Source organism: Homalodisca vitripennis, chromosome 1 (assembly GCF_021130785.1).
Source record: "Homalodisca vitripennis isolate AUS2020 chromosome 1, UT_GWSS_2.1, whole genome shotgun sequence".
Taxonomy (NCBI): Eukaryota; Metazoa; Arthropoda; class Insecta; order Hemiptera; family Cicadellidae; genus Homalodisca; species Homalodisca vitripennis.
Window position 1 is genome coordinate 237,408,783 of NC_060207.1, and position 72,089 is coordinate 237,480,871.

The window sequence follows — 72,089 nt, forward strand, 5'->3', positions numbered from 1 at the left end:
TACGTTTTTTGAGAACCTTCAGTACCCCAAACGTACAAAAGATTATAGGTCTCAATAAAACATTGCTATGAAAAGCAAAAGATGGCGATGAAGGTACACACTGTGAAAAGACAAGCGAGGAGAAAAGTATTGTTTTATTAACATTTAGTACTATTAAAAAAAAATCCAATTGCTCCAAGAGTCTTCAATCGAGAAGAACTTAGTAAACATTTACCCCTCTCTTTAAGGTCCCTTTAAGATCAACCATTAAGATTGACCATAGATTGAACGAAGGGCAATTCGTAAGAAAAGTGAACAAAGCACTATACACTCTTGACATTATGTAGATTGGATTCTCTGCTCGACTAAGCTCTTTGTACAAATGTCGAATTATAGAGAATATTAATTCTTGAAATGTATGCTTGTATCATCAAATAATTTGACAAATTCCTTTCAACATCACGGAAAAGATTCATTTTCCATTTTTATTCGTTTTAAAGAGTGTTTGTAAATAAGCTAATTGAAACATAAAACGCGATGTTTAAAATTCAACTCTTTAGTTGAATCTCTCTCGCTATAATTCGTCTTTTCCTTAAAAATAAAAACAACTTTTTCACGTCACAATTCTAAATTTATTTCAAAACACAAACTTTGTTCATTTGTTTCTACACTTTAAACAATGTAATTGATACACGCGCACTGAAATTTCGGTGTAACTTTTGAGCTGTTCGGACTTCTTACACCGAACCAAGATGGTGTACTCGGCTTCAAGTCTCATAATGTATGGGTGCATTCAAGTCTATGTTATTCTGTAGTTGCTTTTGAATTCTTCTAAAATAAATAGTAATGTGGTAATATACTTTCTATTACATCTACCGAATTGCTTTAAGTACGATTCAGTAATGAAAGGTATTCTGAGGTAATATATACACAGTTACTACAGACTATGATGCATCCCATGTTTGTATGATAATTCTACCCATATTTAGACGACAAAATCACACACACACACACACACACACACACACACACACACACACACACACACACACACACACACACACACACACACACACACACACACACACACACACACACACACACACACAGTAAGTATTTAATTTAGTGTGATTTAAATGTTAAAACTATACACCATTCTTATACTGTACTATTTATTTTTTATTAGCTAGTTAGTATTTTGAGTGACTAAATTAACAATACATACAAACTATATTTTGTCACGATTATAGGACTTCGGACATTTGCAATCAATACATGTTACAAAATGTGTAGCACTACGTTTTAAAGATTGTAATCTATCCTCTTCGTCACGTGAAAATAAAATGAGTACATCTGCATGTTCTTAAAAGATACAACGTGTGGTAATGGACTGCCACTAAAAAAGAAAGAAGAACAAGAAAATACAAAGAAAAAAATGAACATACTCGAAAACTGCTTGGAGTCCAGGCAGGAGAAATTGAACCCAATAACGCCATTGCACATAATGCAACTCACGAGTTCGAGAATTCAAGAGCACAAGTGTGTTGCCGAACGTCATTTTAACTCTTACTTTATGCAACCCTCACATCCCGGCACTCATGGCACGTACCTTCTGTCATAGTTCTGTGCCTTGGGACCAAGCACAGAAACCTATTGCCCACTGGCTATACCTAAACTTTTATCTAATTGTAATTCGTACCATTCAAGCTTAAACATGTTTCTCCATTATTTTATTATTATCATGTAGGACGTGACTTCTTACGTTTAAAAATTATCATAGAGCATCGTAAGAACTTTAACTATGAAGACTGCAGCCTTAGAATACAATATTCCTCCCCCCTGTATTATTCCTAAAATAGTTGAAGTATTACAGAAATCGTTGTAGCTTTTCATGTAATGTTGCAGATTAATTCGATATCATAGGTATTTTTAAACACTGTTTTACTGTAAGACTTCATAATCTTAAAACTCCACTTTTTAAAGTTAAACTCCAACTTTCCTACAATGGATCAGGGGATTGGAATATCTTCCTGTGACTATCACTTTTCCCACGAGTGTATGGTGTGCTATTTAAAACATATTTCTATCTTGGCTTTGTTATTCAACAGGTATATATGTGGGAAACCACGGATACTTACTTGTAGATTATAAATCAAATAATTTGCTATTCAATATCTGGCTTAATGTACAAATCATAGCCCACTGGACTGTTTGGTAAATTAAAAAAAAAAAACAGCCATGCTTGTTCCAGTTGTTCTTGTCTTGTTTTTGTTATTAATAACCTATACAAAGTGTGGTAGAGGTGTTACCGTAATTAATACAGTTTAAATAGTATAAAAAGTATATACATATCAATTATACGGTTAAATAACAATTTGAAGTTTACAAGTCTAGAACGGAAACATGGATTCTCAATACATTCTCAGAGAACATAACATCTCAAAGGTAATTTTATTAGACTAGTAATAAATTAATCAGGAAAGATTCCTAAATTAGTTGTCTGACAAAATTATTTGTAGCAATCATATTAGATTATTTCGAATAATCATGCCATTGTCAATGATATTAGAACAGGTTAAAATTTGATTCGATGGCAATGATGCCAAATTTTGCAAGACTACCTTTTGCCCTCTGCAGTACTTTTTACACATTCACTTCTGACAAAATTATTTGAACTGTACCATATGTTGAAAATTAAAATATTGAATGTAACCCCCGAAACTCGGACACTGCCCGTTGTGCTGCAGTTCTGCTAGCAGAGGAATCATGGGAACTGCCCGGATGGCATATTAAATCTCATTTCACTGACGAGAAACAGTATGAGATTAAACTATATGAGATAAGTTTGGAGTTTCTACTGGCTCTGCATTGTGCTGGTACATCTCGGGATTTGTTTGAACTATTTGAAACAATATTACAGCCATTCTTTCCAAGTAGGCTACATTTACTAGGTTTTTGACGAGCAATAAAAGTTCCAGTTGAATGAATTCTCTACTAATGTAAACAAACGTTTATTGTTGTTTTTGTTATAATAAAAGTTTTTTAGTTTTTAATCTATTGTAAATACGGGGGTAAAGTGCAAATAAATAATGTAATCAGTTTTGGTCAGCAAGCGGGTGCAGTATATTAAGCGCCCAACACCTGAATCATTGATACAATTGAATCAAGTATCGATTAGAATGATTTAAATGCTGTCAGACAAGTTTACTGTATATAGTAATTGTAAGTGCTACGCTGTTCAAACTTAGTATAAATAAAGTTGTATTATTTTCTATAATATAAAATGTGTATATTTCTTTTAGCCTACATATAATAACATAGCTTTACTGTAATACAAGCTTAAAAGTCTACAACGTAATTCAACTAACAATGTGTATGCGTATGGTATTTGTCAGTAACCTATTACAAAATAACATGTTGAGATATTACGTTCCTGTTACCGTGGTAACGTGTTACCAGCCAATCCAATCTCAGTAACTTTTGGAATATTGCAGAGTTCTGCTATGTGGACCTCTTACCGCCATGTTCAACAAATCAAGTACTGGTACCTTCCCTGACGTGTTGAAGGTTGGCTATGTGGTTCCAATCCACAAATCAGGACACCATGAGAACGTTGCCAACTATCGGCCCATTGTTATCCAACCAGCGCTAGCAAAACTATTTGAGAAACTTATATTAGCAAGGATCAATCCACTATTCAAAAACGTATTGTGCCCTGAACAGCATGGATTCACTTCGGGAAGATCGACGGTTAGTAACCTTGTGATTATCCAAGAGGAAATCGTTAGAGCTTTTGCGGATAGAAGTCAGGTGGATGTTGGTCTATGTCGATTTCTCCAAGGCCTTTGACAGGGTGAGCCATAAGCATCTGATTGCCAAATTGGAAGCCTATGGAGTAATTGGCCCCTTGTTGAGATGGTTCGCCAGCTACCTGTGTGGTCGGAGGCTGATGGTCAAGTATCTCGGTTCACTTTCTCGTGAGTTTATTGCAACATCAGGAGTGCCTCAGGGGTCACACCTAGGACCTTTGCTTTTTGTATTGTTCATTAACGACATTGGCAAAAAGATGAAGACAAAACACCTTCTGTTTGCCGACGATGTCAAGATCTTCCATCACATCAGAGCCCAGAGTGATTGTGCGGATCTCCAGAGAGATCTGACGGTGTCGAGGAATGGTGTCAGCAAAATAGCATGAAGATTAACATCGACAAATGTTCAGTCGTTACTTATTACAAAATAAAGAACCCGATTAACCATGACTATTCCTTGGGGGGGAAAGTATTGGTTCGTCGTGCTGATGTCAAGGATCTTAAGGTTTAAGATCAACACACCATGTTAATAGCATTTGTTTGAGGGCTTCAAGATCGCTGGGGCTGTTGAGTCGAACCTCCAGATTTATGACTGACTTGCGGACTTTGAAGGTGTTGTATTGTGCCAACGTCAGACCCATCCTTGAGTACTGTAGCGTGGTGTGGACACCCAACCAAGTGGGCCTTGTGAAGCAGATGGAGAACGTCCAAAACAGATTCCTGCGGCTTGTTGGGTGTCGATTGGGATTCCCCTTTAGGCTTGTCCCCCTTAACGAAATAAAAGGGCTGATGGGTCTTCACTCCCTTCAGTGCAGGAGGAACTCTCAGGATGCACTGTTTCCTATACGGGGTCATTACAGGACTGGTAGATTGTCCAGCCATCCTTGGCCACAAAGGATTACGCTGCTTCCCTGGAACTAGGTCTAGGGATTTATTCGAGAGAAGAAGTCTGAGCAGTAATTACGAATGCCACAGCACGATGAACAGAGTCCAAATCCTAGGAAATAAAATCGCTCCGCACTTGGACTTTTTTACGGTGACCAGAGGTTCATTCAGAAAGGACCTCAATAATGTTCTATGTAATGAAAACATGCCTCTTTGACCTAACAGAAGTTAAAACACACACACACACACACAGTCACCCGTGAATCTGTGACCTGTTACCTTACTATTGTTATATTATTTTAGGATTGTTTATTGGGGTTAATGTTAATATTTAAGTCGTTGTTTTATCTAATGTTTACGCTAATATGTAATTATTGTTATGTTATATTATATATATTATAGTTATTGTTTATTATGTTATTTATTTATATATTGTTATATTATTATTCTTATTGTTTCACTATATTCATTTGCTGTTAAATAAATTGTATAGTAACTGATTGGTTGAAACAAAACTTATATGTTATTGAATATATTATTGGTCTATTATGACCAGTTGATTATATGCTTGAGCATTTTGTCAGAACCGGAGTTGTCTATTGAAGCAGCGATCATTTTTGCGCATAGAGTGTCAGATCAATGTATGTATATTAATATCAATGTATTTATTTTTTTATTGTAAATTGTAGCCTGGTAAGTTTGTATATTTATTATTTGTATGTTTAAGTTATTTAGATTAAGATATTGAAATTGTATAATGGATTTGCCGTTAGAAGTGAAAAATAAAAAAATAAAAAGTACTGGCATCATGCTGGTATGAAGTTGCAAGTAAACTGAGACTAAATCTACATCGGGTCTATTTACACATAATATACAAAAATTTAATTAACTCGTTACACGATATAATATTTAGACTAGTAGAAAATGTCCGCAAAAATCCTGTTTCTTTCACAATCCTAACATAGAAGTATGGGATGTTATGAGTCAGAAGCCCATTTAGCATAAAATAACCTATAATACAATTTGTAATAATAAACTATATCCTTACACAGATAATTTTATGATTATATTGCCTTAAAAGCAGTAATCAGTTTTTAATACTTAGAAAAGAAACAATATTAGGAATCTGATATGCACAAATTTATGAGAGCTTTTAGTTTTTTTACTGCAGAATTTTACTATGTAAACCATCAAAACATGTTTTATCACTTTTAGGTAATTCTAAGCAATATATGGGTCAACCTCGATTTTTCTCATATTACAATATAATGTTACAATAGTCAATTAGAAAAGGAAATGAGTAGAATTTCTTGCCGGAAAGCAGTTATAGGGAGCAGGCAACCGCCAGACGGTCATATATTGCTTAGAGTTACCTATTAGTGATCAGGGGCACTGACGTGATCTGGGCTTCAAATTTGGAACTACTTGAGTTTATTTTTATTTCTAAAAGAGCAAGCAGCGCGAAGCGCTGCGCAGCGGGCAGGCATCGTGTGTGATCCTTTTTTTTATTAAAAATTTCTGATAAATTGTTATTACATATTACAATATAATGTAGGTAATGTATGTAAAACAATTTTAAACACATAATTACATGCTGGAAAGCAAAGTAAACCAATATAATCCGCCCAATACAAAATCTCCGTAAAAATCTGGTAAAGGAATCTGTGTCATTCCTTTAGCCTGAATCAATTCAGTATAGACGAAGATCACGCACGATGCTTGCCCGCTGCGCAGCGCTTCGCGCTGCTTGCTTTTTTAGAAAAAAAATTAACTCGAGTAGTTCCAAATTTGAAGCCCAGATCACGTCAGTGCCCCTGATAACTAATAGGTAATTCTCGCGGTTGCCTGCTCCCTATAACTGCTTTCCAGCAAGAAATTCTAGTCATTTCCTTTTCTAATTGACTATTGGAACATTATATTGTAATATGAGAAAAATCGAGGTTGACCCATATATTGCTTAGAATTACCCACTTTTATGCATACCTATGGTAATAAACTCAAAACTCGAATAATAAATTGTAAAAAGGATATAGGAACAAAAATGTTTGTATGTTTTTGTTCCATAAAAGATACTATTTCAACATTTTTGCTGTAGCAATTCTGTGTACAACAAAAGATACACATCTTGAATAATGTATGTCGTAAATGTTCCAGGAATTACCAAGATGTCCAGATCCCAAGGACTTTTACAGAAAGGTAAGACGTTATTGTGTAAGAAGTATAATTCAACAGTTTTAGTGTGTATTGATATTTTTAAAGAAGAGATTATCAATAATTTAACTGTATAAGTGGTTTTTTTTATTATTTGACATAGTTGTGTCACATAACTTTATATTGGTTCATATAACATTTTTATATTAATGAGAGGAAAAACAGTTAAATGAACAAAGTACAGTAGATAATAAAATAAACATTTATATTACGGACAGAGTCCTATGAATATTTTTTGTCCTTTAATTACCTGGTAGTTAATAAAATTCCTATAATTGTGTGTAAATGGATGTTTCAGCCAACAGATTTGCAAATAAATGTTGTTCGGTACAATGCAGAAGAAATAGAGTTTGACTTAATTGGTGTTCATACGTCTTTGGCCAACGCATTCAGGAGGATCCTGTTATCTGAAGTAAGTATTAATCGTAAAAGTAATTTAGTCTCTTTAACAAAGAGAAAACAGTAAGAGAACAGAGAAAACCAAAAAAAGAAATACTAAAATACATTATATTGTTTTCTGTGTTAATATTTATAATGTTCTTATAGCTCTATTTTTCAATATTTTATTCAAGACGATTTAAACCGAACTATAGATATTTTTCATTAATATCTTCTTATTTCTTGTTTTGAAGATGTAATCTTTTACCATAGTGATTTTTGTACTTATTGTTTAAAAAAATGTAAATATTTATTTATTTGTGAAGTTGCCTAACAATGGAAACCTTGATTCCGAAAGGCCTTGCAAAATTAAATTAGTTATTGGAATATGTGTTGTAATTCACTTCAAATCATTAGGCACAACACAAAATCATTTACATTAAAAAAATTAATGAAAAATTTGTAAAATATAGATATTGCTATATAAACTTTCTCCAAAAATAACTGGATATTTAATTTCCCACAGTTGAAAGAATAAAAACCATAAACAAATAATAACCATAAACAGACATAGATACACGAAAGAAAAGAATTTACTGGTAATATACTACCTATTGTAGAATTAAAATGATATTGATTAGCATAATAATTTTGGTTTTGTAGCAATCACATAAAAGAATAGAGTGTAAAAAATGTTGTCAAGCTGTTTTGTTTCTTACATTTTGAGCTTTATCAAGGTTTTGAGCTTAAAATGTTTAAGTATTCTGTTACTTTATCACACAACTCAATCCTAGCATCAGAAGAAACACATTAATTTCTAAGTCAGTATAAACTACTGGGTTACAATAAAAGTTTCACATGATTGTCTTCTACATAATATTTTACTACTATATTATTTACTACTGGCAGTTATTGCCTTTCCAATTTCCAAAAACTAAATAAATTTCGCCTTGCTAAGTTTCTTATTTCAGTATATTTTCCCAAGTGAATATCATGAAATTTGAAATGAGCTCAAATTATAATAATAGCTTAATATCACCGCGGCCAAGACGGCTAATCAGCCTGGGTCGAACAGATGTCTGTTGTTCCCGTCTCGACTTGTCGTTGTCATTTATTCACTGGCGCACAGTATGGTATGGCAGCTTAGTTTAGAACTTAGAAGTTGTAAATCATTCGTTTCACACCAACAATAGAATCACCATGATCGACGCAGAAACAGTTTCAGCAGCTTGTTCTCCAACAGTAACAGAGGGCAGTGAAAACGATTCTGATTATGAAGAATTGGACAATTTTATGACCTTGTTGGTTTATTTTTAGCGATAGTTGGACACTTCAGTGGAAATGAAGGTATTGAAACATCACTATGATCCAACTTTTCTCCCAGTAGCAAAGTTAAACAAAAGAGACTGACATAGTTCTTTTACGAATCAGTAAACAAGATAATAAATTGGCTCTGCTTTACTTCTATATTTGTAGCAAATAAATTTCTACACATAATTTAGCTATGGTAGGAAGGGTTGATTCAATTGAATTTTGAGTTTAGCTCCAGTTCACCTTCCTTTTATTGCAGCGTCTGGTATCTGACACTGTCTCAGACTTGACTCCTAGAATCTGGAGTCATGTTCGTCTGAAGAGATCGAATTGTGTACCTGATGGGATAATGAGATCACTTCACCTATTTATGGATGTTTCTGACAATGTAAATGTGTTTTGTTTTGAGCTTCTTCATCGTTGACTTTGAATCTCTTCAGACGAACATGACTCTGTATTCCAGGAGTCAAGTCTGAGACAGCGTCAGATACCAGACGCTGCAATAAAAGGAAGTTGAAGTGGAGCTAAACACAAAATTCAAATAAATTTCCTTACAATCTGTAATCCACTGTGTTTGTACTGTTTATCTGGATCATTGTTTACCAACAAACCGATCTTTGCATAATTTACTGTTGTGTTAAAATAATTTGGAAAGCTTCAAATGTAAATGCCCTTTTATGTGCTTTTGACATTGAAATTTTAATATGATTTTAATTAATTTATTTAATTAATTAATTTTAATATTTTAATATCATAGACTGCAGTTGACCCATTACATGTTTTAACGTATCACTTATTTTTGTTAATAATTTATCACTCTGGAGAAATATTAAAAAACATCAATAATATTCCATAATGTCAATCTTTTACGCTGTCCAGGTTCCCAGCATGGCTATTGAGAAGGTGCTGGTCTACAACAACACAAGTCTGCTACAAGATGAAGTCTTGGCTCACAGGTTGGGGCTGATCCCTCTCAGAGCTGACTCCCGCCTCTTTGAGTATAAGCCTGAAGGTGAATAGAAAATTCAATACTCTTATAGTGAACCAGGGGTAAAGTTACATTTCAAGACTCACGTTTTTGTTTATTTAAAAAAAATCTTAATAACATTTAATTTAACCCTTTGCACGCCACTAATAAATCCATAACATTTCCTATAATGCCAAGAAAAAGAAATTTTGTTTCTTTAAGTTCAAAGCTAATTTTTTTATAGCTATATTTTGTAAAAAGCAAAAGAAAATAAGTATAAAACAGGGCATTTTAGTACAACTAGCGTATTTGTTGATACAAATTTTAAATAACTATTTACAAAACAGTATATTTAAAAAAATTTCAATTTTATTGTATAATGTGGTTAAACTGATAAAAAGTTTTATAACATTTTACTATAAAACAAGATAAATATTTCAAAATAATCACAACACTACCACATGATGAACAATAATAATAAATTCTAAATACTTCCTTGTCAGCATACACCGGGCATTTCGAAGGCCTTTTGTGAGCTAAAAAAAAAAAAAAAACTCCAAGAGACATAATATCTCTAATATAATATCTAATTATATCTCTAATATCATCTATAATATCGGATATAACTGTATTTGATGTTTTGATCAAAGTATACCATTATAATACATCCGTCTACAGCGTCGGAAGGGTTAAAATACTGACAATCAATACATCCTCTTTATTAGTAGCAAAATTGAAACACATTTGTTATTATTTCTCAAAAATAGTTTACTTTAGTAGTAGAACTACTCACCTTTCATAGTTTACAAAAACACTTAATCCTACTTTATTTGTGCACAATCTTTGAATCCGCAAAACATACCAATTTGTTATTTTCTACGATTTTGTTAACGTTTGTTTTAATTTTTTAAGAGTTGCACTATTCTTTTGGCTAGCTAACTTTAAAGACCGATTCCCCCAACCAAAGAGGTGAATATAGTTTTTAACAAATCTTAGACGGCCATGGTGGTTTTTTGTTTATGTTCTGAACCATTTATCGTCAGCCATATAATTGCTATGTTTGTTATTAATGTTATTGTTTTAAATTGATTCACATTTCTATCTGCTACTCTTAGTTTCAATAAGTTTACGTTTGAACAAATTCTTCTCATAGTATGTTATGTTTGCTTCATCTGACGAGTTACAGATCAGCAATGCTGAGCATATACAGCGTTTAGTATTTATTGTATTCTTCGTACCAAAATAACACCTCATTTATAAACTTACCTATTATAAAATATTTTGAGACTATGGAATTTTGTGTAAGATATGTGGTAAACTTTGCATTTGATCTAATTTTAACATTAAAATATTTAACTTGATTTCAGCCGATGCCGAACCTACTGATCAGGATACTCTGAAATTCGAACTGAAAATAAAATGCTCAAGAAATGCAGCTGCTGGAAAAGAATCCAATAGGGCTGATGATCTTTATCTTAATCACAATGGTAATTAGGAGTAAATAAGTACATTTGCAACATAACTACATATAGCAGTAATGTTCTGGAATTTAAATACAGTTTAATGTATATTTTTTATATCAGTAATTTACTGATAAAACTTTGACATTGTTCCCCATGGGCAGATAAGCACCAGCAGATGGGCAGATTCCAGAAAAATTTAATTTAACACAAAAATTGTGGTTTGGATTGTGAATTCAAATCCAATTCTTGTACTAGCAAGAAATAAGAATATAGTACGGTTAGAAAAATCACTGGCTTGTAAGAAAGAATATGGGTGATACCCAAAAATTCAATTTTGATTCCAATGATAGATAGATAGATAGATATTTATTGACCATTAAGCAATTACAAAAATTACAATAGGTCTTGTCAAAAAATTATAAAACTAATACAACCAGCAGTAGTATATATAGTTAATAAAAAATTCAAAAATGAGAGCAGACAACAAAACAAAACAAAAATAACTTGCATTAGCCCCTGGTAGATCCTCATTGTTCAAGTAATATTCTAGGTAACCTTCTGAAATACAGTTACACATAACAAATAACAAAATTACAAATAACAAACCAATTAACAATAACCAATAAGATAACAGATATAAAATTTTGAGTCATCACAGAGCAACAATTCAAATTAAGATTAAGATTAAGATTAAGAACATTAACAAGAATAGAGGCTATAGATTAATAACAAGTAGTGTAACAAAGAACAGATAGCACATTAACATATATTAAAATTATAAAATAGGCCTATTATATTATAAAACAATTTCACATTCAAGAAATTCATCAACAGAATACATAGGATTCAGTTTAAGCCATTTATACAGTCTGTCGGAGAACATCTTATCACATATTAATTCTACCAGGCACATTGGTAACTTATTATACAGTGTTACAGCAAGTGTATGGTGATATTTTTGTGTCCTTGTCAATCTACATCTTGTTACATCAATTTTATTTCTAAACCTAGTATTATGGCCATGGATATCCGACCTGGACTTAAAACTATCAATATCCTTTCTCACAATCTTAATTATTTCATAAATATACAAATTAACAACAGTAAGAATTCCTGTTTCTACAAACAAGGGCTTACAGTGTTCCTGCATCAAGGAGTTGGTCAAGATCCTGAGAGCTTTCTTTTGTAAAATTAAAACATTGCCAATTCCTACACCATTACCCCAAACAATCAAGCCATACCTCAGAGTACTCTCAAAAAAAGCATGATAGGCCATTCTTAAATAGACCTTAGGAACACTTTTCTTTAAACTACATAGTAAAAATATGACTCTAGACAGCTTCTTACACACAAACTCAATATGGCATTTCCATGATAATTTACAATCAATGTGTATACCCAATAAATTTACATTCTCAAAGTATTCATCAGATTGATATGTACTATTCAATGATACAATCATCTTTTTAGTTTTTTCAGCGTTTAAAAAAAGACCATTGACAGTAAACCAGTTAACAGCTTTGTCAAAACTCTCCTGAGAGGTATGTTCAAGAGAATTAATGTTATTGTGACAAGAAACCAAGGAGGTATCATCTGCATAAATAGTGGAAAAACAATCAACATTACAAGAAACATCATTAATTAAAATTAAGAAGAGCACCGGCCCCAAAATTGAGCCTTGTGGGACACCTTGGTTAACATCTAATATCAGAGATCTTTTACCATTTACCTCAACCAGTTGTGTTCTATTACTAAGATAAGACTCAAAAAATTTAAGTTCACAATCTTTGAGACCATAATAATGCAATTTCTCAATAAGAATATCATGTGCCACACAATCAAATGCCTTGCTCAGATCACACAGTGTGACCCGAGCGATGCGCTTCTCCTCCACAGCTAAGTACAATTCAGTCACAAGTCTATCCACTGCCATTATTGTGGAACAACCCTCTCTGTATCCGAATTGATTATCATTAAATAATTTAAATCCTTCAAAATAACTACACAACTGTATCTTTATGATTTTTTCTAAAGCCTTTGCCATAACAGGAATACAAGAGATGGGCCGATAACTGGCTGGTAACTTAGGGTTGCCTTTTTTAAAAATGGGAACAACTCTTGAGAACTTTAAACAATTAGGGAATACCCCTTCAAGAATACACAGATTAAAACAATAAGTTAGAGGGACTACAATAGAATAAATAACATAAATAAATAACTTACTGGTTAGACCATACACATCTTTACTTTCTGATATTTTTAGTGACTTCACTACACTTAACACTTGCTCACAAGAGACCTGAGACAAACTAAAACTAGTATTAGGTTTTGCAGATTTTTCAATACACTTTACAGCCCCATCGACACTACCCCTCACTTTAGCACTAATTTCTTCCACTGAAGATAGAAAGTAGTTGTTGAAGCAGTCCGGAGAGACGTCACCCAGGTTGCGCTTCGAAGGCTTCCCAGCTGCCTCATTGATGATGGTCCAGGCCATGCTGCATTTGTTGGACGCTTCTTCAATTCTAGTAGAGTTGAAGGACAATTTACTTGCTTGTAGAGCTCTCTTGTATGCCTTTCTCTTGTCACGCAAGATACTAAGGATTTCACAGTTTTTTGTGCTTTTGGAGATGTCTAACAGAAACAGAATTTCATCTTTCATTTTTCTATGGTCATCATTATACCACTTATTGTTTTTAAGACTCATCCTGGATCTACATGTATTACTACGCCCAGGTACTTTCTTGGTTGTGCATGGGACATATTCCTCAAACGTTGACAAAAACGTGTTAAAGAAGGTATCAAAAGTGGCTTCTGCTAGTCCTACTCCGCCCTCATTAAGATTACGTATATTGTTTAAGAGATAGTACCAGTCAGTCCTGAGCAATGCCAACCTAAAACGTTCACAGTTAAAGGGAGTAACCTGACGCACTTGAATATGTTGAACAGTGGTATTTTCAGGCTTGTCACCGGGAGTATAGTTACTTAGAACCAACTTTAAATCCACTTCAAATTGTATACCATCATGGTCCGACAGACTTGGCTGGATCACCTCAATATAGTAACAATCTGGTGTACAATCAGTCATGATGTTATCAAGGCATGCCTGCCCACGTGTAGGCTCATGATTTGCACAATACAAATTAAATCGTCTCAATAAATTAGAAAACTGAGTAACTGTAGATTTATTTGTATTAATGTCGAAATCCGCATTCACATCTCCACAAATAAGCAATCTCCTCTTGTAGCCTATCAAAAATCGCAGTAATTTTTCCAGCTGCGTGAGAAAAAGTATTGGACTACCTTTCGGTGATCTGTAAAGACAGGCTACAATTAAGTTGATGTTATGTATTTCCACAGCCGCTACCTCAAAGTTACGTTCATCACAAAAGGTGTTGAGGTTAATTGCAGTGTAAGTACCCGCTAAACTTTGATTAAGGAATAATAAAACACCACCATGAATATGATTCATGCGACAAAAACTGCTCCCAATATTGTAGTTGGCAGGAACACACAAATCCACCTGCTCATTACGGAGCCAATGCTCGCTGAGACATATAGCAATATATGGTCTCGATTCTGAATTCGATATGGATAACTGTATAAATAATAACTAATTATTATTAATTACTAATAAGTAAATAGTAACTGACAAATTTAGATAGAATAGTAAGGGCAGGCTACTTACTTTTACTAGAGACTGCTATCTCTTTCCCATCCGAAGTAATAGAGCTAGAATTACCAAAACAATATTTTTAATAACTCACCACGTTGCCAAGTCAAATCAAATGTTCAAACTGAAGTCCTCCTACTATTTGGTAGTGGGACAAGTGTAGCAGTGAAATCCTGCATTTTTGGGGAACACAAAAAATTTTCAAAATCACCAAATGGAATTTTTTTTCCACATTGCACCACTACCCAAGGATATCTCCTTATATAAACTTTAAAACAAAATAGAGGAGGGAGGTCCTGACTTTTTACTCACTCTATATATATAATCTGTTAATTCACTTAGTTTCAATAAAATGGTGCTGTGTATTGTTGTTATGTTTACTAACAATCTCCAATTTAATTTAGTTGAATAATTATTTGAAATACATTTTTAAAATTAATAATTAAATCTTACTGTTATGTAGATCAATGTGAATGTGCATTATTATCACTGGAAGCCATAAATAATTTTATGTGTTAAGCTTGGATGAGTGTATTTTAAAACAATTCAAACTAAATCGGTTAGGGAAGGTATTTAATTCAAAAGAGAGTTGAAAAATTTGTTTTAATTGGCTAACTTTGTCGTATTTCAAATTGTGAGTTAAAATATAGTCTCTGTTAAATTGGACGGAGTTTGTTGATTATTTTCAAATGCCTTGTCTGTTTCAGTGTACAGTAAACATATAAAGTGGTTGCCCATCGGCAGCCAGAGTGACCTATACAAGAGTACAGATGTGGGGCCGATACACGACGACATCCTCATCGCCAAGATGAGACCTGGCCAGGAACTCAACGTACAGCTGTTAGCAGTGAAGGGCATTGCCAAGGATCATGCCAAGTTCTCTCCTGTCGGTGAGTTGACACTTGAATTTGGTGAAAATGTTTGTCAATAACTCACAAAAATTGTTTTAGTTATTTTCATTCGATAGTAGAAAAAGTCAAATCTGTTTTTTATCAGACGCGTTCAAGAGTAATTTTTTTAAAACCAGTAAAACTATTTTTTACTTTGGGCACCAAAAAAGGGCCGTTTTAAAGAAAATCTTTTTGAAAAATAGGCATTAACATAATGGGGGTTTCATATATTTTGAATAATTTTATAATAAGTTTCTTTGGCACGCTACCCACTGAACGTACTGAACAATTCTTTTTTTTTTAGTTTATTTTTGACGATGGAAGGATTGTGAAAGAAACAGGATGTTTCCGGTCATTTGTCATCGTTAAGTGAAACAAAAAATCAGTAACACCCTGTGTTAACTGAAATCACGGTGTTACTGATTTAAAAAAATACTAAACAACCTTTGTAATAAGAGTAAATTACAAAAACACCTTGTACGATTCTTGACTGTATTGATAACATTGCACAGTATGATTTATCCACACCAATTTGTCTTTACTTTCTTTATATATTGTACCATGAACGTGTTTCTGTTACAGCCACTGCCTCCTATAGACTGTTGCCCACCATCCATCTAACCAGGGAGGTGGAGGGTGACCTGGCAGTCAGACTGCAGTCCTGCTTTTCTCCTGGTGTTATTAAGCTTGTAGAAAACGATCAAGGTTAGTTTTTGTTCAAGATTTAATATTATGTACTGAGACTCTCAGGGCTGGAAGGATTTTTTCTGGCATGTTGGCTACACTACCTCCGCAACGAGACCGGTTCGAGGTCAGTACGTTGAGAACTGTTGATGCGACAATACGTTTCTGAAAAATGTCAATCCAATCTCTTGCCAAGTGCGAAATACGCGGTGTCATTCGTTATCTCGTTTTAACCCTCGAGCTGGCAGTTGAAATTTCCTCAAGTGGCAGGCCATTTTGAGGTGTTTTGCAGTAGTATTGGTTTTTATTTAAAAAAAAAAAAATATAATTTGATTATAAACCTATATGTATTATATATCACTGTTTTCACAAGAAAATTTACTTTTTATTCATGGAAATAAAAACCCAAAAATATAAGAAATTTATCACTTTTTTTACTAAGTTTGTTTTCAAAAAATAAAAAAGGTATGTAAAAGTGGTGGGGGTGCACCTATAAAAGACATATTGTGTGAAAAAAATATTTCCAAAATACCCAAAATGTTGAAAAGTTTTTATAGTTTTAGAAAATGTATAGTTTACTACACTTTTTTTAATTAAAACAATGATGAAATACTCTAATCTGAAGAAAGTACAATACGGCTAAATTCGTTGCTATGGATACGACTGTGTTACAAAAATTCATCAAAACCTTAATTATTACTCGAAAAATTCATAAAATACATTAAAAGTAAGCCTATAAAAATAAATAAAGAAACTTTATATCATGATCATCGCATATGAAAATGATCCTAAAGCTAACTAAAACTATCATAACACTGCACATAGCCTAGAACTCAAAATCTCACTAATATATTTTTTCACATATATTTCTTCATAACATGACAAAATAAACTAATAAAACACAATATACGAGAATTTATACGCATAAATAAACACACTTATTACATAAAAACACTTATTTCATGTAATAAACTTACGTTTTAGATGGACAAGAATAACGCGACCGGGTAACAATACAACAACAATGGCCGACTGTTTACAAACAAATCTCGTTTTCAATATGTCATACTTAAATCATGGCATACAAAACAAAACAAAATACATCGATCAAATCAGCAACTATTTCTGATTCCAGTGGTATATGAATCATTGCAGTTTAGTTCGTGTATTGATTATAACAGATGTCAAACGGGCACATGTCAAATCGACTGATTTTCAGGCGACTGCCACTACAGAAACATTAATATTGACTGATAATCAGGCGACTGCCAGTTGTAGGGTTAAAGGGAAAATACTCTGGTCGAGGTTTATAATGAGGTAAAGACAGCATATGGTGATAAAGCTATGAATCATACGAGTGTGTGAGTGCGTACAAGTAGTGTCGAGAGTTGTAATGTCATAGCCAGAGCATTCTTACATTCCCAGACTGCTTTCGAGTCAAATGAACAGGTATCAAGTGCCTTTAGCACCCAGCAGGGATCACTTCTGGCTGGTTTATACCTACCAGTTGAACCCACCACTGGGCACAGCAAAAACCGATGTGCCACTTCAATCTGGGCAACCTTATGGATGTCCAGTAGCGGCACATCACTAACCCCAAATGTTGAGATTCTGGGGTGCAAGGGCAATTCGATAGTCTACTACTGTGGAAGATGGCTGTTGGAGTTGGTGGAGTTTGTTCCCTTACCTCAGAGGCTCTTGTTAACCTCAACTAGGGTGTGCCACCCCCTGCCTACTTTGACTGGAGAGGCTGGTTCAGAGCTGGCCTCCCTTCTTCCGGGATGACTTTGAGATGTAGTGCCCTAATTCTTCCTCATGGATCTCGATAGGAGGCGGCACCTACTCCCTAACCTTACCAATCCTGAATATCCCATCACTCCGGAAGCAGTGTAAAGGTTCTTACAGGACTAAGTGCAATTTATAAGCTTCTTGCCCTAAGAGAACAAAAAAAAAAAGTGTCTTTAGTGCAGCCTGACTATCAGAAAGTATAAAGTATTTTGCTCCTTTTGTCCTCATTTGTATGAGTCTTCTGGCGCTTCCGCTTGGAAGACCGCGGCATGTTTTCCCAGGTCTACATTAATTTGTGTTATAAACATTAGTTAATGAGTGCAGTCAGGCGTCTTTGAGCAATAACTCCTCTGATGTTAGTAATTGTCTCATTCATCTGAAGAGAAATATGAGTTTTGACAATGAAATATGAAACAAGAGTTCAACGAGTAATAACAATAACTCTTCCAAGCTTATTTCTGTAAGTTATAACTGACTAGAGGATTTTTGAACAAGAATGAAATAAATTCAAATTTTAACAAATTTAATGCAATTTTTGATTTTTCACAGGCAAGAAAGTGGCTGAGGTGGACAACGCGAGGTATGACACATGCAGCAGGAACGTGTTTAGGTTCGCTGACCTGAAGGACACAGTTGTTTTAGGGAGAGCTAAAGACCACTTTATATGTGAGTATGAGAATTTATAGTCAAGTGGGCTCAACAATTTCTCTGTGTTGATAGGATAGTGCTCTAGTATTGTTCTATACACAAAGGTACTTGATTGTGTCTTTTAAACGTTATACAAGTTTTTTGTATAAATTGTTAAACCCTTCCCACGCCGTGGAAGGATATATTAGAATGGTTACACTTTGACCTAAACGCCAAATACAGTTATAACCGATATTATAGATTTGTATCTTGGAGTTTTTTAGTCTACAAAAACCTTCATAATGCCCGTTGCATGCTCCGTGCTTATTACGGTTCTCAAGGAAGTATTTATAAACCACTTTCACTGTAGCAGGGGGAGGGGAGGGCCCTTTGTGTAACTCCGACCACCTACTTGGAAATAAAATTAAAATTAATTTAAAATAAACAATTTAGTAAATAGTTCTTTTTTATTTTTATCAATAAATACGGTAATTTTAATTAAAATGCACTGTTTTATAACTTTTTTTACTTTTACCTTTTACTATTTAGTTATAATAAAAATTAGCTTCAAACTTAAAAAAAAAAATATTTTTACTTTTCTTGGCATTATAGGCAAGTTAATGGATTTGTTAGTGGCGTGTGAAAGGTTAAATTGATTATGGACTAAGTAGTTCATAAAAATAACTATAATAAAATTATATCTTCCTAAAATCATTTGTAGGGAGTGCAATAAAAATATTGCCAACTGTCGTCACTGAGTGCACTTTTGGAGCACAGCTTTTGGAGAACATGAGCTCACATATCTACATTATTAACCCTAGATGGGACGTGTGAAAAATAATCCTATAATCAGGGTGCAAGGCGTAAAAATGGCCATATCATACTCTTCAAAGATTTTATTTATATTTTATTCGGGTGGTTACAGGTAGTTTTTTAATCCAAGATGTTTTATAAGTAAATGTCTGTTATTTGTAACAGAAATAAAGTATTACAATATTGTTATATAAAACACCACTTAAATTACTTTAAAAAAATTACCACCGTAATATTAAAATATTTGTAACTGCTACTGTATCTGTTCAGATTTTATGCTGCTTAATATCCAAAATATTAAGTTGATAGAATATTTTTAATAAGTATATTAATGTAAAAATATACTCATTACTATCAATACTCCACATAAGCAATGAAATTGACAAGTGTGTATTTTGTTGCAGTTACAATAGAATCAGTTGGAGCCTTGAAACCTGATGAGCTGTTCCTAGAGTCTGTAAAAGTGTTGAAAAACAAATGCAGAGCTTTTCTACAGCAAATAAACAATGTAAATAATCAATAAAGTTATGTTTCCGAAATGTAATATGCCTATTAATTACTGATTTACCTTAGGAGAGTGTAAGTGAACTGTGGTTAAAAAACAATTTGTTTTTGTCTTCTGTGAATTTTATTTTCACAATAAAAATAAATTAACATGTAAAAATAGTAATAAATAGCATTGGTGTATTTTTTTTTAAAAGGAATTTATTTGTTCTGATTATATCAAGTTATTCTTCACAATTTTCAAAGTTATTAAAATTCACAAACTAATGTTATAAGTTGATGTTGAATCCGAGCAGCGAAACTTTATTTTGTAATAACAATACACACCCTTTTGAGATATTGTATGTAATAAAAAAGTCCATTTTTGCTGGCCTGTGATAATTAAAGTTTAATGGGACCAATAATTTGCAATGTCAGAATTTTAATGGAATTTCAACTCCAAATTTAAAAATTCGACATTTATTTTTTGTTTAGTCCTTGGAAAGGGAACACAGGACTTTGGCATAAACAATAGATCTACTCGTATTTTTTTAACTTTTTAGATTAATCCACAGATTCAAAGCCCGACAGGAAGGACATTTTTTTAACTCTAACTTGGAGTGTTTAATTGTGTACTACCACATGATTTTTAACAATATTTTAAATATTTTTCTTTAGAAATTAACACATTAGCTTTGTATTTTCTTACTTTTTAAACGCTTAAGGTTTTGAAAATGCTTGGTAAAGATTTAAAAAAAGTTTATAACTGTTATAAAATAGCATTGAAACCAAAACATCCAATATTGAATATACAGAAAAATATGGGTAATCCAACTCTCTTATATTAACTCCGCACTTTTTACAACAATGGCAGTACAGAATTGACCTTAAAAATACTGTATATACAGCAGATCCCAATTAATCACGTCAAAAATTAAAACTGTTTAATGAAACAATTTTTAAAACTCGATGCATACTTTTAATAGTGTAAAAATATTTTTATATTAAAATTTTACAAAGATGAAACAAAGCATAATTATTATAAAGTTTAGAAAGATTATGAAAATAGAGTATCACATTCTACTGATTTGTTTCTTGTTTACATGAATCTTAATACAAATTTTAAAGTATACATTTTTGTCAACTTATACTTGTATACTTTTTTTTGCACTGCAACAACTGCTTTTCAATGCTTCAGTGGAAAAAAGTAGAGGAGAGATAAAGCGTATCTCACTTGATTTCTCCATTGACCTTGAGAGAGAATATGATAACAGACTTTACAATTAATTCATAAGGTTAAAGTCGATAGTTTAAATATCTTTTTAGCATTGCAGGAGACAGGTAGAAATAGGTTGGGTCCTTGTGAGAATTAACATTTTGTTATCACTGATGAAGTTTATTTACTACATACAATAAAAAGGCTCAACAAATTTTACTATGATAAAACATTTTATTGTACATTATATAGCTTTGCAAATTATGTACAGTATTCTTTACATGGTTTACTAAAATTTGTCATTTTTTAGTAACACTTCTTATTAAGTAATATTTAAGTCTCAAATATTAAAATTCTTCTACGACTCAAAATCCGTAACAATAAAAAATGTGATGTCTATTCTACTGAAACACAAGTATACATACATTTAATGATATTCCAAATGAAAATTTGCTCTAAGTAATAAAAACGACTGCAGTTTTTAATTAGTAAAAATATACATTTATGACGTCAGTTCTTCTTTGGATTTTTCACCAGCCTTCACCTCTTTGGTTCTATCAAGTCGAGGATGAATTAGTTTGTGTTTCATCATATCACCTTTCTGGGTAAACCCACGATAGCATATCGGGCAAGTGTATGGTTTTCTCACCCGTTGTGGGTACGAAGGTGTATCCGCACTTTTTCTGGTCTACGAAACATTTTCGGACACACAGGACATTTAAAAGATTTCTCTTCACTGTGGATCGGCTGGTGCTGTCTGAGATTCGCCAGACACCTAAAACGCACATTGCACACAACGCACTGATAAGGGCGTTCCCCGGTGTGTATCCTTTCGTGATTCTCCCACACCATCTTCCCGTTGAATCCCTTATTGCAAAATCTACAGTAGAAAGGTTTGGTATCGACGTGAGTTTTTTCGTGGTATTTAAGTGCACTTTTCTGGGCAAACGTTTTCTTGCAGTATTGACAACTGTAGGGTTTTTCACCAGAATGGGTTCTTAAGTGGAGTTTAAGCGCCATCTTGGTCGATAGAACTCTTTTGCATATGATGCACTCATTTTGCAAAGTCTTACTCGCAAGTTCCTCTGGAATAGCACTGTGCAATTTTGTATGTCTTCCAAGATCAGCTTTGTCTTTAGCCTCATAGTCACACGAGAGGCACTCAAATGTTTTCATCATTGGACAGATCAACTGATGTGCCATGAACCTTTTTCGCTGCTTGTACCAAATGTTGCAACCATCGCAGAAGTAACCACAACTGGCTGAGCGATCTAGGGGTGTTGAAAACGTGTTTTCTCTAATAACAGGTTTTGTTATGGATGGAATCACATATACATTTGGTGCCACCTAAAACAATTAGTTCTTTAACATCCAAGTAAAGTAATTTTATGACAATTATTTATAAGCAAATGATCTGATAGAATACAATTCATAGAAAACAGATGTTGGTTATTTTTTTAATTTGTGGTCATATAAATGGAGAACAAAAAAAAACTTGAATTTTAAAAACTCATTAATAGTCAAATCTAGTCCTATACACAGGCCCGTATTCAGACCGGTTTTTTTGGATAATTTTACTTTGGTCCGGCTCGGACCTCACAATACGTCTGTTTGAATTTTTGCTTATATTTATTAAATAAAATTTAATTTCAAAACTTTTGGGTTTGGCACATATTGAATAACCAAACCCTAATTATCATGTCTTTAATAATATACCTTAAAATGGAATTTTGAATTTTTTCCACTGAATTTAAATAGAAATAAAACTCTACAAGCAGCACTGTGGGTTGCTGGTTCTACCTTTAAAATACAGTAGTATTCTTTGATTATTTTATGTTATCAGGTGCTCTCCAAAGGTTTGAGAATGACAGAGCAAGTGTCTTGGTAATGATTTTTTTTTATCAAACTTAAATAACCTAACTTTAACCTTAACTTTAGCATAGCTAAAAGAATATATTAGGATTTTTAAATCAATGGTTTTAGATTTGAAATCTAACATGAGATTCTGGATTTAACCATCATTGTCATGAATATTGATTGTACTTCCAATAAAATAGAAAATAATCTCTACATTATTTGATAGATTCAGATAAGTAATACCAGCCAGAGTGGGTGCCACACAGGCTTTATCCGACAAGCTCTTAACACGTTGACTGCCGCAGACGTGTTTTTGTGCCGTACACTGTTACGCGGAATCAGAACCACTCAGTGCCGTAGTGAAGGTGTTGATATTAAGGTATTGGGTATTGAGTCTTAGTGATTCAAGCTAATTGAGGCTGATGCAGCCTCGATCTCAAAAACTTGTATTACACAGATATAATAACATGAACAGTACATTAGTTTGAGGTGGTGAAAGTCACTGTGTAAAGCCTCCAAAGTGAGAATGTTCAATTACAATGTTATAATATCTGATATCAGTATTGTGGGAATGCTGTCCAGAAAGTACATTACGTTTTTATATACACAAACTGCAAGAAAAAATTGTAATGCATACAATTGAAAGTGACACTAAAATACTGTTTTTTTAACATAGCCAGTATACAATTTAGGCACTTATTATAGCGGTGAACTAGTTTTGAAATTCCGGCGTTATAAAATTCTGCCACCTAAGACTTCAACCAGGTAGTCCCACCCTCCCACAGTTCCACGTTGTCATCAAAGCACTGTGTCACCAGCCAGGTCTTCATTGCTGGAAACAGGTTGCTGGACTGTAAGGCGGATATGGAAGAATTCCACCTTCAGTAATCACAATATTCCCATAAACTTCACAGAGTTGGCGATAATTCTCATTTGGTTTATTGTTCTTGGCCAACAAAAACCGTGTATTACCGACTGCACTTCACAACCTATGGGATGTTCAATTACGCCACACATTTTAAACTGCTGTTGTTAAACAACAAGGAGCGACAGTAACATGTCACTAGCATGGTTGGATAGCCACTGAACGGAGAAATGCCCTGACATCAAAAGGCCGCGATAGTACTGTCTCTAGCGGCTACAGAGCAAAACGTAATTACTTTTTGGATAGCTCTCGTATAAAGCAAACAACAAGAAAAATGCTTTATATACAATAATTATAAATACATATTTTCGTAAACCACCTTGTAATGCATAGAACCTTGAATGTACTATATGTTCTGTCTTGTGTGAACTGCCTCAACAATCACAAGCTCTCTGTCTCCTGATGTTAGATAACCATAATTTTCAATGTCGCCAGATGACTTAAATTGTATTTATATGAACCAGCCACAAAAGATTCTTCTTGTAGAACAGATGCTGTGGACACTTGTTTAGTTGGGGGGACCTCAAAATGTACAACAATGATTAAAATATGAACAATGGCATATTTTTTTTTAAGTTCGAAAAAGAGATTTACTTTGGCCAACATTATTTATAGTTACTAAGTAAACAACGTGGTTAAGAGAATATTACAACGGTTTTTGTATCATTCCTTTATAAAGTTAAAACATTTCTGGTCATAATTTTTTATTCCGATTTTTAGGTGATAGTTCAAACTTTTCATTACTACTAAGCATCAAGTACTTAATTTAGAGAAATTTAAGCAAAAATTGCTTTCTTATTTTAAACTACAAGAATCGCTGTCATTTAGGGAGACAGATTTAAAAAGCTGATAGGCTGTTTTTGCTCCTTAGAATTACCAACTTACCAAACCTGATGTTTCTCCATCTTGAGTTAAAATGTTAGTCAAGCTTATCTGAGCACCCGAGTTGTTCTCTTTGTTTGAAATCAACAAATCATCAGTGGAGTCTGGGACATTCTGGAACTCCTGAAATAGGACAAATGAGTGGATAATACAGATGGAATCCAGAGATGAAACAATATGCGTTGTTATGTGCTTAATACTCATATACATTGATCATTTCTTTTCAAAATTCAGAGTCTGTAATACCCAACAATGATAAATATGAGAAGTAATATTCCCTTATCCTTTTATTGTCAAAGTAAATATCACAATTTATATAAATACTGCAATAAATATCATTCAAATGTTGAGTTTAGCTCCAGATCACCTTCCTCTTATATGCAGCATCTGAAATCTGATGCTGTTGCTGACTTGACTCCTGAAATCTGGAGTCATGTTCGTGTGAAGGGATCCAAAAAACATGAGACAATGAGAATACCTCCACCTAGATTGCTCTACGTTTTGTAATCTGATATCAAAACAATGCATAAAGGGTTTGTTTTAAACTTCATCACTGATTGTGTTTTGGATCGCTTCAGATGAACATGACTCCAGATTTCAGGAGTCAAGTCTGCAACAGCATCAGATTTCAGATAAATTTGGAGATAAACTCAACAATCACATTGAATCAGCCCTTCCCACCATAGCTGCGTTATGTGATTATATATTATGTAAAAACTACAATACATCTATCTCATGTTTCATCAGTCATCCCAGTCAACAACACAACTGCCAAAAAGCTCCTACCATTAAGATTGTTATAAAAATAACATTACAGGTTAAGCTAAAATATTCATGCTTTGTATGAAACCGACCAATCCAATAAAAAACATGTCATTCCGTATGTTGATAAGTTACTAAAATTTGATATGACGAATCTTTACAATTTACATTGTTACCTATAAAATAAAATCAATGTAACCAGTCACATTTTAACTGAGAGAAATCAATGACATCAATAGATCAATGTTTACCCATTTTCAATAACGATGTAGAAGTTGACTTTGACACTAAATTTTTAACCCTCTAAGCCAACCTGCTCGACACTTAGTTTGCATGCAGGCAAACAGAAATAGAATTTTGTTCTTCTACAACTGACAGGAGAGGGTTCTCTAAACGCTTAGCCAGAAATAATATGTGTAAAGATTTTTAATCTATGAGTCAAGAACCAATTTGTAATGTATAAGAACACAACCTTTTCTTGACATCGATGAAGAATTTATCATTTGAAAAAAAATTGATCGTCAGTCACGCTAGTTTTGGTGAAGGTCAAAATCAGAGGGTAACTAAGGTGGGGGCAAAAATATTAAATGATTAGCTGTTTCCCGCGGCTTTGCATGCTTTTTGAAGCTTTGCCCATTTATGAGCACTTCTGGTTCAAGTGAATATTCTACTCAGCACCGATGTAGAGTTTACCTTGTTGCCACGATCAAGGAAATCTGTCAAAAGTGTATGTTTATAGCCATTGTACAACACATACATGTACTTTATTATAAAGTGGTCTATTACTTAAGTTTTAAGTTCAACCAGAAATTTATTTTAAAGACAAATATTTGTCAAAACAGTGGTTTCAAATAGTGTTTGGCTATTTAGTATGCGTAACTGTCTCGTAATTGCAGTTTATAATGTGCAGGCGCTTTGATAACTTTTATGTTTTGCAGTGCCACCTGGTGGTGAGTTACATCAATGGGCATAGCCTATAAACCTTCTACGTGTAAAAAATACACATACATACAAATTTTCGTAATGATCGGTCAAATAGTTTCTGAGTCTATGAAGGACATACATTTATTTATTTACATTCTATTGTACATTATCATAGAGATAAGAACAAGGGTCATGGAATTCTAGTATGGAATATTTTGTCAAGTTAATATAAAACAGTCAGACTTTCATTCATTAGTCCGTTGCATTCAGACAAACATTCATTTATATATAGATAAATATTTTCCCGGATCTTATTTTTCTTAGCTTTCCACGCTTAGAACTCACCACCAGAGACATAAATATTAGTTATATCACCGTCAGGTTAGATTAACCCTGACAACTGAACCTCCACTAAAACTAGAGATGCTGACGACAAATTTTTCGTAAGTGAAATTCCTCTGTCGATTGCAAGAAAAACCAGATTGTTTGCTTATATAAGATTGACTCTCAGCTCCTGGACTATTAAGATGATATTAAATGAATTAAATACAAATGTTTACCTTTTCAAATTTAGGAATATCCCCACCCTCTGACAGGATCTGTCTGAGACGATCGTCTGTGTCCAGACAAGACAACACCAGGAGGTGACAACTTTCAAGTCGACTGATGCACTGCTGGCAGATAGCCAGAGGGAGTTTGTCCTCCTGTAACACCTTTAGTAGAAATGCAGTACTTAATAAGATAAAATACAAATTTTATAATAACTTATTTTAAATAGTTATAGAAAATTATCCACTAGAACAGTTAAGTACATATCTAGACAGAAATGTGTCTGTCTATTTATGAACATGTTATTAATATAGAAAAATAAAATAAAACTATTGAAGCCAGAACATTATTCATACATCTTGAAGTAATGAATTGATCTTCTATTAAAACAAATATGCACAATGGATATCAAAAGAGTAAACAGATAATGTTTTATTACTCTTTGTTGTCAAAAGTAATTTAAAGTGCAATTTTGATTGTGAGATTTAAAAAAAAGAAGCATTTTAAAAGTGATGATTGATTCAAATAAACAATAACTTTGAGTGGAAATGAGGGTTAAATAAAATTAAATATTTAAAAGTCCTCTCTTCCACTGAATCTGTATGCAAATCTTGGAATAAAAAATGTAACTAACAAACCTTACACTGCTTGTATATTGGACACAGTGGAAAGGAGTTTATCCTGTGTTTACTGTCAGCTGATATGAAGTGAAAGTTATTATATACTTAGAACTAAAACTCCATTTTATACTAAATAATATTTATGCAACAAGGATGACAATTGCAAAGATTTTGTTAACATAGTGATGCATAGTGATTTTGTCAACGTAGAAGTGCAAACATAGCTTTGTTGAAAAACATGGATGCATTGGGTTAGTACATTTTCAATTTTCAATTTAAACGAATCTAGGAATGCATACATAATATACAAAAACTAATATTAGATTTAATCTAAAACACTCAAATAACACTGATATAATTTAGTTACAAAATGACACAGTAGCTACATTAGCAAAAAAAATGTCAAGTGTCAATCATACACTCACAAACAAAACTTATCTGTCTGTGTTTTTGGATTAACATTTATATATATATATATATATATATATATATATATATATATATATATATATATTTAAATATTTAAAATCTAAAGTTTAAAGTTACTCCATTGTGTAGTAAAAAAGGTTTCAAAATGGGAAATTCATAAAAAATATATTCATATACATTATTCTAGCTCAAATGCATTTCTTTTAGACATTTGTAAACACGTTTAATGTGTTCTAAAATGTTGCTATTCATTTTTATATGTTCAAATGATGCTAAAAAGTGTTTTCTAGATACGTTCTAGTTTCATGTTTATTACTAAGACATTTTGTCAGCTACTTACTGTAATGGGCAAGTAGGAATTAATTTTCTCAGCTAACTGCATTTCTTCTCCCTCCTCACCAAATATAGCTACCACCCCATCTTCTGCTCCACATGTGCGGCAAACATCTATAGGCAAAGCGGATTCCTCCATTTGGCATTAAGTTGATCAGTCTGCCAACCAACAATAACTTAGAGTTTCAATTTACTGTAGAAACTGTATTCATTTTACATGTGTTTGTATTAGTTGACTCCGTTTCCCATGTTCAACGTAAATTTTCATTTGTACTGTACACATTAATACTCTGATAAAAATAGAGTCAACAGTAGTCAGTAGCCAACTTATACAGGAATACAGTTGTTTAACCACCTCCCTATATCGATAAAAAAATTAAATAAATTTGACAAAGTTCTAAAAATCTTTAAAAGCATCTCTTGTTGAGGTTGCCTTGTACAATTTTAATGAACACAGGTCAAAAACAAAGTCATAATTTTTTACTTTCTTTCTTCTTTGTAGTTTTAAGTAAAAATTGACACCATTCATGTATACAGTTGTATATTTGTCGAATAAAGAATTTTTGAATTCAATAGTAGCTGAAGAATAATAGTGAAACCAAGTAGATTATATAAAGAGATAGTTTTAGTTCAATTATTAGGACTGAATGATGTAGTTTTAGTATCTGAAAGAGAACCGAAAAAGGGTGCATAAAGAGAATAAAGTAATATGAAAAAATATATTGTTTTTTCACTAACATTATTTAACACCCACAGCTGATAAGCTCCGACCCTGGCCCACACACCCTTATTCCAAAGTATGGTGTTACATTCTACTAGCAGTGTGTCTATTGCTACACCAAAATTTAATATTGCACTGGACCCGACTGGGGTTTGATTGTGAACCGATTTGGGTTCATCCAAATTTTTATTCCATGTACCACTCAAGATTTTATATTTTCTTAGTTTATCTATACACAGTGAACTGTCAAGATAGTTAATTAGATTTCAGTATATACATTGAAACTATTACATCTTACAACCCAACAAATATTAATATCGATTATGAGGAAAGTGATTTATATAAAACATCTGATAAGTAATCCAAATAAAAGATGATTGCTAGAGATAAGAATGGTCCAGGTGTGCAAAACCCAAGGGCAGTGCAAAGGTCAAGAAGATTTCTGCCAATCAGACCCTCTTTAACACTACTGCTAATAACAATCTTATCTTCAAGTAAACAATCTTGTCCCAATAGAAATTGAAAAGCATTTTACAGTTTTAATATATTTGTTAAAAATTTCAACTGAATCACAAAAGGACAACTTATTTTCTTCACAATTAAAGCACTTAAGTAAAAATCTTCAGTTTTATCGCTGTATTTCACCCCTCCAATATGATTAAATATATACTACCAAGTAATCAACACACATCAAATGTTACCTAGTGTACCTTTACAGTGATGAATAAATTAGACTTTTGTGGATTTATTCATAATTACAGGCATTCCATGTGGACTGGTGTTTTGGTGATGTACATATGTTTAGACTAAAATAATAGAAGTTGAAAATATTTGTCACTATCAGTGATAATTTTATATGTTTCATACTTACAAGTTTTTCACAGTGACTTTGCACATGGTGTACAGTAATAAGATCTTTGCAGAATAACATTTTAATTAATCACTAGAAACTGTAATAAACATATATTATTTTATTTCCATATAAGGAGAGTTTTTCAATTACAAATTAAAATTTTATAGTGGAGTTTTATCCAATTACAAATGAACACTTTATACTGACAGTAAGTCTCTGATTTGACTGTTTGGACTGATTTCCTGTAATCAGTTTCGACAGTACCGGCCAGTCCTTACTACAGGTCACAGCTTGTCCTGAACTCAATGCCCATTTGTAATCAGCTGGGTTTGTTTATTTTATGATACCAGGTGCATCCTTGTCAAGATTAAGGGACTCTACTTGTTTAAACTGAAAAACCTGATCTCTGATTATGACTGATTATTTGGACTGAACTTTGTTACCAATATTAATGTGAAATAAATAATACCTTTCTTTATTAAATTAAAGTAAAATAATACATCACTTAATTGTAAAATATAACTTTTTGGGAGACATTTTATTTTCTTATTATACTAATGCTAAACTATTCATTAAGTACAGTGATTGAGTAACCTTAATAAAATGAATTCTTCACACACTGGGATTAACACTAAGGTTGATTTCCAAATAAATGATTTAGTTTTTGCCAAAGTTAAGGGTTACCCCCACTGGCCTGCAAAAGTACTGAGTGTGGACAGTGTAAACTCATAAAAATGTAAAAAAAATATGAGGTAGAATATTTTGCTACACATGAGACTTCGAAACTCAACAAAGGGGATATATGTTATTATTATGATAACAGATTAAAGTACACACTAGAAGTGGTTGCTTCAAAAACACAGGGAAAAATATAAAAAAGCCCTGTTTGAAATTGGCAAAGCTAGCGAGCTTATGAAAACTCCTGGCAAAACAACCAGTCCATCGGTAGTTAACATTATAAAGTCACCAATTTCTCAGCTACATCAATCTGAAGTGCCTCAGAGTTCGACACCTATTTCTCAACAGAGAGATAGACTCACACCTAATATGAGCGAGGGCTTACCTACATTATGTTTAACCAAAGATGTGGCTGTTAACACCCCTGAGTACCTGGATTTGAGTTTCCAGGTGGGTGCTTTAACAGATAGATGTATTGAGCTAGAAAAGGCATTAATTGAAGAAAAAAATCTGAATTCTGCAATGAAACCACACCCAAGTAATGATTTCTTCACAAAAATTCTTCAGCAAGAACTAAATAAAAACAAAATGGAAAATGAAAACTTGAAATCAGTTATTGATATTTTACAAAATGACAATAAAAAAATTTACATCTAAAGACACAAAAGTTATTGTCTGTGGAGATTTTAATATAGAGATGTTGCAAACTAGTAACCAAAATTCGATTCGATTTCTAAACTTATTAAGATCACTCAACATTTACTGTACTTATTTGGCACCAACAAGAGCTAACTCTTGCATAGATAATATATTGGTAAATTTCTCTAAGGATTTGTATACTGTAAACTCTGTAGATGGCCACTTTGCAGATCATATTCCACTTGTAATCAGTTTAAAATATGTTGACCTAGGCTTAAATTGTACATCAAAAAACAAAATTTCTAAAACATTCTTTCGTTCTCAAAGTGTAGACAATATTGAATTTTTTATTGAGGAATTGAAGAAAGAAAAGTGGAATATGATCACTGATTTTAAATTAGGAAAGATAAATGTTTCAGCAATGTTTGACAGTTTTTTTAGCCACTATATTAATCTATGGCATTTTTGCTCACCATTAATTAGTAAAAAACGAGGTAATAGTAAACTACACTGTAAAAAAAATAAAATAAAATGGTACAATTGTGAACTTGCTCAGGAAAGAGATTATATGTTAAGTTTATATAATATTTATAAAAACATGTTGAGGAATGGATCAGAGCATACTGAGTTAGCTTACAATGCATATCTCTTTTGTAAAAGAAGCTATAGGGCACATCTAACCTCTGCCAAAAAAATAGCCTGTGAAAAGTACATAGACCAAGCACAAAATAAGTGCAAGGCAGCTTGGGAGGTTATATCTCAAGAACACTCTCCAAATTCTACTAGAGACATCACACTTGACCCTGAACAATTAAATTATCATTTTAAACATTCTGTTGATGAATCGGCAAGTCAAATTCCAGACACTAACACTAACATTTATGATTTACTAGGAAGTAGACTGATCAATCCAAATTCTTTTAATTGGACAAATATTAATTCAGAAGATGTACAAAAAATAGTTTCTAAATTCTCAAATTCTAAAAGTTCTGATGTTTATTGGATTTCTAATCATTTATTGAAAAAAACAATTGGTTTAATTAAGGAGCCGCTTTCTTTCATAATAAACAAATGTTTAGAATGGGGTTACTTTTCAAATATGTTAAAGATATCTAAGATCACACCAATCTTCAAAAAAGGGGATAAAAGTCTTCCTCAAAATTATCGCCCAGTCTCAGTTGTCCCTACTTTTTCCAAAGTCATTGAATCCATAATGTATAATCAACTTAGTAATTATTTTGAAAAAAATAACCTCCTTTCTGAATCTCAATTTGGATTCAGGACAGGCCGTTCAACAGTTGCTGCAGTAACCAAAGTAGTTCGTGAGGCATTGCAGGCATTTGAAAATAAGCAGTCAGTTTCTCTTTCTCTATTAGATTTAAGTAAAGCATTTGATTGTGTTTCCATTAAATAGTATTTTAACTAAATTAGACTTTTATGGAATATCTTCAAAGTCTATGAAAATTATTGAGTCGTATCTAATAAATCGTAGACAGTATGTAAGTTTAAGAGGGACACAATCATCACTAATAGATGTTTCCTTAGGCGTTCCTCAAGGTTCTGTCCTTGGACCCTTCTTTTTCCTTGTGATAATTAACGATTTATCAAAAAATGTTGGTGTGAATCCTGTCATCTATGCTGACGATTCAACTCTGTTCTCCTGTCATAATAATCTGGAAAGTTTAAAGGCTACAATGACTGCAGCTCAAAGTAATGCTCAGAAATGGTTCACAACAAATAAACTTCTCTGCAATGAAAGTAAAACGCAAAACATATTGCTTAGCCTTTCTCAAAACGAACACCAATCTGTTAATTTACTGGGAATTTGTATTGACACGAAATTGAGTTGGAATGATCATGTTAACGGATTAAGCAAAAAACTTTCAAGAGTTGCTTTTCTGTTTTGGAAATTAAGATTTATAATATCTACTGAGTACCTTAGGACAGCGTATTTTGGATTATTCCAATCACATATTGCTTATGGCTTGATATTATGGGGCCATTCTGTAGCAGTGTCAGATCTGTTAATAATCCAAAAAAAGGTTATTAGAACCATTTGTCATGCTGCACCATTAGATCATTGCAAATGCCTATTTATACAATTACAAATACCTACCATTATTAATCTCTACATTTACCATATTATATTATAGACTAAAGCTAACCTCAGAAACTTTTTCATTAGAAATCAATTTCATACACACAACACCAGAAATAAAAATAAGCTTGACATTCCTCAACATCGACTGGCCAAATTTGGAACATCCCATATGGTAAATTGTGTAAGATTTTTTAACAAGCTTCCAGAAATTGCTCATGTTACTCCCATAAGTAATTTAAAAAGAAAATTTTATTTGTAGCTTTTAGATAATCCATTTTATTCAATTGACGAGTTTTTAAATATGGATGTCAATATTCAGTTTTAAATCATTGGGTTTTAATTTTAAACTATATATTTATTTTACAACTGTAAGGTAAATGTTTTTGAGTATCTTAAATCTGTTTTGTAGTTTTCAATGATAGTTTGTTTCTATATTAGTATGTTTTATACTAAAAGTGTATTGACAATGCCTATTTCATTGTATATATGATCAACGGCAATAAATATCTTATGTCTTATATTATAGTATAGCTAGGAATAGTGTAGATATATAATCTGTCATTGCCAGAGATAACACAGGCTGACAGAGTTGCTCTACAGCTCAGTGTACCACTTTAGAGCCAAAGCCTTTAAAATAAAACAACTCACATTTGAATGTTTATGCCTCTTTTTAATACATCTACTGTTAATTTGGTCATATTTCCATTGAAACTGAATATTTTGTAGCAAAATAATCACCAAGTTAGACGAATACTATGTCATTATTATTAGTTTTAAGAGTAAATACATACCTGGTGTGGTCTTCTATTGTTGTTTGGAAATATATATTGCAAAGGGCAAATTATGCTGTCAAAATTGATGCTGTATAATACATTCCTTGGCAGAAAGTTTCCTCGCAATAAACAAAACTTCAATAAAAACATGTAATGGCACAATCCAATTGTAATCTCTGGTAATTATTTATGTAATATAACAAACTGCTGTTTTTGTTATTTGGACAGCTGTTTTACAAGTCAATAATTTAATAGTTATTTACTTTTTCAAAATATTTCTATTTTACTCCATGTAATTCTTTTTTGATTGATAAATTCTTACTAAACTTGTAAGATAGTATTAGTCAAGTCATTTTAGTAGCAAATATCAAACTCATTATAAAAAAAAATTGAACTCACTTTTTGACAATAAATAATATTTAACATTAGAAATACATATTATAAGGGCTTTAAGTTATGCTTAAAATAAAAAATACCTCAAATTAACTTTGGATTTATTATAAATAGAATGTTTTAATAACAAAGAATGATATAATAATTATTTCTACCATGTCTAATATCTTATGAAACGATGAAATAGACATAGTTTAACCCTTTGAGCACTAAAATTTGTTGTGGCTTGAGGAATACTGACAATTTTTACCCAGGAATTATCAAATAATACTCTTTTTAGGCTATTGTTGCTAATAATTTAAACAATATTATACATACAACAATTTTGTAAAAGTACACGTAGCATATGTTTATTGTACAAAATGTAGAAATTAAAAGTAATAATAAGAAATGTACTTAATACCATTTATTTCCTTCTTTGAGTAGGAAGAACCTTACAAAAATTCCAGATGCAAAAGGTTTTATTTCACTAAAAACTACTTATACAAAATATGTAAACAATCAAAATTTGTTATTGGTTTTCAATAAAAATACAATTTTTATTGCACTCTGGAAAAAATGGGTTTAATTTTGTCAACACTTTTTTAAGTTCACAATTTGTTTTATTTTAAATGTTATTGACAAATACAACTGTGTTGTTCATCCAATGTGCTCTTAACCTTTCATTGTTATACAAAAATAGATACTTGAGAGATATCCAGATTTGAGATTGTGGGACGTTCCTAATCTTTGATTCAATATTTTTGGAGTATGATTCGTAGTTTCTAAGCGTGCATCCTGCAAATGAAGATAATTACTTTCAGTTTTAAAAGGGGGTATCATCAATTTAAAGCCATTCCCTCCAGAAAAAAATCATTATTGCAAGTATAAAAATGTGCTAAGTTTTTAATCAACTCCTATGAGATATATATTACCCCAAATGAACCATAATGTATTTTTACGAATCCAAAATAAAAATCATAAAGTCACACAGCCCTGATGTGTTTGGTCTAAATTTCTAAACATACAAATATAAGAAATATTGGTATTCAAGGTTTGTTGATTCTATAAATCTGCAACTGTAATATTAACAATATTTACTACAGCAGCTGTTTTGTTCTAAATTGGGACCAACGTTTACAAGTACATACACTGAGCCTACAAATTCTCATTTATTTTAAAATAGGTAAGGCCATGTCACATTGCCGTGGCGTCGCGTCCGTTCATCCATAATATGAACGTCCGCGTATGCCGCGACAGTCTCGAATCCCGTCAAACTACCAGACACGCATCCGCGTCCGCGGCCAACGCCACGTCTTTCTAGGAGGGTGGAAGCTCAGTACACAATAAAATGTCTATGCCGGTATTTTGTAGTGAACTAGGAGACCCTACTTAACGTTCAGCAGTTCCTTGGCTGGGTGATTCCAGCAGCGATAATAGCAGCAGTGATGACGATTTGGTGTTATTATATTCAGTGGCACAAAGAGATTACTGGTTTACATCCCACCAATAAAAAACGAAGGATGTTTGGCGAGTACCATCATTTAATGCATGACCTTGAAGCCGATGATGACAAATTTCGTACTTATTTTAGGCTAAGCAAGTAAAGTTTGACAAAGTTTTAGATTTAATTGACCAAGGTACTTTATGCGCATGCGCGAGCCAACGTAGCTCCACCGACGTCGGCCAAGGATCGCTCCAGCCGCATAGCGCAGCAGACGGCGGCCGACGCGACGAACGTTGCGCCACGTCGGTTATGTCAGTGTGACTTGTCCTATTTGACAACATGGTTAGCGATTATTTTAAAAATCCATCCGCAGATGGACGGACGCGACGCCACGGCAGTGTGACATGGCCTGTACTGTTTCAATTATCTTGAGAAAGATTTAGGCTTTAAGACAACTAATAGTTGACACTATTTCTAATTGCTACTTACCTACTTTTACTCTTTTAATGTACCTGAAAAAAATATTTGATGAAAAGAAACAGAATATCCCATTTGTAAATCTCAGAAGTATATTGAACATTACACGATTCTGCTCGTTGAGGAAAAACAGAACGGTTTTAAATTGTGGTTTGTTGATTTTCACACTACACAATTCTGCCTGGACAAAAAAAGATAATCCAACAAATTGAAAAAAAACCATCAGTTCTGCTGAGTATGCGATCTGTTAATATGGATCATGAGCAAGTCATTGCACAATGACTAGATTCAGATTCAGATTCAGATTCAGAAATTCTTTATTCATAAAACAAATGCACAGATTGTACAATGAATAGCGTCAATCATAGTTAATAAAAAAATTATCTAACATCAACTTATAAAATATTAACCAACATAAGCATTAGTACTAGGATTACTATTATAATTTTTAAGTGTATTTCATGCACAGTTGCTAGAATAAACATTCATTCATTATAAGTTATGGTAATAAATAGTTATCTTATACATATAAACAGACACATACATACATAAATACATATACACAGACACATATACACGTAAATACATATAGACATGTTGAGCTAAACCAGTCAATTAGCCCTTTCAAAAAATTCTTGGAATGAATATATAGGTCTATTTAGTAGATATTCTTTAAGTTTAGTTTTGAAATTATTTGTGTTGTAGTTAGTTTTCAACTCAATTGGTAAATGATTTAGAAACTTTTTCCCCATGTACGAGGTTTTCTTTTTATAAAATTCCAAGTGATGAGAATCATTAGATATATTGAACCGTGTATTATATTGATGTTTTCTTTCTGTTAAAGCAAGATTGCAGAAACGCACAACGTAATTTATAGTTTCAAATATGTATAGATTGTAGACAGTAAATATTTGGAGTTCCCTAAAAATATGTTTAACTGAATCTCTCCTCTTTAATCTCTTTATAATTCTAATAGCGTGCTTTTGTTTAACTAGAATTTTGTATAAATTATGTGATGTGGTAGCTCCATAGATAGCTATACCGTAAGCAATGTGGGAATTAATGAGAGCATAATAAATTGATTTTAGAGATTCTACACTGCAAACCTTAGCCAATCGTCTCAGTGCATATAGACCACTGGAAATTTTATTTAAAACATAGTCCACATGTTCATTCCAACTTAAGTTTTTATCTATAATCAATCCTAAAAATTTTGTGCTATAGGAATTTAGCAATTGTTCTTCCTCAATGAAAATGTTGGGTTGAACCCTGTTTAGAGCTTGTTTTGTGGAAAAAGAGATAAAATTTGATTTGTTTGAGTTTAATAAAAGGGTTTTACTTATCAAGAAGTCTTTTATCATTGATAGACCTATAAAAGCGGACATCTCAACACTTTCAACACTTTTTCCTGAGATAACCACATTTGTGTCATCAGCATATAAACAGACAGCAGAGCTTTCTCCAACCAATAAAGGCAACTGATTTATATAACAAAGAAAAAGAAGTGGACCTAATATTGATCCTTGTGGGACTCCATGCTTTACTGTTCTTAGTTTTGAATTGAATTTGTTTTTAAAACAATATCGAGTACTGTTTGAAACATGCTCTATTTCAACGTATTGCATCCTATTTTGAAGGTAAGAACTAAACCATGCAAGTTCCTTTCCCATAACACCCAACATTTTAAGAGTACTTATTAATTTACAATGTGACACACTGTCAAATGCTCTGGTCAAGTCCAGAAATACTCCAATCACGTGTTCTCCCTTATCCACTGAATTGATTATTGAATCAATAAACTCGATACCGGCGGTAATTGTAGATCGTCCAGATCGAAAACCGTGTTGTTGACTGTTTAAGAAATTGTTAGATTCCAGATAATTTAAAAATTGGTTATAAACAACTTTTTCATATATTTTTGATAAAACTGGGAGGAGAGACACTGGCCTATAACAGGCAGGATCATTTGGATCTCCCTTTTTAAAAATAGGAATTACTTTAGCTATTTTTAGCTTATCTGGAAAAATTCCTGATATCAAAGAAGAATTAACCAAATGTATTAAGGGTTTTAATATTAGTGGACAGGACTGCTTTAGAACAATAATTGAAATTTCATCAAATCCTGACGAATATTTGTTTTCAAATGATAAAATTATGCTTTTTAAGTCAACTTCATTTACTGGTTTAAATTGAAAGGTAGTTGAAATTTGGTTTGAGTGCTGAAATTCAATATTGCTTTCATGGTTGGTGGAGGAAATGCTCGGAAGTATTAAGCTATCAACTGCTTCAACAAAAAAATTATTAAAAATATTAGCAACCAAGATTGGATCTGTCAATATTTTACCGTCCACTGCAAGTGATATGTTTGATATTGAAAGCTTCTGTTTACCGACTTCATAATTAATTAAATTCCAAGTAGTTTTAAACTTTATTAGGCGCTTTAGAAATTTTACGATCATAATAACTCTTCTTTTGCAAGGCAATAGACTGGTTCAACTCTTTTTTCATATTTTTAATGGTTGATTTAATATTATTATTTTTAGTAATTCTAAATTCATGCTCTAATTTAACTATTTCTTTTCTCCTACATTTCAGCTCTTCAGATGCCCATTTATTACTTTCCATTAATTTCTTAGAGGTAAATACTTTAGGAAAGTTTACATCAAAGTAGTAACAAAACAAATTGCTAAAAACATCATACTTGTGAATTACAGATGCCTGGAAAACGTCACACCAGTTTTAACTGAGACAATTGTCTTAAAAACACATTATAATTATTAGCTGTGAATTTTCTAGTTAATTTTCTTAAAACCAGATTCTTTTGATTTGTTATTCCAAAAATTTCCAGCAACTGTGCATCATGATCAGACAATTGAGTTATAATTCCATATGTATTTAAATACTCTTTTTTTATGTTAGTTATGAAGTTATCTATTGCTGTTTGTGACTTATTTGAAGTTCTTGTTGGAAAATCTACAGTGTAAATCATATTATAAACCCTAAGAATATTAACAAACTGTTTATATATGGAACTATCCACATTTAGAACATTTATATTTAGATCACCAGTTATAATTACATTTTCATACTTGTTATTTAATATCTCCAATAATAACTCAAACTTAGCCAAAAAGGAGTCCTCATAACAATGTTTAGGGCTCCTGTAAACACAAGCAAGTGTGAATGAATAATTATCTATTTTAATCTCCGAAACACAACATTCAAATTCTTTTTCAATTAATAATGACTGGATTGCCGGTAAATTGACACTTTTTGAAGTCAAATTTCTGTGTACTAGAATGACAACACCACCTCCAGTGCTTAAGCATCTTGCAAAATGAGAGGATTTAAAGTAGTTTGGTATATTTAAAAGTATTAATTCAGCATCTGACATATTATGTTCCGTAAGTGCTATGATATCAGGTTTAATTTCATCTAAATTGCACTGAAGTATATCTAGACGTGATGGAAGGTGCTGAATATTCTGATGCAATATTGTTAGTTTAGAATTTTGTAATCGAAACTCATTGTTACTGTTTTTTTTATTACAAGACACTTTGGTAACCAGGTTAATATTTTTATTTGAATTAATTGATAATGATCTCTTAAAATTGTTGAATGCAATCATCTTTGAAGATTTGCCTGTATTTCTTTCATTAAAAAAGATTTATCTAAAGCTATTTCTGGTGAACCCCATCCCAAAAAAGGACTACTTAAAGGTGACTCACTTTTGGCTGGTGTCTGATCTAATTGCTTATTTACAGAACTTAGACTATCCATAATTATATTACATTCCTCTTTGTCAGCACATATATGAGACACTGGAGAAAGAAGTGGCACTTCATTAAATGCCTTTGATTTCACACACTGCACTTCATCCGGGTTTCTGTACAGCTGCAAGGGTGATGGCATAGGAGTTGTCAGAAGAAGGTCATCAGCAGAGATTATTTCAACATCAGCCTGGACTCCAGTTGTTGTAGCCATATGCAGAGCATCAGACAGTGGGTCTGTTTCAGTTCTCTCTCCCTGCTGGTAGGTGTTAGAAAGAGAGTCTCTCAGTTTCTTCACAAAGTTAGAATAAGACAGGCCACCTCTTAACCTCCGAGAGGCATGTTCATCATACGTTATGATGTCAACTGAGGCTCCTGTTATTTTATGAAACTCAATAATCTTGATGACAAAGTGTTCAGGTGGAATTTCATCCCTCACACAACCCATGGGTGAACAAATGAGTTTTTTTAAACCCCTCTTCTTAAATTCTTGTATCAACTCTTTGAAAGCTAAATTGTAGTCATCTAGTTTGGGTTTGTAGAAATATTTTGATTTGGTAATCAAACCAAAAATTGTTGTACCCTTTGCAGTTTTTTGACAGGTCAGATGGCTATTAATACAATCATTGACTGAGGGCCTTCCAAATTTCTCTTTAAACATTCTTGCAATTCCAGCACTCATATTTCTCTCATCATTTAAATCTGCTGAGATACAATGAGAGAAACCCACACTTTCATCACATTGATACTCCTGAAACACTTTGTTAATATTCTCTTCAACGATCTTAATTGGTAAATCCAGCTCACCCGCCAAAGACACATCCGACAGTGTCAAAGTTACAGGAAGACCTGTCATTGTATTCTTGTTGTATATACTGGTGTTCTTCGTGTGATACATTTCACCTAAAGAATCAATTATCATATAACTAAGTTTCTTTTTGCCTTTGTAATTAAGATGTAATCCTTGACGTGTAAAATGAATTCTTCTAAAAGCATCCAAATCAATGAGATGAACTCGATCCATCCTTACCACGATCTCTCGTATGTAGTTATTAACCATTGCTATCAGGGCCGCATTTACAAATTCGGCACCCCTAGGCCTACAGACCAAAGAGCGCCCCCCCCCCCCCAGAGGACTCTGATTACACTGACGTAGAGATCCAGTAAATTTGTTAATTACTTAATTTTGATGAACGATAATTACAATAGTATATATATATATATATATATATATATATATATATATAGGAGTGTTTTGAATAAATAAAAGCAATGAACCAATGAATGAGTCAACGTCGCACCCCGGACCTAGTTGACCTTGGCCACCCGCCCCGCCGAGCGCCAACACCACCCGCCCCGCAACTTTTTTCTTTTGTGTACTTTAAAATTTATGCGCCCCCTAAAAATTTTGCGCCCTAGGCCTGGGCCTAGTGGGCCTATAGGGAAATGCGGCACTGATTGCTATGTCATCATGTATTGAGTTGTTCTGAGGTACATCAAAGCGAGGAGGAATAGTGGTAATAAATATGGATCTTGACATACTTAAAGTTCGGAGTTTATTTTCCATTTCTTCATATATAAATCTAGGAGATCTTTTAATCATATCATTTGTACCTGCTAACAATATAAGAGGGTGTTCATGAGATTTTGCAGCTTGATTGTACACTCGACAGATATCAGCACCAGGTGTTACCAATCCATCCATACTAATTTTTCCTCCACTGCATTTACCAACTATCTCTGGAAGTTCTCTTCCCTGGCTGTCTGCATAAAGTTCTACCTTTACCTCTCTAATTTTTTTCTGATTTGATTTTTGGGATTTGTCTTTGTAATTTCTCTCTTGTAGTTTATCATTCCTCTTTTCCTCCAGTTTTCCAATTAAAGCATTCTTCACTTTAAGCTCATTATTTAAATCAGCAATTTTGTTCCTCAAGCTCTGAACATTTCCCTCCAAGTTTCTAATTTTTGTGTCCAAGGAATCTTTTTTTAACAATTGAAGATCATCCCTTTCCCTGCAAACCCCCAGCTTCCCCAAGCTTGCCCTCACCAGTGCTGTCAATTCATTTTTTGAAGACAAAGAGCTGTTAATATTAATCACAGTGTAAGCTAGGAGTGAACGTTTTGAAACAATATCAATTTTTTTAAGCTGTAACCTTTCAATGAATTTGACATCAAGTGGTTCTTTATTCAAAATACCCAACACAATTCCTTCCACAAAAAGCACTGAGTATATGGAACAGTCATAGCTATTTTTTTTGCTGCACACCATTTATTACTAACAGTTTTGCACTATGTATGTTCATGTACCTTGAGAGTTTCCCCATTACAGTCTTAGCATGATCAAGATTGTAGTTATGCATTGAATCATAGTAGTAGAAGGTATTAGTAATCTTGTGGTACATTAAAGTACTCCAATGTGAGCCACTGGCAGTGGTCAACACCTGAGCATCATTTATTGGCACAATGAGGTAATCCTTGTCAGTTACATTGAAATTATCAAGAAAATGATCATACTCATTTAGAACCTTAATAGCCTGGCCAATGACCGGATTTAATATTATAAATGAATTATTAAGAGTGTTGAGGAAATCAAAATATTTATACAGGATGTCATCTGAGACCCATTTTTCTCCCAACAGCTCATTTATTACGTGTAAAGATGTGTAGTCAATTTCAGTGTATCGTATAATAAAGAATAATAAAGACTACTGTATCGTCGGCGGAAAAGAAAAAGGTTCAATCGATTCTGGTTTAATCCAACTAATCAGAGGTGTGTGGAAGTTGGGACCTTCAATGCCTTATTTGAAGACCTGAGAAATGATGACCAAAAGTTTTTTAAGCTACTTTTGTATGTCATTTGCTTCTTTTGATGAATTGCACCACTAGATGGACAGCTTTTGATTCACCTAGTGATCAAAATTTAAATGTCAATACCTTCCATAACTTTTAAATAAACCACTGAAATACACAAACTGAAGACATCACCAAAATGCAACCCAAAATAAACTGAATACACACTGCAAGGTACAGTGCTTGGAAGACTAAAATTGCTGTGTAAAAGCGTGCTTTGGTTACATAGGTCACTGAGCCGGCAGGACAACATGACTACTATGTGGCTCCCGTAGCACTGGATGGCTACAACACAGGTACAAATCGCGCTCGTGTTGTAACCGTACAATGTGAAAGGTCTCCTGCACTTCAACAGTCAACTAAGAAAAATTGCCTGTCCGGTTTTTCCCTGGAATCGTATAATGTGCAAAGAGCCTTACTATACTTTACTTAAAAAAAGGATGGTTAAATAAATTGAACACAAAATAATATTTCCATATTTAATAATCATAATACAATTCCAACAAAATACATACAGTGTCACTGAAAATTATCCATAGCTTCACTCACAAATTGTACAAGCACATCAAGAGTTCTCTGTAAAAACAATGTTTATACAATAATTGTTTTAGTGGTTTTGATATTTTCCACTATGCAAACTTTTAAGTTTTAGAACACAAATTGGTAAGTGCTGTTATTTTACTTTGCACATGTAATGTGGTTGTTTAGTTGGTTATTGCAGTAGGGAGGAGTTTTATGCATATTTATTGAAATCAACCTACAGATAAAACAATTACTTGTTGTTTTAAGAACTTTTACAAATGTGTACTCTCCATCATTATATTATTTATCTACTTATATTAAAAGAGAACATTTTACATTTTAATGAACACACTTCATTTTGATGTTTAAATTGTAAATTTTTTATATTAGGCCTACTAATTAATTATTAAATTTATTTTTAGTTTTACATGTGAGTACATATATTTTATTTTCTATATTGTCATGTTTAGAAGTTTATGTGGTAGAGAGGACTAAGTCTTAAGTTCCACATCTATGATAAAGGCATTTTTTATTTAATTTTATCACTTATCTTAACATGCTTTCATCATTAGTGCAATATAACATTATTGTGTCTGCATTAACTGCAATGACAAATGTCAAAACTTCAACAGTTTAATGTTCATTCCACCACTTTTGTAAATTATAATTAGTTCATAGGTAGTTATTGCTTGTACTATTTATAATTGAAACAACACAAACTTTTTAATGACTGTATAATAAAACAATCTTAATACATTTGTTAGAAATAATGGTTTTGTCAAATTTTTGTATAACAATAAAAAATTCACACTAAACACATTTCTAGAGCTCGAAATGATATACTTTTGACTTACAATTTACACATAAATAATAGTTATTGTTGTGCTGTACATTATATTTGATGTGAACGTTTGACTCTTCTACAGCTAAAGTAGTAATTATACATAAATATACACAATACATATTTAAAAAATCAATAGTATTTTGGAATGGTAATATGCATAGTTATGTACATTAAATCAATATCGACGTGATCATATCGAGATTGACTTTCTTAAAGTATAATAATAATAAATATATCTTCAAATACAACTACGTGTTGCAGAATAAACAAAAATTATAAAGTAAATAACTTGTATTTGGTAAAATAAATTTGCATGTACTTATAAAATACGCAACTTCAATATCAAACTTATAAGTGAAATACTCATATGAAAAATACACATGTACAAGATAATGTACAAAGATTATTTGATCAAACACAAAATATAAAGAAAATATCAAGGGTAAATGTAATGAGTTCACTGTTCACGCTTTGGGAAGAGTATAAATATTATTCCAAAGAGTTTAACATCAGAAGTTGTTTGAGAACTTTGGTTTGGCTTGTTTCTCGGATTTCTCCAGCGAGAAACATTTCATCCACCACAGTGTAAACCTGAAACAGTAAAAAAAAAACATTACTGAAAGGTTTCTTGAATAGTATTACCTACAAAATCACTCATTTAATATTACAACTCATGACCACCTGTCAGTTTCTTGGATATTCACAATACTAAAAATGAATAAAAAGAGATTTGATCTTGGCGGGAGATTGGATTGATAGTTTCACAGAAAGTATTGTCACATTGACAGTTCTCAACTTACTGACCTCAAACCAGTCTAATTGCGGAGGGAGAAATCAGGCTTCTTCTTCTTCTATGGGGTGGTCTATTGCCATGCACTGAAGCCTCAAGGGCCTTTTGCGCACCCCATGAGGCCTACCAGTCTATGATTTCAGCAGTTCCACAAACCACCGAAAACAACCTATCAGGTCCTCCTGGGGAAATTCACCACCCTTGTCAAAGTCAAATCATCTTTATTTACATAAACTTTAAGTTTAGTAATTGCGTCAACAAACAAAGGTTTAGGTCTAGTTGTCCTGTTGGTCTTAGGTCCTCCTTCCGTAGAATTCGTTCAACGAGTAAAATGGTCGATCCAGTAGCCAGCTCTTGAGGGTTTGTCTGAAGTGTTTCCGGTCTGTCATTTTCAAGTTTTCAGGAAGTGCGTTCCACATCTTGGCGCCAGCATAGTTTGGTCTCTTTTCAGTAGCTGTGAGCCTATGGCGAGGCAGGCAGTAATCAGATGCATGTCTTGTGTTATATTGATGCATTTGTGCATAGGTCTTTGCTGCCTCTGGTGCTTTGATGTGAACATGCATCACAGCTTCTAGGATGTATAAATTTACAACAGTTAGTATTCTAAGTTGTTTGAAGGAATCCCTGCATGTTTCCCTGTATTGAAGACCTCCCAGAATTCTTATAGCTCATTTTTGCAGCACCAGTAACCTTTGTATGTTTCCTGCTGTGGTGCCTCCCCCATACGATGATTCTATATCGGAGGTGTGTCTCAAGCAGCGCATAGTAGGCAACATTTGCTGTAACTAAGTCACCTATGCTTTTCACTCGCCGTTATTACATACAGTGCTGTGCTGATTTTTTTGCACACAGAATCAATGTGTGGAATCCATGAGAGGTCATCGTCTATGGTTATACCTAAGTATTTAGTGGAAGTGACTTCTTCTAATTCAGTCAGCCTCCATGTATCCTCTTTGTATTTTCCTACTACTAACTGTTTTGTTTTTCTTTCATTAACAACCAATTCATTTCTATGGCAATATTGAATGGCCATGTTGAGTGCTATAAATGCGTTTACTTCGACATCTTTTGATAATTTTTCCCCTAGTAATAAAACTGTGTTATCAGCATACATAAGTCCTTTACTGTAGTCTTGTATAGAGTTAGGAAAGTCATTTGTGAAGTGGACGAATAAAACTGGGCCCAATACTTATCCCTGTGGCACTCCGCGTGAGACAAATTTAGCTACTGATCTAATCTTTTTATACTCCCTCTGCTTGTGTGATTTATTTCAACCACTTGGCTTCGTCCTGTCAGGTAATTGGTGAACCATGTTTTTGAAGTACCTTGTATGCCAAGTGTTGACAGTTTCTCAAGGAGTTGTTTATGAGAGAGGCAATCAAAAGCCTTACTGTAGTCTAGTAAAATAGCTGTACATGTATTGCCTTCTTCAAGTTGGTCTATTATGAACTCCGTAAGACTAATCAAGGCTGTTGTTGTTGATTTTCCAGCTAAGAAGCCATGTTAGTCAGGTGTTAATAAAGAATAGGTCACCAGATGTTCAATAAGTCTAGTTAACACTACTTTTCCAATCACTTTAGAAAAGGTTGAGATAAGAGGAATTGGTCTGTAGTTTAGTGCTTGTGTTGTGCAGACTTGCTTAAATTTAGGGTAAACTTAGCTAACTTTAATGCAGATGGGAAGATTCCAGATTGAAATGATTTATTAGTAATATTAACTAAGGGCTGTATTAGTTCGTCTTCACATAACTTAACTATCCTTGATGAGATTTCATCATACCCAGCTGACGTTTTTGTTTTTAACCCTCCATCAGGCGCTCACGGAGGTTTCCTCCAGGTTAGCGAAAAATGGATATCATAGTTGTTTAAACTGTTTTTATTTGTTTAAATATTCATACTGATTTAACTACAATGTAATATATTCATTTTTAGAAATTAAATAAAAATTACTCTCTTATGTAATGAATTTTCCAAATAAGAAATTCCAAATCTTAAAAAATGTTATTGTATAATAACAACATGATTGATTTTAAGGAATAATGCAATTAATTGTAAAAATGTTTAACCTACTGTAATAATATATGAAATTTAACTTAGTTTTTTAACTTCTTACAAAAACAACTTACTTCAATTCTTGAGATATTATACAATTGTAATGTCAATTATTACTCTGAAATCAAAGTTTATTGTTTACTAAAACTTTTTTTACACACTACACAAAGTTTCAAAACATTTTCCTTCTGGTTCTTATAACGACAATGTTCACTCCATAAACAGTATTGAAATGTTCCCTAGCACACTGGTACTGTACTGACAAGTCTCTCGTCTTCATTCTCCATTTCACAAAATTAAATCAAATATATTGTAAAACTTAAAAAGAAACCATCACAGTTCACACATTTAGGCGCACACGGATTATTACTCCATAAAAACTAAACACAATAAGGCGCTCACAGAGATTTCGTCCAAGCACTACAAACACAACATGGGGCGCTCACGGAGGAATCATCCAGTCTCGCACGGAAGTAGACCTCTGAGATTGGAAATAAGAACCATCATCAGTCTGAAAATATCACTCCAACAATTGATAATAACTTTTACACTGATCCTTTTATTATAAGTAAAAAATTCAATAACTACTATGTTAATGTAGTAAATTGTGTGGGGAGTAAACAATCTCTGGATAGCATGAGTTACCCACTTGATCAAATTAGTTACCAAAGACATAATATCTTTCAACCGGCATTTTACCTAAAACCAGTAAGTGAGTCTGAAATAGAACATATTATAGATTCTCTAAAAAATAAGAGCTCTTGTGGTCATGACGAGATACCGATTTCAGTAGTAAAAGCGGCTAAAAAAAATCTATCTAGAGTTTTAAGTCATCTTATTAATTCTGCATTTGTTACTGGAAATTTTCCAAACTTATTAAAAGTTTCAAAAATAATACCAGTCTTTAAAAAAGGAAGCAAGCAAAACATTTCAAACTACCGTCCCATATCTCTGTTATGTAATATATCCAAGATTTTTGAAAAAGCCATCTATAATAGATTAGTAGAATACTTAGAAATGAATCAAATGTTGAATATTGCCCAGCACGGATTTCGTGCAAACAAATCAGTAATTACAGCGGCCACCTCATTCTTGGAGTCAGTAATTGAATCAATCGATAAGGGGGAGAAGACAGTAGGAATTTTTATGGACCTGTCTAAAGCGTTTGATAGCGTTAAGCATGATGTACTTCTTGATAAATTACAAAAAATGGGTGTTACAAAAACGTCATTCAAGCTCTTTGAATCTTATTTATCAAACAGAAAACAATTTGTAGAATTATCATACATTCAAAATAACAAAAAAAAATAAAATTCATTCAGATTTGCAGTTAATAAAATTTGGAGTACCGCAAGAGAGTATATTGGGTCCAATCCTGTTCTTATGTTACATAAATGATATGCCACAAATAATAAACAATAATAAAAACCAATACTTAACCTTATTTGCTGATGACTCAAATTTAAAATTTTCTGCAAAAACTCTTCAAGAACTAGAGCGGAATATAGCACAAAAATTGGCATTGGTTAACCAATTCCTAAAAACAAATAATCTGACTTTAAATATTGAAAAGACTAAATTTGTTGCCTTTGCTACAAAACAGAATGGAAATACTGACAAACCAAGGGTACTATATAATACGGATTTAGTTGAAGAAGTAAATACAACAAATTTTCTAGGGCTGAAAATTGATAAGTTCCTTAGTTGGGACGACCATGTAAAACATGTAATAAGTAAAGTTAACTCAGGAATTTATGCACTTAGACAAATGAGATATCTATGTAATAACCAAATGTTAAAATCAGTCTATCATGCACATGTTCGGTCTCACATATACTTTGGAATAAGTCTATATGGTTCAACATCAAAAAAAAACTTGGATAAACTACTTAAGCTACAGAAAAAAGGGATTCGTATTATGTTAAGTCTGAAAAATAATGATTCTGTGAAGGAATATTTTACAAAATTAGAACTTTTGACTGTATATGGAATGTACATATATGAAACAATCTTAATTGTAAAAACTGATTCAAGTGTAATTAATGACATACACCCTCACAACACCAGATGGAAAAATACTATAATAACAGAGCACCATCGACTTGAGTTATATAAAAAGAAACCAAATTACATTGGAAAAGTATTTTTAAGGCGTTTGCATGAAAATATTCTAAAGGAAAATGATATTAATATTTTTAAAGCCAAATTAAAAAAGTATATTATAAGCCTTAGTTTATACTCGTTGGAGGAATTCATGTCATTAAAAAGACCAAACTAGCAAATATTTTTAGTAATAAGATTGGCCATATGTATGATGGCATTTTGACACTATTCTTGTACACTTGATGTATTCAAATGAATAAAGATATTTGATTGATTGCCTCTTACTGACAGATTTTGACAAAGATAAGCGGGAGGCTATTGTTTCGCTTCCCTGAAAGATGCTCGTGAAGTACACTGCGGGAAACGACTGCCAACATCAGAAAAGTAGTACTATTTTTAATAATAAAAAATACACGGAGGAAAACTCCGTTTAGCGCCCGATGTAGGGTTAATGACCTAATAATCTTGGACATTTCTAAACTGTTGGTTGGCGTGAGTAGTAATGGTGTTAAGTTTACATTTTCAGGTGATAGAAGTGTGTTTTGTGTAGTCCATTCATGTCAATAATCTTTTTAGCCGCATCAATAAAGAAATTATTTAGGTAGTCCGCCATTATTACTGGGATAGTTGTAACTTCATCTCCCTTATCAAGTTTAATAAGCAGATTCTTTTCATTCTTTGATTTTCTTTCTGTGTTTATGATATTCCAGAGTGCCTCTGTTTTATTGTCAGCCTCAGCAATTTTAGATGCAGTATCTTGTTGTCTTAGGTATCAGAGTCTTGGTTCATAGTCTTGTTTTAGTAATGCAGCATTCCTCTTGTGATCCTCTCTACCTGTTGTGTTATACAAAGTTTGAGCTGATGTAAATCTTTGTCTTAGGAGTAGAGCAGTTGGGTCATTCAAAATGTAGTGATTTTTCCACTTACTATATCTTGATTTTATTACTGGACAGGATTTATTTAAAGCTTGAGTTAGGACATTATTAAACTTGTTGTATGTTTCGTTTGTGTCATCAGTATTGTAGATATCTTCCCACTCTTGCTGCCTCAGTAGTTCTTTGAGCCTTAGTAGGTTTCTGTTGATCATATTTCTTCTTTCTACAGTCATTTTGGGTGAGGATGTGTTTTTGTTTCTGGATATTGTACACAGTTGTCCTGTGTGGTCAGAGATAACGGTATTCAAAACTTCAACATTGATCTCTTCTTGGCCGAGGTTGATACACACACTGTCTATTGAGGTCATCGAAGTAGATGTAAGTGTCTTGTTGGTGTAGTAGGTTGGAGGTAAGTCAATTCTGTACATGTGGAATGATGCTAATGTGTCAGTCAGCTGGCTAGAGTCCTTTTTCTTGTTGAGGCAGTCTATGTTTATATCACCGATGAGGAGAGTTGGGTGTTTTTCTGCTTCAATCCCTTGAAGAGCTTCCGATTAGACCTCCAGGCCTTCTTCCACGTTATTTCCTGTTCTATAAACTCCTGTGATATAGAACAATGACTTGCCTAGGTTAATCTTTAATGTTGCCACTTCGCAGAGCATCTCAGCACAAATGTTTAGTGTGTCAACAATCTCAGTTTTGTTTCTTTAACATAAAGAGCTACACTTCCTTTGGTGTGTAATTTCCTACAGTATGCTGCCACCAATGAGTATCCTAAGAGTCTTGTGTTGTCTAATGTCTCCTTTTTTTGTCCATGCTCTGTTAGAATTACAATGTCTGGTTCAATTGAGTTAAGAGTGTATTTAGCTTGTCAATTTTATTTGATACTCTGTCTGTATTTTGGTGAAATATTGTAAAAGAGGTTTATTTTGCTTGTCAGATCTTGTCCTTTTCCTGTCTATTATTTTGTAACAGCAATTTAGGTTTTGGGCTTGTCCAAACTCTCATAGCGCACCGCTCCCTTGCTACTGTAGGACAATCATAGAGCAAGTGTTCGGCAGTTTTATCCTGCTCATCACACACTCTACAGAGCGGATCCTCCTGAAGGATGCCGACTCTGTGAAGATGCCTCCTCAGGTGACCATGTCCCATGATCAGACCTATAACCCGAGAAGACATCGATCTACTTAGTGAGAGAAGGTTAGACACCACTCTGGAGGAAGGCGACTGTAGTATTATTCTGCTCATTCTCATACCCGGATGCAGCCTCCACCTTCTCTCATGTTCAGCACAAACCCATTTCGAGATTCACATCTTGGAATACCACAGAACGGTTGAGGACCTGTCATAATTGACGCTGAGCCCCGATTGGCCAGGGCATCAGCTCTTTTATTCCCAGGGATCCCCTTATGACCAGGAACCCAACAAACAGTCACATATTCTGGCAAGGGAAGAAACGACTTGATAGCAATCCCAGACAAGTTTGGATTTGATCAAATCAAGCTACAAGGCAGTGTAGCCAAGATGTTGAAAAAATCCACATTTTGGATATGCCTCAAGTATCATCTGATTGGATAGAAGGTCTGTGAAATGACATATTACAATCCTACACAAACAGCTGTTCTTACTTATTGTCAGTGTTATTATTACAATACACATGTTGGTGTTACAAGAAACATGAATCTGTAACAGAATAATTTTAAAACAATATATTTACTATAAAAAAATGTGGGCTAATTGTATATCACATCTTATGTTAAAAGTAAGAATCTGTCATACCGATGTACACTCACCAAACCATAACATATTATAGGTTCAGGGGAGGGGGTGACCGAGGTAGGCTGCCCCCCCTGCACCATGGTTGTAGGCTAAGGGTGCTGCTTTTTTACGCTGAAATAGGATAAAATTGTAGGATAATAACAACAGTTTATGCTTACTTCTACTATAATACGAATTGCAATAAAAATATGTGAAAACAATAATCTAAATAGTATACACAGATTTATTAGGTAAGATAACCATTTGAATTTAACTTTTCATAATTATGTTGGTGGAGGGGGGGTGCCAAGTATATGGAATCGCCCTATAGATTAAGATGTTTACAGTTGTAATTTTACTCCCAACATCTAATTCTTTGGCTGAAGTTGCTGGTGTAGATGATTCGTCTAAGCTTTCTGATTAATAAATAGCATGTAAAATTATTGCCAACAAAATGAAAATCTTAGGATTTTTTGGTTTTGCTTTGGTAAACCACCTTCATTGACCAATCGTTTTAAAATTTTACATTAACATCATTACCTTTTAACATGAACTTTTCAATTTACTAACTTTATTCTTTACTCCAGTGAAGCTAACTATGGCCATTTAATACAATGCAATTTGTATGACAAGCTTATTGCAGCATCTGATATCTGACAATGTAACAGACTGATTGCTGGAATCTGAAGTCCATATCTGTCTGAAGTGATACAGTTGAAATGTAGCTAAACTCAGCTTTTACATTAAATCAATCCTTTCCACCATATCTATGTTGTATGATATATGACAATAGCCTACATTATATATTTAAAATGTAAGTTATATCTTAAAACTATGATTCTAAAAATATTAACTAAATCACAACGGAATAAACAACATGTTAAATAATGCAATGCTTAAGTCAGTATACAATTTAGGAGCTGTGAACTGGTCCACTAAATACAAAATATTGTATGGGAGATATAGTCAATCCATAATAGTTCATTTTGGAAAATAATTGAAACGGTTTTTAAAGTCAAAAATATTTGAAGAATCCTAGGAGAAACTTGGTCCAAGTGAATATTGTAAGTTAAACATCTAACTAAATACATTCCAGAAAATCTTACAAGACCAGTTCCAGCTCTCACATTATTAGAAATCAAGACAATTGGGTTGTTGCATATGAGTTTGAGTGAACAATGGAAGAATTTATGTACACGGATTTTTATTAATTCGTATTAAGGTTGGATTACGTACGTATTGAATGTAATTAATAACCTTAATAAATACTGTTATAAATGATTTCTCAAGTTTTAAACCACATAAACCGAGTTCACCACCTAAACGGTAACTGGTTATAACAATGTGGATTACAGTAGCTATGGTTGAGATGTGAGGAGTTATTGCAGTCTATGTTTTCTTGTGTCCTGAGATATTTGTACTACAGTAACTCAAAAGCATCAGCTACGTGGGTGGGCTCAAAATAAATGTTATTCATCTCCAGTACCTAGGATATGGTTGATTCATTTAATAGTACTTTGATTATTATTTGACATGCAGTTATAATTGTGATTTCAAGTGATCGTAATCGTACAAAAGTAATCGTACTTGTGATTTGTGCTCGGGACTTGCATCCTGTGCAGTGACAACGCCTGGACTGGACTCCAAGCAGCTTTTGTGTATCTTTGAACCCTTTCTTTCCCTTTTTTAGTTCTTTCTGTTAGTTTGTTTGTATGTATTATTATCTCCTCCACCTAACCTGACCGATTCCAATCTTCGAAACGTTGTATTATACCTTTTAAAACCTCAATGATGGCAAATGTCCGAAATCCTGTTATACTTTCAAACCATCCATCGTCAATAACAAACTTTCAACAAAAAATGCAGTTATATTTTAACCTTTAACATGGGGCTTTTTATGGACAAATCTACTTTCATCTGTGGGAGTTACATAGAGTGTTAGCCATCTGCACATTGTTATTTGTAATTAGTTCGAGGTTTAAAATATGATAAAAGAAATAATTTTATAAAATAATACAATCACTTAAACTACTTACCTTTTATAACTGTTTACGTTATATAAAACAAAAAATAAAAAATGTTATAATTACGCTAGAGTTACAAATGCAACCACACTAAGAAGCTTATGACACGCTATTTTTTACACTTATTGTACATTAAAAAAGTATTTAGATCATAATCAGTACTGGCAAAAACATACTTTAACACTGTGCAAACAAATACAATGCAAACCTAAGCCGTTCTACACAGCTTAAACACTGCTTTACATAATGTTGATACGATCAGCTAATATATCATCTAAGTGGTAAAATTACCAACTGGATAAAACAAACAAATATAGTAGTAATTACACAACGACAGAATGATTTGTTCTCTATCTAGTGAAACAAATAATTAATTAAAATAGTTATAACTACAACCGCCATATTGCATAGTTATACGGTTTACACAAAAATGTGGCATTTACGTGTAACAACCACAAGGCGGTGAGTTTAACGATTGAGACAGGCATGTTAAATCATGTTGTAGAGTAAAGTAATCTGAGTTTTAAATTCTCTTTTCATATCTAAACCCTGAGCCAATTTAAATCGGTTAAAAATATAAAGTTGCTTTCCAATACATTTTTCTGTACAACTTAAAATTAACTGATTCAATTAAAAATTAGAAATTTCCTTTGAAAAGTACTTTGAATTTTCCTCATACGTTAAAATTCCTTTTAGAATTCAACTATTTATAAATAACTTAATTAATTATTTTTACTAGTTTCTGTCATACCAACTGAAGACAAAAAACAATAATAATAATAAACAAATACTACAATAGAAACTCACAATACTTACATTCAACATGCTCTGAGTTGATTGCACAATGTGAACTAAATGCTTTAGTACGTTTAATAACTATGAATAGCTAATTAGCAGACATCATTTAACTAGAAAACGTTGGTCAAGCACACGGTCGATGAGTTAATTGTTTAAAATAATACATAAAACACTTATATTCTAATTTTTTTCAAGTAAGACATGAAACTAAAGTAAATTCTAACTGCATCTAATCCCGTAATGACTTATTTCTTTGGAGTTTGTGATTTGTATCCACTGGGTTGCCCAAATGTAGCATCTGTTATTGCTACACCCAGTGTAGGTTCTATTGGCAGTATAAACCAAAAGTGAAGTTTTCTGAAGGATAATTTAATTAATCTTTGACACACTGTCAGAAATAACTTTAAAAAATCACCCCTAAAAGAGACAGAAAAAACTAAAGAAATATACTTTACCTCAAAATAAAAATTATGATAATGGTTTATAAATTATGAATGAATTGTCATTCCACAACTTATGACGAATTCTAATGGACATTTTTTTAAACTTACCTTGTAAAAATTGAAGACGAGATCTAATTCACACACATTGTGAAAATATTCATTTAGAACTTCAACAAAATTGTGGATTGCTTCGAGGTAGCAGAGGTTGTTGTCGTTGACATCCACACAGATACAGAAGTACAGTCCTGCATACCTTCTGTAGACGATTTTGAAATTCCTGAACTGAAAACAAAATGTGCGTGATATAGATGTCTGGACTGCAATAAAAATTGTATTTCTAGCACACTTTATGTATTTTACGCAAATTTAATTTGAGCCCGCTTTGTCTACAAAACTGTATTTAATTAATAGATACATTTGGTTATAAAAAGGAAGTTTAGGATGTAAATCTTTATATATATATTTCTTGTGTTCATGTGTATGTGACTGAACTCCTCCTAAACGACTGGACCGATTTTGACGAAATTTTGTGTGTGTTGAAGGGGATTCGAGAATGGTTTAGATTCACAATTTGGTCCTATTTAAATAGTCTATTTAATTAAATTTTTATTAATAATTTGCTGTTGATTTTGGAATGTTTTACCTTCGGTATGGCAGACTGCGCTATGACACGTAATACAAAGTGAACTGATACTTAACAGCTGTGAATATTTTCAGCTGAAGTTCACCAAAGAGGCAGAAACATCTGTTTACATTTAAAATTTAGAAAATTATTATTGTAAAGTGCTTGATCGGTAGTGTAATGCAGATAGCATAGAATAAGTTATTGCCTAATTTTAAATTTAGATTGCACCAGTGATCAATAAACTATCTAATGTAATGACAATACTATTAAACGCCGTTATAAAAACAACCTCATTGTACAAAGCCGTGAATGTTTGCACATAAGGTAATCGAATTCGGTTAGATCGAAGGTAAATTAAAAGAGCCAAAAGAAGACGCTTTATGGTCGAAATTGGTTTTCGTTGATACATTTTCTTGGTTGGAACACAAGGCAAACTCCACAATAATACTAGAAATGTCTTACACAGAAATTTTAACAGACCGAATTTGATTATTTATAACCTAATTAGTTTATCGAGATTCATCCATATATTGTACTGAATAACTTGTCAACACCTAGAAAAAAACCACGAAAGATAGAGGCAGGAAATATCATAATGCGCCAAAGAGGCTCACGAAGGAACGACTATCAATTATCTCAGGAGTGTTTATAATGTGATAGAATAAGAATACGTGAACATAGTGTACTGTTTTTTAACAGGAAATTGCGTGTGAAGCTGCGGGCAACTGCTAGTATTAGTATAAAGTTTTATTGTAATACTTTGGACTATAGAACTGGTAATCTAAGAAAGTATTGAATTCAAGAAGTTGGTTATTGCTATTTATTTTTATTGCCATTAACCTATTTTAATCGGCCAACTTCAATAAATTGTTCTGGCAGCTAGTGCTTAGTAAAGTACTCTGAAGATTCAACCTAGTTTGCTGTTTTTTTTTTTTCAGTATTCAGTCCGAGCTTTTTTTGTAGATATATGTGAAATGTAAGAAATGAAGTAATTTTATTTTGTGGATTGACAACTGCAATTACGAAAGGGAAATATAATTTAGTTCAATTCTTCAATACGTTTAAAAGTAACCACCAACAAGCAACAACAATTAATCAGCTTTAAATGTTATCTAGGAATAGTGTTTCCTAGGTTAATAATATAAAAATCATTTTATTTAAAGTATTTAAATGCAGAAAAATCATTTATGCTCAGTCAGTTTATTTTTAAGTTGGGCCTTACATAAGTTGTCATAAATTAACATAATTAAAATAAAACACCATCTTAGTAAAGTAACTTAAATTTATATATTTTTATATCAAAAAGTACAATTACGATAAAAAACCAATCACATAAATTTAGACAGATGGTTGAGTGTAGTTAGGGAAGGGAGATATGCTTGAAGTGGTGCCAGCTTACCAAAAGTGCTGTGCCATGCCGAGACTGCCGCACAATGTCACCGAAATCCACAAAAATTTATCAAAGTGCGGAGGACACTTAATGAAATTCCAATTACTGTATTAATATTATAATTTGGAAAATTGTTCTGTGATGGAGAACGACTAACATCTCGCTACTGCTCTTAAATTTATACATAGGTTAGTTAAGATATTTCTTGTCACCCCCTTGAGCCTATAGATTAGTGAAAAGTGCAGCTCTATCTATAAATACTCATAAAATCATAATCAGTGAGATCTACAAGTGGACAACCTTGATATGCTTAAGTGTGATGAAGTCTTACTAGATAGAAGCTACACTAATCAGTTCGGGTGTAACGTAAGAAACTCACCTCAACAAAATTCGTATGTTTAGCATCTCGAACCGTGACTACAGCATGAACTTCTTCAATTAATTTCTGTTTTTCGTCATCGTCAAAATTCATATACCATTTAGCCAGGCGGGTCTTGCCGGCTCGATTTTGTATGAGAATAAATCGAATCTGTAAGAAAATATGAACATTGTTAAATCAATTTTAGTAATGATAGAATGTCTAAAATTATTTTACAAACCTTACGGAACAAACATAAATTCTATTCACTTCTAAAAATTCATTACAGTAGCTATTCTTGATTTCTATGTTAATTGTACCAAATTTAAAAAAAATCAAATGATTTCATTATTTTAATTATATAAAAGTCAATCAGTTTGTGCACCTGATGAGAATACCTATTCATCTAGATTACACTTGATTTTATAGTCTAAGCGTGTCTGTTGTGGAAACGATACAAAGCGTTTGTTTTGAGCTTCTTCATCACCAACTTTTTTGGATCTCTTCAGATGGACGTTAAATCCAGATTCCAGGAGCCAAGTCTGTGACAGCGTCACATTTATGATGCTGCACTAAGCAGACGGTGAATTGGAGCTGAATTCAACATTAGAATTGAATCAATCCTTTCTAACACAGCTACGTTCTGTGTAAAGGACTATCGTGTAGAGGCAAAACTCCAAATGTCAAAAGGTCACCCACCTTATCCCATTTTTCCCGTCTAGGCTATGTATATTTATAAAATGTAACAAACAAAGCAGTGTAACATTTAGTTACTTTCTACTATTTTCAAATATAAACAAGTCTGACACCTTGTGTCACAAATAACACATGAACATTGCCATTGTACTTGTGGCCATTACTCAAATAAAATACAAATGATTATACTTTTAATGAATTACATTTAACGATTTTACGATTGTATCATAGTACATCTAAATTTTAATATGTAAAAGAAACATAGGTATTATAGATTATAAAAAATAATATTACAGAAGTTATATTTTTATAAGCATACAAAACAAATCTCTCAACAAAATTATAGCCGATCTGCAATAGTATTTCTGCACGTACTGATGAGATCAATACTATAGTCATTTTAAAAAAAGTCACAGTTGGTTTGATTCCAACTAAAATAGTACATGATTGTTAATATACTCATTAAACGAAATTCAGAGTGTAAAAAGTCTTCTCAAGTAAGTTTATTGTAACGTGTTTGTTTTGCCTTTTCTAGCAACAAAACACATTTGATTTCCACCTTCGATTCTAGTTTTCATCTCCTCACTACAAACTAAAATTGGACACTTCGGATTTAAAGGAGCAAGATCATTATCCTCTACCTATTTAAAAATTTGTTCCCATATTGTTTGCCATCGTTTTTGTGGTTCTCACTAGCCTTCTCCTGCATAAATGAAATACAAAAGCTGGTAACAACATCATTAGTCTAAATAAAGATAGCTGGCAATGTTTAATAATTAACTTCCATTAACTTATTGGAATTGTCCTACTGAACAAAACAATATAAGGTTTCATGGGGTGGAAATGAGAACTACCAGTAACAAAGTATTAGAACTTAAAAAAAAGGAACTAGTTTTCACACACGGAGCAATATTTCCATGTTGTACTTCTGCGTCAGGCGTCACGTGACCTTGATTTAACCTCCTGATAATGTCATTGGATGCGCCACCATCTTTTGAAAAGTAAATGAAAAATAATACTAAAATAAGAAGAATTTTGATCCAAATGGTGATGTAATTTCGAGCTACAAATTAATGAGTTGTTATCGGGTTGAGACGAGTGCCTCCGGACATCAGTGCCGAAGCCCACGCTGATGTCAACAAAAGAAAAACATCCCTCGAAATAGTATCTATCAGTAAAATATCAAACTCTAGAGGGGCTGATCAGAAATATAAATTGAAAAGTAATGCAAAGAAATTTATGTAAAGTGTAAAAAATGTAATAAATCATATAAAAACCCAATATTAATATGTAAATGGACAGTAATTGAGAACAATTACCATTAAAAGAAAATAATCTCGTTTTGGTCAAAACTTAAACTCCTAACATGCCAGACAAAACACTCCGACATACACAATTTACTACGATTCATCGAACTAGTGGATGGTTGATCCATGATTGACAAGCAGCCGGGAGATTTTAATAAGCGGCGTACACTTGTTATTCGATTGCTATTATCTTCGATGTATGTAAAAATCGTACACATTAAGAGATACAATAAATTACCATAACAAGAAGAATCTCGTACATTACAATTTTAAATATATAAATTTTACAATAACATTACAAAACAACTAATGGTCTAGACTTAGACATAAAAAAAACTTACAATATTTATAACTTGGCCAGCTTGATATTAATAAGTAGCTGCTTTTGTGAAATGGAGGAAAGAATTCTCTGGATGAGTTACCAGGAGCCAAACCCACATGTTAAATCTACTTAAAACACATCTCGTCACTTGTGAGAAATATCTTGTATATTTTCCTCATATTCATCGCCATTTTCAAAGTCTCAAAATATTATTTGCTTCTTGTTGTTTATTTACATTAAAATTACTATAACTAATAAGTTGAAATCATATACTAAGTTAATAAATTGTAATATCGAGTTATCCTTTAGATAAAAACAATCGAACAATTCTATAAGAGCAATCGAATAACGAGTGTAGGTCGCTTATTAAAGTCTACCCGACAAGCAGTCACTCGATCCAAACTACAATATCTTGAGAAGTACTGGACCACAGCCCTGGAGCGCTCAGATAACAAATATGCTATCAGTCCCGACTGCAGATAACATTGAGGTATACTAATATCAAGACATATACCGGTACCACACAAACCAAACATTAAAAACTTAACAATTTATGTATATACCCCCTAAAACCATGTTATTTGTCACTTGCACCCCCTAGAACCATATATATATTTTTTTTTGTTCAGGAGGATGAGCACTATGGATCGAGTGGGTACGTAACAATCATGGATCAACCATCCACTAGTTTGACCAATCGAAGTGAACTGGTGTGTCGTAAATATTATCTGCGGCTGGGACTGATAGCGTATCTGTTATCTGAACGCTCCAGGGCAGAAGTCAGTGCTTCACTAGATATCGTGTACTGTAGTTTGGATCGAGTGAGTGCGTGACGATCATGGATCAACCATCCACCAAGGGTGCTGCCAAAGCCCGCGCTGCTGGCTGGAGGCACTCGTCTCAACTCGATAACAACTAATTAATTTGTAGCTCGAAAATTTAAGAAAAACATTGTTCATTTGGATCAAAATTCTGCTCATTTCAGTATTATTTTTCATTTACGTTCGCAAAGATGGCCCCGCATCCGATGACGTCAACACAAGGATGAATCAAGGTCACGTGATGTCCGATGTGGATGTAGAACATGGAAATATTGCTCCGCGCTTGAACAGTTGTTCCATTTTTTATGTTCTAGAACTTCGTTATTTTTCATTTCCACCCCGTCAAACATTGTATTGTTTTGTTCTGTAGGACGATTCCAATAAGTTAATAATGTGAAACTCGTATTTTGCCGCTCCGGCCGTTAATGTGACAATTACCAAAAATGGCAGTCAATTTTAGAAAACTACACAACATTGATTTGAAAGATGATAAGGCATGTTTTCGTGGCTTCAACATGTTGGACTCATACCGAAAAACCTATTATGTGAAATTTGTGGGAAAGAAACAACTGTAACTGTGAGAGGAGCAAATATGGTCGTCTTCAGTTTTCCTAATTTTTGTTATAATTTGTTTGACCACTGTAAATATTAAATTCATATTTTAATTTCAAACATGATTGTTATTGAGGACTATAGATACTTTTATATTGATTGATAGTTTAGGATTTGAGATGCGAATATTAAGCATCGTGGTTCTTCGATACAAAAAACCGGGTCCATATATCATACCCTACCCACAATGCAAATGATTTTACTTTGATAATAATTAACTTAATTTTAAACAATATTGTTAATTCTGTAAGTGAAAAAAAGCTGGCAGTTATTAACTATGGTTATTTATGTCAAATGTTTTTATATTCTATACTTAAATAATTCTAAACAATACCTGATTTGATTGCCACAGTGGCCGCTTATTATACCGCAGCCCTTTCTAGACCCGAAAGTACACTAGGCTATTTTAAGTTGTTAAAAGTAGTTTTAGATCATTTTAGGTAGCGTGGCTAAAGTAAACATTATCCTAATTTTGAAGTATTTTCCTTTTGAAAAATAACAAACATTGTGAAGTGGTTAAAGTATACATTTATCAAATTGACAGTGAAATTAAATAGAACACCTGAAGTCTCTAAATGATTAATAGTAAGATCGCCAAACTACAACTAATTTGTGATATATAACAAAAAGTAGGCCTACTACATATTCTACAACAGACCATGGGCTGAGTATTATTTTAAGATATTGAAATCTGACAGGTAGTAGCACTTCATCAGTAAATAGTTTTAGGCTAGTTTAGAATAATTTTGAAACTCACCATTGTATTTCAGATTTACAGGATAAAATTGGAGAGCAACTACAGATAACTAATAAAAACTCTACCTTAACTTCTATCTAAAAGACACAATCCACTACAATGTTCGATCTTCGATAGGTATAACACACCCCCAGAACATTCAAGTTCGACAGTTGTGTCAAAGCTCTTTTTCTTCTTCTTTTTTTTGGGCTTGGCATTCATATCAGGAAGCCACATATATTTTGTCCTCTAAATTTACTTGTTAACAGTTTAGTAGTCACATTTATACAGGTAACTTTTATTCCATAAGTATTTAGTAAAGTAAGATACTGTATTCAGACAAATTAAAATGTAAATATATTATATTTGTAATATCCAATCTATATTTGTGCGTCTGTGAAAAATTAAAAAAATGTAAATATCTTATATTTTTAATATCCAATCTATATTTTTGCGTCTGTGAAAAATTTCAAGATGTGTTCCCAGATTCAATTATATGTGATTCATTTGAAGAAGTAAACATGGTGGATTTGCAAAATATTCTTTCCTAAAAATGTTAAACACATTTCCACGTTGTTTAATATACCCGATTGATTGAATATATAATCAATTAATTCCTTAACATCAATAAATGTAAAGCAGCGTGGCAGGTCATCAAAATGGAGTCCGGTGCCTCATCTGCTACACACGCAGCCCCTGATGCAGACAACCTCAATAAGTTCTTCACTGCCGGTGTCGAAGAGGTGAGGAGGAGTATCCAGCCGACAAACACTTCTGCTATTGCCTTATCCAGACTCAAATTCCTGTACCAACCGAGAGTTTCCGATGGAATAAAGTCAGCCCTAGTGATATTGTAAGTGTACAATACACCTTTGGTTGACTTAGTGGCCAGGCTCAAGTCAACCAAAAGTTGCGACATCTACAATATGTCCGCTGTACTTATAAAAAGTGTCATACATGAAATTGCTGTTCCCTTATCCATGTGTATAAATAATTGTCTCATGGAAAGCAATTTCCCAGCCAAACTTAAAGTATCAAAGGTTGTTCCAATATTTAAAAAGGGTAACAACAATGAACGTAACAGCTGAGGCAACTGTTCAAAACCTCACATGTCCATCAAATCAAAATTTACACGAAAACAGAAAAACTCTTCTCCAGCAACCTTGTTAATTGAAACAAAAAATAAGCTGCCCTACACCTTTTCCTTGTCCCCAAAACACATTTTCTAAAGCTTTCGAGCCTAAAATGTGCTAGGTTCACTAAATATTTAGGTTTAAATTTTGGACATGTGAGGTTTTGTTTGAATCTTTGGGACATGTGAGCTTTTGTTCAGAACTGAGGTTCATTTTGTGTTGTTTTGACTGGATTCATTTGCAGTAATTGAATGATAAATTAAACTTAAGTAAGCACAAATTTATGTCTAGGTAAAGGTTAATAAGAACATTATATACAGATTACAATATTATATTATTTAACACCACAAAGTTAAAATACCAAAAAGATAAATTACTTAAAGAATATTAAAGAGTTGAATTTATATTCTAGGAATTAAAAAATCATGTATAAAGTGAAATGAAAATCTCTCATTGTGTTTTAATAAGTCTTTACACTAAATGTGAAGCGCACAATCGTCTTCTAGGCAGTCACACTGGGGCACCTCGATCTCTTCCTCAATGGTTGGTGTATTTTCTCCGTGTATTATATCATTGTACCAGGAGAGGCTTTCATCCCTACCCCAATGTTCACCAAACAGGATTTTCAATAGGCCATCAACATCCTTTTTCTTTGCATTGGTAATAGGGTGAATCAAAGGCACTTCTCGAAGCGGAGCCTTTAAAATAGTTGCCCAATTCATTCCCTTTTTTAGTAGGGTTAACTGTTTAAGGTTTTCATCCTCGAACCTAAAATATTCGTTGGCTTTTACCCTCACTGAGATGGTGCCTTTAGAGGATACTTTGTCATAAATATTCTCTTTTTTTCACTGATCATAGCTAATGGTTTGAGAAAACCTTCTTTCCCCCCCAAACTCTTCAAATCCTTTAGATTCCAGTCAGTGCCTAGAACTTTGACAGGACCCACTTTCCTATACTCTTCCAAATATTCCTCTTTATTTATTATTGTTGGTTTTTTCTTCAATATTCTTTCTACTCTGCCAAACACTCTGTCTGCGGGTAAAAAAGAATGTCCACGGACAGGAAAAGTAATTGAAATTGTCTCCAAGTTCCCTTCCGTTTTAGCCAAAAAGTACATCAAACAATGCAAAATATGGTTATTCTTATTTTGGCCCGTGCACCCATCACAGAAAAGTCTAAGATGGGTGATAGATTCATCGAATTTGTAGGAGCTCAAAAAATTTATCAGAGCAGACCCAACTTCTGTAGATCCACGTCCCGCCTGCTCTTCAGACCACATAAAAAATTCAGGCTTCTTTGTATTCACATCCGTAATACAAACATTGTATAGGCTCAGCTGCCTTGCATAGAATGCTTGTTGTACAGGTGTTCGTGGAAGACTCTGAACCTGTTGCATGTCAAAACATAATGTTACTTCATTGCCTTTAACTTCTTTCAAGAGTTCATAAAATGCTTTAGCGCGTTTTTTGTGAATAGTCTTTTGGACAAAAAGTCCTTGCTTCTCATGAGGTGTTGCGCTTTTTATTTTATTATCCATCATTGCACAAAAACTGCAGATGTCCGATGCTGGGGATTTGAATCCGATATTGAACTCATTGCAGAATATACGTCTAAACATAGATTTTGTGACTTTAAGATCATTGGAAATTGTAGAGCTATCATAAATAGTCCACAACTTTTTAATTGACAGGTCACTACTGAGGTAGACTCTTTTGGTTTTTTTCCTGCTGTAATGGCTCTCTGAACCTTTTAAATTACCTATAAATTCTCTAACAGAATTTTTCTTTAGAATACTCTTACCACTTACTCGATCCCCACCTCGGTTTTCTACAAAGTCCTTGCCAAGACGAAGTTTCTTCAAAATTTGCCTAACCCTGTCTGATTTGAATTTAGTTAAGTGCAGAAAAAATGATTTGCAGACTGTGATATTACTTCCATTAGCCACAGGAAACACGTAATGAGCCGAAAAGCTGTGAGATTTACTTTTTTTAGGTAGGCCTAGGCCTAGGCAATTAGTTGTGCGGGATCTCTGACGCTTTACTCCAGAATGTGAAATAAGTCTACTTACTTTTTGATCTTGTAGTTGTTTGTTAGAAGAACAGTACAGGTTTTTTCGATAGTTCAATGCATCCTGAGGGCGCACTTTACAGCACTGAAATACCTTAGTATTATGTTTACACGGGGTAAAAACATTGCAACCAGATGGAGCAGAATGTCTTAAATTCTTAGCAATTTCACGCTTTGTAGGTTTCTTAAACTTCTTCCTACTTCCTTGAGACGTATTTTTAACTAATACACCACTTTCACAGGTAATATTTTCCATATTTTCACATGAAAACACTATGACTACTATTGTAAATGCAAAATCTACAGTGCATAACCTCAAACTGATGGACAGCTATAAAAAACAGCTGACACGTCTTTGACAGGTCACGTGACCTGCAAGGCGTGCTCCTATTGGCTCTTGGTACATGTGAGGTTTTGCTTGGAACTGTCAATAAAATAAGTGAGGTTTTGCTTGGAAAGTGATATTTATATATTGATTTAAAATAGATTGTGTGAGCTTTTGACTGGAAAAGATGTGTAGTCATAAAGACATTCACTAACAGTTTATAATCAGTGCTCAGCTCGATTTTTTCAATTTTGGACATGTGAGCTTTTGAATGTTACCTCCTCAGCTATAGACCGATCTCCCTGGTCCCTGTCTTCTCCAAAATTATTGGAGTAGTTATAAAAAGTCAGGTGAGTACTTTCTTTGAACAAAACAATATTTTTAGCAATAGTCAGTTTGGTTTCAGGCCGGGGAGGTCCACGATAGATGCAGTCGATGAGCTTATATCCTTCACCCATTCTAACCTTGAAGTGGGGTTATCCACTGGTGCCGTCTTGTGTTACCTATCAAAGGCCTTTGACTGTGTTGATCGGGACATACTCCTGAATAAAACTAGAATTGTATGGTGTGATTGACTGTCAACAAGCTCTTTTCAAGTCATACCTCAGTGAAAGGTACCAAACAGTTTGTTCAAATGGAAAGTTTTCTGAATATTCTGAGGTTAAGCATCGGGTTCCACAGGGGTCGGTGCTGGGCCCATTTCTATTTATAGTTATGGTAAACGACTTGGTTTCTTGTGTAAGCTCGAAATCTGTAATGTTTGCTGATGATGCAACTTTTGCCTCATCACGCTTATCAATCGCTTTCTTGCAGACATAGACTGATAGTTTACTTATACAGGCGAATAACTGGTACAGAGCTAACATGTTTCTGGTGAATGTAAAGAAAACAAAAAAATGTATTTTTCTTTTAGTAACCATGGAAATAATGACAGTAGCCAAACGGTGAAACTTTTGGGAATTATACTTGATCCAAAACTATCCTGGAATCCCCATGTTGACTATGTGTGTAAAAGGTTGCATAGAGTGATTTACCTTCTAAGACACCTTAAACAATGCATACCAAATGGCAGCTTAAGAATGGTTTATTTTCCTTCCGTGCGCCCTGGAGCGACTGATCCATTGTATTTTCAACTAATTTTCAAACTTTAATTTTCCGTCTAATAATTAACAGAAAAAGTGAACTTCGAAGCCTCATGGATAAAATTCAGACTGCCAAATTGTTGGCTGAAGAAAAAACTGTATCTCATGTAATCGTGTTGCATTGCAAAAGTGTCAAATTATAGAGTATAACAGAAAGGACTAAATCTCAACCCTTTATCATAACTATAAAGTTTCTATTTAAAGTACTTCTTCAAGTTAATTTATTTTTATTTATAACGATAGCAAATCTCTTAAATATATACGTTCCATCGTCATTAACAATATAGTATATAGCTATAATAATTTAAGGTATTAGCCAGTCTGGATGTGGTTGTCAAAGCTCTTAGACATAATCTAATGCAGAATTCTATATCATATAGATAATTTGTACCTAAAATTACATTAATGCACTCTATCTTTGATTTTATTTAAAGGTGTATTACAAAGTCGATGATATTGATAAAATGTGCTATGGCCATAGACATTATATTAATCTGAGCTATCTGTACCTTTGATCCACAGTCTGTAGTCTTGAACTCCATGAATAGTAAATTTCATCATACAGTTTTAAGTCATGGTTTTATATTCTCATTTTCCTTGTAAATATTATTGTTGTACACTTTTTAGGATTAAATGTTAAACTAAGCTTCTCTAAACAATTTACTCCGTGAGAAGCATGTATTATTTTTTTAAACATCTATATATTATAGAGATCTTGTTTTTTCAACAATGAACTTTTAAACGTTTTGAAGATATAGAGATAATAACGGTATGATAACACTGACTTGAGGTACTAACACATCATGCCTAAATGTAACTCTCTGTATTTCTTCATTCTTTTTGAGGATAACTGTGCTCTTTCTGTAAGCCAGAATGGCAAATATTTAATAAAGAAATAGCTGGTATATTCATGGCAAAAGAAGAGTAGGAATCTGCACGAATCTCACTCTTTTGTAAGGTAAATAGTTGCAGCAACCAAAGTTTTATTCCTGTTTTTATCTGTTAACTTTCTGTGTAGAAAGTAACTAAATGGTCTTGACAAACCTCTGTATTTTCAAATCGACATAAGTGGATGGAATTAAATTAGAAATCTCCTGTTTTGAACAAGATTGTTCAAATCTTAGCTAGGCACGAAATAAACGTGATGAGCATACACCCCTCACTACTGGGTTTATACAAAGAAAGATGACATTATTCTTCCAAGCCTTAGACAAATTTTACCTTGCGATTTGATTTACAAAAACTGTCATCATGTTCTGAGTTGTTGAGTTCTGATAATGTTTTGTAGTTCTGATTGCACTTCACCATTCAGCACCAATGATTGATAGGAACACTCGAAGTGAAACAAGTGTGATTTGCTTGATTGTTATGAACAATTAATTCACGATGTCAAGCGGCTCACCCAAGAACCATATTGAGATTGTAAAGGCCTGCCCCGATCTCTTTGATGAGCCTCAGCATCTACAGTCTCTCGAGGAGCTTCCTTGCCAGGTTGGACATTTGGAGATGTCTGTAAGCCGGCGGGGCTTTGGGATCTCCCTTGCCTTTACTTATGAGGACCATGTGTTGGACCTTCCATCTAGAATTGAAAGTGCCTTCTTGCAAGCAGCGACTTACACATTCAGCAGCAACATTGGACAAGTGCAAGCTACCACCTTGGGCACTTCCGCTGATTCTAAGTTATTTGCTTTTCTGTAACAAACTATAGCGATGTAAAATAACAATGAGTTATACAACTAGCAAGTTCTGTCTTACTATTCCACTGTTTCCTACCATTTACGAGAAGACTATAATAGGCCACATTCTCATCCTTTTTATTCCTTGTAATTCAAAATTGATTGACCTCAGATATAACCTCCTTTGGAGCATCAACCAGACTTCAGAGTCACAGATATCTAATTTTTGTAACACAAACATTTTTTATTATTATTTTGCCATTTTGGCTCTACTGTTTTGACCCGAAGACTATTGTGATAAAAATATCATCAACATTTTAAATTCTGAGCATTCTTTCCAAATTTAATTTCATTTAATAATTTAACAAAGTCTATTTTAATCAATTATATTATATTAATTCTGCTTTATATATTATTTTTTTCCAAAAGCTTTTTAATCCTATACTTGAAAACTACTCTTTATTTTCAAAATATTTGTATTACTATCTACTTACTAATTATTCAATTCAATTTTCTACCATGTTTTTAAATAATTGTGTGCCTGTCGGTGGCAGAATTTGCTCTAGTTCGATATTTGATGATTGCTAGGATAAACCTTCTGAAAAACTCATTGTTCTAACGAAGTTCATTCATTTTTATTCAATAAACTTTAATAATCTTTTGAACCCTAAATATTTGTAGCTCCTGGATCTAATTTGAAATCATTTCATATTTCTAATTAAAATTTTTGGGGCCATACCAAACTTTTTTATCGGCATTTGATAAAAATTTAAGTTAGATCAAAAGACTGTTTCCTAGATTTATAATAAGTTTTAAACATTCCATTTTACATTTTAAGAAATCATTCTTATGGTAATAACAAAATAATTTTATAAAAGTAGTCTGTTTTAAACAACTTGTAATATACAAGAGGATGAAATATTTATTAAATTTTGTTTTTGTAACATTCCAAATTTTACCCATGTCTTTTATTTCTTTTGTTTTGTAAAAACAAACCAAATTAGTGCTTTTACTTATCAGTTAATTTATATTTTAACATTTAAGTTTAAGTCCATCAATATATCTTAAAGTATTTCTCAAAACTCTGACATAGAATTTTGTTTTTCTTTAGTTGTGTGTTGTGAAAAAGGATATTTAGTACTGAAATCAATATGGAGTTGTGTTCAAATTCATATGTAAGTTTATGTATTTTATTGTTTAATATTGTTTTCTAAATTAAACTTCAGTTATTCAAATAGACTTGCACAAAGAGGAAAAGTATAAGAAATGGGATAAGGAGATAACACAACTTTGAATGTAATAACATTTTATATACATATCCAAATATTTGTTAATATAGTTAAAAGTACAAACATAAACAATGGCATATTTGGTGTTGAGCTATTTATATCTATTTGTATTACATTCAATTGAATTCCTTATAATTACTATATTGATAATCCAATCTTTAAACCTATATTCTCATGTTACATGACTTAATAAACAATATAATAAAAATACACAGCATATCTATTACTATCATAAAAGTATAATGTTACAAATATGTAAATTTGATCATAGTTTACACTATACAGTCACTATATCATAATCTATAAAAAACATCTATCAAAGTCAAGGAAATAAAATACTTAAATTTTTATTTAATTTTAAACTTGAAATATTATAAACGTTATTTTAATACCAACAGGGGAAATTTTAAACATTAAATATATAAATGCACCCTATTGTCCAATAATAATTACTTCTTTAATTAAAACACGACAAATATTCAGTATAAAATCTAAGTTACACATAATTTATTAAGTAATAAAAATTACAGAAGTAGCTTATATCATGTAGAACAAACTGTTAAGTTTTCAGTCTTCATAAAAGTCTATTAGAAGTCTAGTTGTTAATTATTATTACGTAATATCAAACAAATAAAAACCAAAGTCAAAGATAACGAAACCCTGTTGGCGCTTGAAGGAGTGGAGCACTTGTTCATAGATCGCACAGCGATCTCGTAGTTGTCAGGTCGAAGCTTTGCCTTTTTCAGGAAATCCTCGATCTGCTCCAAGCGCTGCTGTACACTTTCTAGCGAACTGTAAGCCTGTGTAAAAGATAACAATTACTAAAATGTAATATTTTACTCACATTAACCTTAGATTTTTTTCTGTCCTCTTAGGATAAGAAGCTTGTAAATTGCACTTAGTCCTGTAAGAACCTTAGCGCTGCTTCCGAAGTGACAGGATATTCAGGGTGGGTAAGGTTAGGAGGTAGAGGGTAGGGGCCGCCTTCTATTAACATCTACTAGGAAAAATTTAGGGCACTAATCTCATGTCATGTCTCTTAGGAAGAAGGAGAAGCCAGATCTGAATCAGCCTATCCAGTCAAAGCAGGCAGGGGGTGGCACACCCTTGTTGAGGCTAGCAAGAACCTCTGATACTTAGGAAATGAACCCCACCAACTCTAACAGTCATTTCCTGCAGTAGACTAGACCTATCAAATTACTCTTGCACCCCAGAATCTGGACTCTCAACCCAGAATTTTAGCGTTAATCTGGACTCTCAACCCAGAATTTTAGCGTTAATAAATTTTACAGTTTGAAAATATTTAACTATAACATTCTATAATGCTTATTAATTTAGCCATTTACATCTTTTTACTAGTTATAGATACAGGAGTCCCCCTCCCCTCTCTGGTAATATATTTTAACTTGTTTTCAACCAATTTATAAATAATTTTTTTAAATTTATTGATTGCATTACTACATTATCATATGGATTCGAGAAAGGTTGATCACGTCATTTATTTATCACTGAAAAGATATTTAAAAACGGATGGAAAGCGGTTAATTCAATTCAAAATCAGATTAAGAGAAAAATTTTATAATTCAATAATACCAGACTGTTTCATTGGATTTAAAATAAAACTATCTAAAACTTTAAGCCTATTGTACATCTCATATATTAATACCATTAAAAAGGACTATATTTTGAACTGTAGTATAATGTGTAAAAACAGTGAAGAATAATATCTAAAAAACAAACGTATTGATTTACGCATATCACCTAGAAATGGAGAACAAAACGTACTGTACTCCAAAAACAAATTGTTGAAAAAGCTTAATAAATAAGAAGATTATCAAAAATAATGTTAAGTAAAAATTATTTATTTTTTATGAAGTGCAGTGAAGAATTTATGTAGTATGCAATAAAATTTGACCTGTGAAAATGGACAAAAGGTGAACAAAAAAGACCTTATCTTTAGATAATAAGTTTTTATTTCTAATTTAATTTGTCCAATCTAATTTACTATTTATGTTTTTAATCAAATTTTGTTTAAGAATACTTGGAGTTTTTTAATAAACTATTCTTGAGAAATTAAATTTGCATATTCTCAATAGCAGTGAGGTGTGGTAAGTCTAATAATTGGAACACTAATTGAGATATACAATCTTGTATTGAATACTTGACCATGAGTATTAAATATACCTTTAATAAATTAATATTTAAGATGTGGTATTAGGTTTTTGTCCCACTATCGTAACATT

At 32.9% G+C, this 72,089-nt stretch overlaps 4 protein-coding genes across 5 annotated transcripts in view; 1 reads left to right on the plus strand and 3 right to left on the minus strand.

Annotated features, from left to right (window-relative positions):
• The first annotated feature begins 2,212 nt into the window (after positions 1–2,212).
• On the plus strand, positions 2,213–20,015 carry LOC124353185 (DNA-directed RNA polymerases I and III subunit RPAC1-like). The gene is made up of 9 exons (XM_046803057.1): positions 2,213–2,424; positions 6,828–6,869; positions 7,183–7,296; positions 9,453–9,585; positions 10,908–11,027; positions 15,384–15,566; positions 16,149–16,271; positions 18,588–18,704; positions 19,883–20,015. Exons 1-9 carry the CDS (start codon positions 2,383–2,385, stop codon positions 19,999–20,001), a joined length of 993 nt encoding a protein of 330 aa, XP_046659013.1. The 5' UTR covers positions 2,213–2,382; the 3' UTR covers positions 20,002–20,015.
• A 1,807-nt stretch (positions 20,016–21,822) lies between these two features.
• On the minus strand, positions 21,823–34,385 carry LOC124355274 (gastrula zinc finger protein XlCGF52.1-like). The gene is made up of 5 exons (XM_046806333.1): positions 34,242–34,385; positions 28,466–28,617; positions 27,088–27,240; positions 24,845–24,964; positions 21,823–22,524 (listed from the first exon to the last, which is right to left on the minus strand). The coding sequence occupies exons 2-5, from the start codon at positions 28,595–28,597 to the stop codon at positions 21,823–21,825; spliced, it is 1,107 nt and encodes a 368-aa protein (XP_046662289.1). The 5' UTR covers positions 28,598–28,617; positions 34,242–34,385.
• Positions 34,386–43,604: 9,219 nt separating this feature from the next.
• LOC124353186 (AP-2 complex subunit sigma) lies at positions 43,605–62,411 on the minus strand. 2 transcript variants are annotated; one of them, XM_046803059.1, is made up of 5 exons: positions 62,236–62,411; positions 57,742–57,891; positions 55,456–55,629; positions 52,118–52,214; positions 43,605–45,096 (listed from the first exon to the last, which is right to left on the minus strand). In XM_046803059.1, the coding sequence occupies exons 1-4, from the start codon at positions 62,236–62,238 to the stop codon at positions 52,140–52,142; spliced, it is 402 nt and encodes a 133-aa protein (XP_046659015.1). In that variant the 5' UTR covers positions 62,239–62,411; the 3' UTR covers positions 43,605–45,096; positions 52,118–52,139. The 2 variants fall into 2 exon arrangements, with proteins under 2 accessions (XP_046659015.1, XP_046659014.1); XM_046803058.1 differs by lacking the exon at positions 52,118–52,214 and having other exon boundaries at positions 62,236–62,409.
• A 7,435-nt stretch (positions 62,412–69,846) lies between these two features.
• LOC124356301 overlaps positions 69,847–72,089 on the minus strand; it is a 12,000-nt gene continuing 9,757 nt past the window's right edge. The window contains exon 6 of the mRNA XM_046807493.1: positions 69,847–70,646. Coding sequence (XP_046663449.1) covers positions 70,449–70,646 — 198 coding nt within the window. The 3' untranslated portion in view covers positions 69,847–70,448. The remainder of the gene's footprint in view (positions 70,647–72,089) is intronic.

Excerpts from the sequence above, each read along its gene's own strand:
- LOC124353185 (XM_046803057.1), top strand. The coding sequence starts at position 2,383 with ATGGATTCTCAATACATTCTCAGAGAACATAACATCTCAAAG. Across the intron at positions 7,297-9,452 it reads GGAGGATCCTGTTATCTGAA|GTTCCCAGCATGGCTATTGA; the intron begins GTAAGTATTAAT and ends TACGCTGTCCAG. Across the intron at positions 18,705-19,882 it reads AGCTAAAGACCACTTTATAT|TTACAATAGAATCAGTTGGA; the intron begins GTGAGTATGAGA and ends ATTTTGTTGCAG.
- LOC124355274 (XM_046806333.1), bottom strand. The coding sequence starts at position 28,597 with ATGGAGGAATCCGCTTTGCCTATAGATGTTTGCCGCACATGTGGAGCA. Across the intron at positions 27,241-28,465 it reads ATTCCTACTTGCCCATTACA|GTGTTACAGGAGGACAAACT; the intron begins GTAAGTAGCTGA and ends TTTCTACTAAAG. Across the intron at positions 22,525-24,844 it reads ATGGAGAAACATCAGGTTTG|GTGGCACCAAATGTATATGT; the intron begins GTAAGTTGGTAA and ends TAATTGTTTTAG.
- LOC124353186 (XM_046803058.1), bottom strand. Across the intron at positions 55,630-57,741 it reads AACATACGAATTTTGTTGAG|TTCAGGAATTTCAAAATCGT; the intron begins GTGAGTTTCTTA and ends TTTTGTTTTCAG. Across the intron at positions 45,097-55,455 it reads TCGTCTTCAATTTTTACAAG|GTTTACACTGTGGTGGATGA; the intron begins GTAAGTTTAAAA and ends TTACTGTTTCAG.